Genomic DNA, 72,089 nt, shown 5'->3' on the forward strand with positions numbered 1-72,089 from the left:
ACATTTGAGACCATTAAATTATTTTGACGATGTTTATGTGAATTTGTGAACCACAAATTACGTATTTATTAAATCATTTGGTTTGTTACAATTATAATTATTAGTATTAGATATCGGACCCGGGACCCCACATTAGGTGGTATCAGAGCGTAAGATATTTGGGAACAGGGTAGATCGAGTCAGTTTGAATTGCTTGATCATGTGATATATTTGTTAGCATTTTCATTGTGCTATGATGTGAAATACATGATTTAAATTGAGATATTATATTGTTGAGTTTTATTCGAGATTTTTGAGATTGTTGAGTCTCAAGAGCCAGAGATGATTGATACAAGATTGAGATGATTATGATATTGTGATTTTATATGTGTTCGATCTATTTTATATCAGACATGGCTACTCGAGGTAGAGGTCGTGGTAGACCTAGACAGGACATACCAGTGGCACAAGATCAGGGCAGTGCTACTCATACTCAGATGGATATAACTCCGACTCCGATGGAGATACTGTTAGCCAGATTTCAGTCTTTGCACCCACCGATGTTGAAGGGTACCGAGAATGCATTAGAGTGTGAGAACTGGTTGGAGAATATGGATCAATTATTTGAATCTCTTGAGTATCCAGATGATCGTAGAATCAAATTAGTTGTTCATCAGTTATTGGATGTTGCTAAGAGTTGGTGGATAATGACCAAGAAAGCTTTAGAGGGTCGAGGTACGATTTTTACCTGGGATATTTTTAAATCTGAATTTTATCACCGTTTCTTTCCTACCTCTTACAGAAAAGATAGGGGAGCCGAGTTTGCAAATTTAAAGCAGGGAAATCTGAATATTGAGGACTATGTTGCTAAGTTCTCGAATTTACTGAGATTTGCTCCTCATGTAGCATCCGATGAAGAAGCTAAGGCTGATCACTTCATAAATGGTCTTAATCCTGATATCTTTACCCTGGTTAATACTGGAAGGCCTAACACTTTTGCTGAGGCTCTTGATCGAGCCAAGGGAGCTAAAACTGGAATCATTAGGCAGAGAGGTTCTCAGTATTCGCAACGACCCCAACAGCCACAGTTCCGACAGCAGTTCACACAGGGTAATAGTGGCAACATAAGAGAGCAGTTTAGGGCTAGAGGGAAGCAATTTAAGAGGCATGGCAGTAATTTTTCGAATTCTAGTGGATCGAGACAGTCTGGTTCAGTTCAGAGCACTGGTTATTCAGGCACAACTTGTGGTCAGTGTGGTGGTAGACATTATACCGATCAGTGTAGAGGAATCTCGGGAGCTTGCCACTTGTGTAACCAGGTGGGACACTATGCTCGAGTGTGTCCTAATCGTGGCAGTGAAATATCTCAGAGTGGGAGATCATCGAGACAGACACCTCACCAGAATCTTCAGACCCCTACAGTTCATTCTTATCAGCAATCAAACCAGTCAGATCAGAACCAACATAGTGGTGGCCACAGGGTAGGACAACCACCTAGACAGCAGGCTCGAGTTTTTGCACTCACTGAGGATGAGGCACATAATGCTCCAGATAATGTTATTGCAGGTAATTGTTTTCTTTCAAGTTATCCTACTTATGTTTTGATGGATACTGGTGCATCACATACTTTCATATCTGAGCACTTTGTCACATTGCATTCGTTGCATTCTATACCATTATCATCTACCTTATCTATTTCTACTCCACTTGGCAAAGTGATGAGGTCAGCTGAAATGATAAGTGGTTGTGAATTTCGTTATGAGGATAATGTCATTGAGCTTGATTGTATTATATTGGAGATGTGTGATTTTGACTGCATAGTTGGTATTGACATGTTGACAAGATACAGGGCTACTGTAGATTGTTTTCAGAAAATTGTTACGTTTAGGCCTGATATGACAGATCACTGGACATTCTATGGTAAAGGTTCTCGAGCTAAGATTCCTTTGATATCTGTTTTGTCCATGACTCGTTTGTTGCAGAAAGGAGCCGAATGTTTCTTGATTTATGCGATTGATATTTCAAGGTCAGTACCTAAATTGGCAGATATTCCAATTGTTAGTGAATTTTCAGATGTATTTCCAGATGAAATTCCAGGATTTCCTCCAGTCCGAGAGGTTGAGTTCAACATTGAGTTGATGTCAGGTACACAGCCTATTTCTAGAGCTCCTTATAGGATGGCGCCAATTGAACTGAAGGAACTAAAGGAACAACTTGAGGATCTATTGGCTAAAGGATATATAAGACCAAGTGTTTCACCTTTGGGTGCTCTGGTTTTATTTGTGAAGAAAAAAGACGGGTCTATGAGGCTTTGTATCGATTATAGACAGTTGAATAAAGCCATAATAAAGAATAAGTATCCTTTGCCAAGGATTGATGATCTCTTTGACCAGTTGCAGGGTTCTTCAGTATATTCTAAGATTGATTTAAGATCCGGATATCATCAGTTAAAAGTTAAAGAGGCAGATGTGCCTAAGACTGCTTTTCGTACCAGGTATGGACATTTTGAATTTTTGGTTATGCCTTTTGGGTTGACCAATGCACCTGCGGTATTTATGGATTTGATGAACCGTGTGTTTCAACGGTATATAGATCAATTTGTTGTGATCTTCATTGATGATATTCTTATTTATTCAAAATCTGAAATTGAGCATGCCGAGCACTTGAGAGCTGTTTTGCAAATTTTGAGAACTGAAAAGTTGTATGCTAAATTATCGAAATGCGAGTTTTGGTTGGATAGAGTTGTTTTCCTTGGACATGTGATTTCAAGTGCAGGTATATCAGTTGATCCGAGTAAAGTTGAGGCAGTCATTAATTGGTCTAGACCGACATCAGTTCCTGAGGTACGTAGTTTTATGGGTTTGGCAGGCTATTATCGCAGATTTATTGAAGGATTCTCACAGATTGCGAGGCCAATTACCCAGCTGACACAAAAGAATGTACCAATTATTTGGTCGCAAGCATGTGAGGCTAGTTTTGTTGAACTTAAGCAGAGATTGACTAGTGCTCCAGTTCTGACTATTCCATCAGGTGTAGGAGGATTTACAGTGAACACTGATGCTTCATATCAAGGATTGGGATGTGTATTAATGCAGCATGGCCGTGTTGTTGCCTATGCTTCACGACAGTTGAAGCCACATGAGTTTAAATACCCAGTGCATGACTTGGAACTAGCAGCAGTGGTTTTTGCCTTAAAGATTTGGCGTCACTACTTGTATGGGGAGAAATTTGAGATATTCACTGATCATAAGAGTTTGAAATATCTCTTTTCACAAGCAGAGATGAACATGAGACAGAGGCGTTGGTTAGATTTGTTTAAAGACTATGATTGCGAAATAAAATATTATCCAGGAAAGTCTAATGCAGCAGCCGATGCTTTGAGCAGAAAAGTATGCAATATGTCCTTGATCACTAGCAGTGTATCTGACTTAATAGAAGAATGTTGTCTTTCTGGTTTGGATTTTGTGGTAGATACTCAACCTGTAAGAGTATTTATGATTCAGTCAGAGCCAGAGTTGTTTGTAAAGATTAAAGAGGCTCAAATGTTAGATCAAAGCATTCAGAAATCAGTTGAACTCGTCAGATCAGGACATCGATCAGAATTTCAGGTCAATAATGATGGTATTTTGTTTGTGAATGATCGTACTGTAGTTCCTAATATTTCAGATTTGAGGATACAGATTTTGCGTGATGCTCATTGCAGTAAATTCAGTGTACACCCTGGAAGTAAAAAGATGTACAATGATTTGAAGAAACAATTTTGGTGGAAAAGAATGAAATCTGGCATAGCAGAATTTGTATCTCGTTGTTTGAATTGTCAACAAGTGAAAGCAGAAAGAAAGCGACCAGGAGGTCTTTTGCATAGCCTTAAGGTTCCAGAATGGAAGTGGGACCATATCACCATGGACTTTTTCACGAAATTGCCGAGGTCGTCGAGGGGTTGCGATTCAATTTGGGTTATCGTTGATAGATTAACCAAGTCTTCATGTTTTATTCCTTATCAGATGACATATAGGCATGATCAGATGGCTAGATTGTACATCAGAGAAGTTTTGAGATTGCATGGTGTGCCTAAGTCAATTGTAACAGATCGTGATCCCAGATTTTCTTCTCATTTTTGGCAGAGTTTACAAGAGGCCCTTGGTACTCGTTTGCATTTGAGTACAACCTATCATCCTCAGACAGACGGACAGTCACAACGTACTATTCATACATTAGAGGATATGCTGAGAGCTGTAGTGATGGATTTTGGTATTGGTTGGCAGGATTCGTTACCACTTGTCGAGTTTTCTTATAACAACAATTATCAAGTGAGCATTGGAATGTCACCATTTGAAGCATTATATGGCAGGAAGTGTCGATCTCCTCTGTATTGGGACGATTTATCTGAAGCACCAATTGTAGGACCTGATATGATAAGAGATATGACAGAGAAGGTGAAATTGATTCAGAGTCGTATGAGAGCTGCTCAGGATAGACAGGCTAAGTATGCGAACATCAGGAGACGACCGTTGATTTTTGAGAAAGGTGACAAAGTTTTTCTGAAAATATCTCCTTTTCGTGGTACAGTTCGATTTGGAAAGAAGGGTAAATTATCACCGAGATTCATAGGTCCGTATGAGATTTTGGAACGTGTTGGTGATTTGGCTTATAGATTAGCTCTTCCTCCTGCGTTATCAAGTGTTCGTGATGCTTTTCATGTCTCCATGTTGAGGAAATATCATCCAGATCCTTCTCATGTACTTCCACTCGATGAGGTTGAGTTAGATCAGAATTTGAGCTACATTGAGAGACCGATTCAGATTCTAGACAGAAAAGATAAACAACTCAGAAATAAATTGATACTATTAGTTAAAGTACAGTGGAGCAGACATGGTGTCGAGGAGGCAACTTGGGAATTAGAAGATAAAATGAGACAAAAATATCCAGAGTTATTCAAATGAAGTATGCTTCTATTCTCGGTTTTATTTTCATTATTGATTATTACATTTTAGACTTGAAAGAGATGATTGATTTCGAGGACGAAATCTATTTTAGAGGGGAGGAATTGTAATGCCCGAATTTTGAAAAACGTGGCAGTAGAATGGAATAGATAATAGAGGGGTAGAATCAAAGGTGAAATTTGAGCTAAATAGGTAATGGAAGTGCAGAAACGGTATGAAAAATGTGGCAGTAGTTGTGGTTTCTAGCTTAATGTTTTGTATATTAATCCAATTTATGTGAGGCTAATTTTATTAGAAATATAAGACATAAGGCTATAACTTTCTTGTTTTAAGTTTTGTTCAAATCATTAGGGAAGACGAGCCAAAAGCGCCCTGAAGTGTGTCGTGCGTATCGTCGTTCCTACAATAACACATGTTGGGAGATTGAGCATAACTTTTTACTCAGACCTCCAAATGACATGAGGTTAATTGGAGATGCAAGCCAAGACATAGGGCTACAACTTTCTTGTTTACCACTTTTCCTAATTCTGAAGGGAAGAGGCGTTTCGGAAGCAATTTTTGACATAGCTGTGCGCAGAGCGCGCCCGAGCGAAAAAAGATGTCCGCCCGGGCGGGCCTTGTTCGTAAATTTTATATTTATGGCCGAGAGTTCCGCGCCTGAGCGGAAAAAGATGTCCGCCCGAGCGCCCAGCAAGTTAAGAAAACGTGTTTTGGTGTTTGGGAAGGCATAAAATCGAATGAGATCATCTTTTTACTCATTTCCATTCTCTTTCTTTTCTCTCCATTGGTCTAGAGCTAGGGTTCTTCATTCTCCTTCAATCCAATTTCTTCCAAGACATTAATCTTTGATCGAAACCTTAATATTTGCTTGGAGATTAGAAGTTCTTCTCCTCAAGAGTTTATAAGCAAGGTAAGAAAGCTTATTTCCTTGGTTTAGTGATTGAAGGGAAAACAATGTGTTGTTTGGTTTGAGTGTTGAGGTAAAGTTGTTAATATAATGATTGATGGCATTATTATTGTATGTATTGATATTTTGAAAAGAAATGGAATTGTAGAGGAGCTAACTCTTTAGCACGCACGTCACGTGTTTGACAAAATGATTCAATGAATGTTTTTATGTCATATTACGGTTAAGAAATGATATGGATTTCTTCTTTACACAATTGTTGGGATTTGAGTTTTCTTGAATATCCAAATTGCGGATCTTGATTCGAACCATTATTGAATTAATTAAGAATTTTGTACAGAAATTACTCTGTTTTGATAAATTATCCGAGTTATTGAGTTATAGTAGAATTCAGAGGTTCAAGACTTCTCACCTACACATTTCGATCTTCTTTTGGTAATATTTGAAAGGTATGTTACGGTCGGTAACATACGAGGTAAAAGTATAATTTTTATTTTAAATTGAAACTCTATGGCTCGATGAACTATTGGTGATTTAATGATGATTGTTGTATTGAGATGAGTTGATTATGATATCGAAATGATGATATTGATTTGCATCATTACATTGCATATTGAGCCATTTTTGATTCAAATTTGATACGGCGGAGTTCGCCTTGATTTATTGATTTGTTGGACGTATGGGGCTATAGTTGAGTTGGCATAGTGTATGCGGAGGTCGCTGCTATGACCTGAACACTCTCTATAGGCGCACCTTAGTCCTGGGATTGTAGAACACAGCACCCCACCCCGAGCGGATGAGTCGGTGGATGTTGCTAGGTGATTCTATTCCCTTGGGTACCCTATGACCAGATGATTCACTTGATCTTGAGATTTATTGATAGCCCACAGCTTCTGATCATGCATTGCATTATATTACATTTTTATGAATTTTATATGAGATATTTGAAATTTTAATTCTCATATGTTATTGATTGTATCATATTGGGTTTATACTCACCGGCACGTCGGCTACCTCTTGTTTTCATGTGCTTGACGGTAGGTGAGGCGAGGTTGGGGATGCCATAGTCCAGCTCCAGGCGAGGAGATACGAGTTAGAGTGGGATTCTCGGGTCTTAGGAGCTATGTGATGATGCTTGGATTTCTTTGGTTCACTACTTTTTGTTGGCATGTTGAAAATTATATTTCAAACATTTGAGACCATTAAATTATTTTGACGATGTTTATGTGAATTTGTGAACCACAAATTACGTATTTATTAAATCATTTGGTTTGTTACAATTATAATTATTAGTATTAGATATCGGACCCGGGGCCCCACAAGGCCAACTGCTGGTGGTTGTTGTTGTGCATCTTCATCATTGCGGTTGTTGTTGCGGTTGCCGTAGCGAGGATTGCAATTGTTTCTAACTGGTCGTCCGTCCATTTCCTACAATTATGAAAGTTCTAAGGTTGATGGCAAAATAGAGACTAAACAAGGTTGATGGCAGAATAGAGACTAAACAAAGGAAGTAAAATGATTGAGTAATTGCTCAAAATTCAATATGAAACCAACGGATAGAAATAAATTTTTATTGATTTCTCAAGAAAGTGCAATTACAACTATTGATTTCTCAAGAAAGTGCAATTACAACTAACCATCGAAAATGCTAACAGAAATGTAATTGGAACGAGTGTTATTACAAAGAACTACTACTGATGGTCTAATCTATCACTTCTTTTAATCCCGAATCCATAGGATCCTCTTCGATTTCTTCATCTTCTTCGGGATCCTCCTCAGGTTCATCTTCATGGTTGGCTATTACTTCTTCTAGATGTTGAATATGACCATGCAGAACTGCATTCTGGTCGCTAAGAACTTCAACAGTGTCCTGTAGTTCTTGAATCTGAGCATCAGTCTGTTCACTATACTGATTATGCTGGTAAACAAGTTGGTGATTTTGATCCTTAAGCACTTGGATCTTCTCAACCAAGGTATCACGTAACTCGATTAACTCTGCAACAGTCTCTTGGGATATTTCGAACTCCTCTTGAGATTTCCTATTCCTCTCTTCTGCCTCATGCAGATAGTGAGCATATCGTTGAACATCACTTCTTAAGTGTTCTGCTCGACGCTCTAATTCATCTTTGTCCAGCTCTAGACAGTAGTTATGTTCCTTTAGTTTCTCTAGCTTCTTCTCTAAGCTCTTAATGTAGCTACTCTGGTCAGCCATATCCTACATCCAAAACATGAGAGTGAAGGTTTAGAAATGATCTCAAGAGTACAAGTCGAACTATAGACAATTACTGGAATGAACAGAATCAGTACAGCCTATAACATTCAATGGAAGAAAATAGCTCAAAATTTTTCGGTCTCAGAATCTTGTGAAAAATCTACTAAAAATCCTTCACATCAAGAACATGAAGTGTACCAAATTTGGTGCAAAAATACTAAGCCGTTTGGAAATGAAAATTCCTCAAAGTTTCAAAAATTTGGAAAATTTTTCGGAAATGATGATATCCTTATCTAAACGAAGGATTTTGGGGTTTGTCGGCGGTGCTAGTACAAAATTTTGTTTAAGGTTAGGTTCTGCTCGTCGAGGACTTTCCAACCGTATCTTTTAATAGTAAAAATTCTTCCTGGATCAAAAGTTATGGCCGTTTGAAGTTTGTGCGAAAAACACCTCAACTTCCATACAATCTGCAAGGCCTACTGCATGCGCCTACTGGAATTCACTTCCTACTGAAATTCTGATGCTAATGCAGTCAAGTCTGCTGCTCTTCAGCATTGTTAAAACCAGTCTGCTGCATTTCGATCTACTGATTTTCATCTGCTGGTTCTGGTTCCAGACTATTGGTTTTGATGCTACTGTTTTTCGGTTATCTGCTGATTTCGGTCTACTGATTTTTGCCTACTGATTTTTTTTTCACTTATTTCAGTAGTCTATTACAGTAGCTTATTTTCAGTAGTCTATTACAGTAGTTTATTTTCAGTAGTCTATCTCAGTAACTTTCAAGACTTATTTTCAGAAGTCTATCAGAACTTATTATTTCTAGTTCCTCCTCCCCAGATTATGAAACCTGGTTTGCTCTGACACCAGTTCAATGTCACGTCCCGGGACGGGGGTTGGTCGACACCGGTATTGCTCTCAAATTTACATTCGACAGCAACAACCTTTAGAAGTACAAAATTCAGAAACCAGTCTTTTTATTCATAATACTCAATAATCCATTATCTGTTACAACTCAAATACTAATGTTTTACAGCGGCAATGTAAAACCATACATAACAGTATCTTAACAGATGCAGCGAAAATAACATAAACTAGAATCAGAACTGAGAAATGGCAGTCTTCTTCACCAGCCCCAAAACTGAATCTGCTCTTCTTCTTCTAATATTTCTTCCTCGTTCTTATCTGAGATGGTTTTGATGGGTAAGTGATATGGTTGTCACTCAATAAGTGGGGCGAGAATAACTCACAGTTTTCGAAATCATTTTCAACAGAAACAATAATACAAATAATATACAGAAAACTCTTCTTTTCATAACATAAATCAATATTCAGAACAGAAATCAGAAATTAACAAGTAAGTAAGCACTGAGCACGTTTGTGAATTTTCATGGCTAAACTGATATCAGTCCCTTATATGTTCTCTCCTCTAAGGGGTGAGGCCAGAATAAGAAATCAGAATTCAGAAATGTTCAGAATATATATTCCTACCATTAGTTCACTAGGTTTCAGTGCTTCAAAATCATAGATCATAAATATATAAAACATGAATTATCAAACTGATTTCAAGATATTTATACATACGCCCACTTACTGTAATTTGCTATAAGGTTTCGGTAGAAGTCTAGAATCTGCTTGTTCTTGCCACTGGTTTCTAATGCTCGAAAATAAGCACTCTCTTAGCTCGAAAATTCAAGTGATAATCTCAAGATTTGTGTAACACCAATTCAGAGGTTTGAGGGTGTTATTTACAGGCAAAATTCTGACTTTTAGCCTCCCCATTTAATGGCTATAATCTGAAATTAACACCTTTTATTCCATGTTAAATGCTTCAGTTACAAATCATAAGCTGAATCAGTAACTGTCTGCTGGAATCTCGCTCTTCTGCTGCTGGATTTTACTTGTTGTCTGCTGCTGGATTTTAATCTGCTCGAAAGATACCAGCTTCTGAATTATTAGCGTTTGTTGGAAATTTTGCATTGCTACTGAAATTTCGCTAGCCGCTGCAAAAATGCTAGCTAGTGCTGGAAATTCTGGTTCTAACATGATCACCCAATTAGCATTGTAGCCCTTCGTCGTTTTTGGCATACCAACCACGAAGTCCATCATAATATTCTCCCACTTCCACTCAAGAATAGGGAGTGGCCTCATCAACCCTGTTGGTCTCTGATGCTCTAAATTCAACTGCTGACAAGTTAGGCATTCCGATACAAACTTTCGAATATCTCTCTTCATGCTCGGCCACCAATAGAGTAGTTGTAGGTCTTTGTACATCTTTGTACACCAATAGGCACCCATAAACGACCTCTATATTTGACAATGATGTCCTCCAAGAATACAACTGCTGCCCCTCGATTCATCCCTCTACTTCTATTTCTGCAACTGCTCATCAGTAGCCTGCTCAATACGAATGTGGTCTCTCAGAGTAGACTGCACCATCAAAGTAGATAATCTCGGTGCATAGCCACTAACATAAATCTCAAGGTCTAACCTCTGAATCTCTGTCTGGAGAGGTTTCTATATTACTAAATGGCCTACTCTATTGCGGCCTTTCTACACAATGATTCGGCTACGAAATTAGCTTTTCCCGGGTGGTAGCTAATGTCACCATCATAGTCTTTAACCAGCTCCAACCATCATCTCTGCCTCATGTTCAGCTCCTTCTGAGTAAATAAATACTTGAGGCTCTTGTGATCGGTGAAAATCTTGCATTTCTCATCGTACAAGTAATGTCCCCAAATCTTCAGTGTGAAAACTGAAAACAACTGCAGCTAATTCAAGGTCGTGCGTTGAATAGTTCTTCTCATAATTCTTCAGCTGTCTTGACGCATAGGCGATAACCTTATCGTTCTGCATCATCATGGGGCCCAAACCGAGCTTCGAAACTTCGGTGTATATCACATAATTCCCTTGCCCGGAAGGCATCGCTAGAACTGATGCTACAGTAAATGCTTGCTTAAACTTCTCAAAACTGCTCTGACACTCGGCACTCCACACAAACTTGACGTTTTTGTTCGTCAGAGCTGTCAAGGGTACTGCAATAGATGAAAAGCCCTTGATAAAATTGAGATAATATCCGGCCAGGCTCAGATACATTCTAGGTACTGACCGCTCCTTCACAGCTTCGACCTTAGACGGGTCGACCTCTACTCCATCCTTCGAAATAATGTGGCCTAAGAACACTTCCTTCTCCAACCAGAACTCACATTTGCTGAACTTATCAAACAACTTTTGATCTCGAAGCACTTGCAGTGCCATCCTCAGATGCTAACTTTGCTCCACATAGCTTCTCGAGTAGATCAGATATGTTGATGCGAACACGGATGGTCAAGCTCCAAGAAAAGCATGGGATCCTTTAGAGTTGCCGGAGGGACCAATCACGAGAGGACGACTGAAGAGATTCAAGGAGGCACTACATGGAATCATGAGCAATCAAGAAAGGCTTACAAGCGAGGTTCAAAGTGCCGAAGGGTTCGTGATGCATGGGAGTAAGTTTGCGAGCCAAAAGAACATTATTCATGTGATAAATGAATAAGAGTCCAGAAGATTCGCCGCCCAAGCGGCCAAATATTACCGCCCGAGCGCCACACTTACTGTCCAAGAACAAAAATTTCAGAACGCCTCGCGGCCGAGCAGTCAAATTTTACCGCCCGAGCGCGAATAGTCCAGAAGACCTGGCGCTCAAGCGATCAAATTCTACCGCCTAAGCGCGAGTCAGATGCGAGAAATTATTTGTTTCCTTGATTAGAGACCTAATTATTTTGGCAACTAGATATTGTTATCTTTTGGGTAAGTAAACAATATTTGCACGAAATTTGGAGGACAATTCAGATCATCATTGATATTTTTATCAAACTTTGAGTTTTTCTCTCAAACTTTTCAAGACTTAGCTTTGTGCAAAAATCAAACTTATCAAAGTTTTAACTTTGTGACGTTTGTCGATCGTTTCTTACGTGGATTGTCAAAGAAGAGTTCTTTGAAGGTTCGTTTGAGTATCGGTTGTTCTTTTGTGATCGTTTATTACTAAACCACGTAGTTTAGGGGTGAAGATCACGCATTTGCTTGAATCAAAAAGGTCGGGACAACACAACGATTCTTGTTCGTATTTGAATTAAGAACGCGATTCGACTTTAATCGTGTTTGCCTTTCTTTTTGTACGAGTAATCATATCATTTGGAATCAGAGCTTTAGCTCATTGAATTCAAGTAGTTTATCTTGTTCTTAAATTTTCAGATCTGTGTTATTTCTCTGTTCGTTTCCAGATCTGTTTTTGTTCTATCGTTCTTCGTCTTTTCGTGAATATGTGATTCTCGAAATTTTGTGTTTATTTTTCTTGGTGATTTCCGAGTGCATAATCCTTGTGCAAGAGGAAAAAAAAAGTACAAAAATTCTGAAAATTCACTATTATTTTGTTTTGGTATTTTGTTCTATTTTCTTTAGAGAGTCATATTCAATTGTCTCTTACAGTCAAACAAAAAAAATTTATATTTTTCAAATTTCTTGTCTACACAGTCCAAGTGAATCGATCACAATTGTTCACAAGTTGAACTTGATTGTTTGATATATCCAAATACGAAGCTTGAGCACCTTGAGGGAACTCTCGAATTTAAGTGAAAATACTTGAGTGCGAGTGAATTTTCTTTGGAGTGAACGGTGAGTATTTGTTGCGAACAAAAAAAATATAGAGAGGAGTGACGAGCGACTTTTCTTTGGAGTGACCGTGAGAATTTGGGTGAGTAATATTTATTATTTATACTAACATTTTCTTGCAGGTAAAATTCCGAAAGTAAATGGAGAGGGAGGTAGGAGATAGTTCGAACCAAGGGTTGTCTAAGGTTCAAATGAAGGCGTTGTTCGGTTATTTTAGTCGGATGATGAGGACCGAGTTGGAGCCTTTGCATGAGAGGTTGGATAGGCTTGAAGTTAGTACTAGTGGGAATAAATCTAAGCCTAAAGATTTGGGTAGAGGAGAAGACGAGGAGGAATATGATTTGGGAGGAGACGCGGAGAGCCAAAATGAGAATTGGGGTAGGAATAGAAGACGTAGAGGATTTGGGAGATGAAAAGGAGAAGTCGAACAGGGTAGGTACAATAATGGGAATAGGGAGGATGGTAATATGGGTAGTATTAAGATGAAAATTCCATCATTCCATGGAAAATCTGACCCGGAGGTATACTTAGAATGGGAAAAGAGGGTAGAGTTTGTGTTTGAATATCACCACTACTCCGAACGAAAGAAGGTTAGGTTTGCCGTGGTTGAATTTCTAGACTATGCTCTCATTTGGTGGGATCAACTAGTGACCACTAGGAGGAGATATAATGAGAGGCCCATTGATACTTGGGATGAAATGAAAAGGGTCATGAGGAAGAAGTTTGTGCCCAATCACTATTATAGGGAGATGTTTAAGAGGCTTCAAACCTTGAGACAAAGAGTAAAGAGTGTTGAGGACTACTATAAGGAGATGAAAGTAGTCATGATTAGGGCAAATATCGAGGAGGATAGTGAGGCAATAATGGCATGTTTCCTTTGTGGTTTGAACATGGAGATTCAAGATCAAGTAGAGCTTAGGCACTACTTGGACCTAGATGAGATGGTGCAAATGGCCATAAAGGTGGAGCAACAACTCAAGAGGCGAGGAGTTGGCCGCACCAATCAAACTGGGAGTTCATCATCTTCTTGGCGGCCAAATGTGGCGAAACGTGATGAAAGTAAAGTGGTGACCAAGCCCAAGATTGAGATCAAGCAAGAAGAGCTCAAGGTAAATCTGAAACTCCTCTTAATCGTTCTAGGGATATTAAATGTTTTAGGTGTCAAGGGGTGGGTCATATTGCTAGCCAATGTACAAATAAGAGGGTGATGATTTTGAATGGCTATGGTGATTATGAGTCCCAAAGTGAGGGTGATGATGATGAGATGCCTGCATTAGAGGATCCTGATGAGGGATATGAGGCGGTTGTAGGTGAAGCACTAGTGACTAGGTGGATCATGAGTGGCCAAGTCAAGGAAGAGGAGACTAACCAAAGGGAAAACTTGTTTCATACTAGATGTTTTGTGAATAGCAAGGTTTGCAATCTTATCACAGATGGGGAAAGTTGTACCAATGTGGCTAGTAGTGAGATGGTAGAAAAATTGGGTTTGCTTACGTTAAAGCACCCTCAACCATATAGGCTGTGCAGAGGTGAAGGTGAACAAACAAGTATTGGTTTCTTTTGCAATTTGGAAGTATATTGATGAGGTCTTATGTGATGTAGTGACAATGCATGATTGTCATATATTGTTGGGGAGGCCGTGGCAATATGATAGGCGAGTGACACATGATGGGTTCAAGAATAGGTATTCATTTGTATTGAAGAAGGAATCCATTGTATTACTTCCTTTGTCCCCAAAGCAAGTGTTGGAAGACCAATTGAAAAAAAAGAATAGAGATGATGCCGAAAAAAATAGTGAACAAAAAAGTGAGATGATCTTTGAAAGAAAAGATGAAATGGCTGAAAAAAAGGGTGATCAAAAGAGTGAGACGGCCATTCAAAAGAAAAAAAGAGAGGAAAGAAAATGAAGGGAAAGAAAATGAGAGGAAAGAGGCTAAGAAAAAAACATATATGACCCAAAAAAGTGAGTTGAAACATATGTTGCACACACATGAACCACTTGTGCTGATTCTTTACAAGGAGATCCTCCTTAACACAAGTGATATAGCCGGGTCCCTTCCGAGCATTGTTGTTTCACTTTTGCAAGAGTTTGATGATATATTTCCGGAGGAGCTACCTCAAGGACTACCACCATTGAAGGGGATTGAGCATCAAATTGACTTTGTGCCCGGAAGTGCATTACCAAATCGTCCAGCTTATAGAAGCAATCCGGAGGAGACTAAGGAGCTTCAACGGCAGATAAGTGATTTGTTAGATAGGGGTTTTGTGCGTGAGTCCATGTCTCATTGTGATGTTCTTGTTTTTTTAGTTCCTATGAAAGATGGCTCATGGCGTATGTGTGTAGATTGTAGAGCAATCAATAACATAACCATTAAGTATAGGCATCTCATACCTAGACTAGATGATATGTTAGATGAATTGCATGGTGCTTGTGTCTTTAGCAAAATTGATTTGAAGAGTGGTTATCACCAAATTAGAATGAGAGAAGGTGATGAGTGGAAAATTGCATTTAAAACCAAATACGGGTTATATGAGTGGATGGTCATGCTTTTTGGCTTAACTAAAGCTCCTAGCACCTTTATGAGGTTAATGAACCATGTCTTGCGTGCATACATAGGGAAATTTGTTGTGGTTTACTTTGATGATATCCTAGTAAATAGCAAAAAACTTGGATGATCATGTTAATCACTTGAGACTTGTGCTAATCACACTAAGGGCTGAAAATTTATATGCTAACTTAAAGAAATGTGATTTTTTTACAAGCAAACTTGTCTTTCTTGGTTTTGTGGTTAGCTCACAGGGGATACAAGTGGATGAGGACAAGGTAAGTGCTATTCGAGATTGACCAGTGTCTACTACTATTGGTCAAGTCCGAAGCTTTCATGGTCTTGCAAGCTTCTATAGGAGGATTGTAAAGGATTTTAGCACACTGGCAGCACCGATGACGGCGGTAATCAAGAAGAACGTTCCATTTCATTGGGGCGAGGAGCAAGAGAAGTCCTTTAATACTATTAAGCAAAAATTAATTAATGCTACTTTACTTGTTTTACCTGATTTTTCTATGCACTTGTGAGGACTCTTGAGACGTGGCAGCACTAATTGAGGCCTAGGGAGTTTGTGATTCATACGGATCATGAATCCTTAAAGCATCTTAAGGGGCAGCAGAAGTTGAACAAGAGACATGCCAAGTGGGTGGTGTTTGTGGAGACATTCCCCTACATGATCAAATATAAGCAAGGTAAGGAAAATGTAGTGGCCGATACACTATCACGAAGGAACATATTTTCTCTACCTTGGAGTCTATAATTTTGGGGTTTGAGCATGTCAAGGAGTTGTATGTGCTAGATGAGGATTTTAAGAGTGTGTTTGAAACTTGTATGCATGGTCCACAAGAAAAATTCTATTTGCAAAATGGTTTCTTGTTTAGAGAAGATAGGTTGTGCATCCCTAAATCATCCATTCGTGAATTACTTGTTAGGGAGGCACATGGGGGTGGTTTGATGGGAAATTTTGGTGTGGCGAAAACATTGAGTGCATTGCATGAACATTTCTATTGGCCACATATGAAGCGTGATGTTGAGCGTGTTTGTGAAAAGTGCATAACATGTAGACAAGCTAAGTCTAGGACACAACCACATGGATTGTATATACCACTTCCTGTCCCTAGTGAACCTTGGTTGATATATCTATGGACTTTGTTTTGGGGTTGCCTAGGACTAAGAAGGGGAGGGATTCTATATTTGTTGTTGTGGATAGATTTTAGAAAATGACGCATTTTATTGCTTGTCATAAAACTGATGATGCATCTAACATTGCAGATTTGTTCTTTAGAGAAATCACTAGGTTGCATCGCATGCCTAGGACTATTGTTTCTGATCGTGATGTCAAATTATTGAGTTACTTTTGGAAAACATTGTGGGCTAAACTTGGCACAAAATTGTTGTTTTCTACTACATGTCATCCTCAAACAGATGGACAAATTGAAGTGTTTAATAGAACTTTAGGAACACTTTTGCGTGCTATTCTTAAAAAAAACTTAAAGAATTGGGAAGAATGTTTATCATTTTTTGAATTTGCTTATAATCGTTGCATGCATTATACTACAAATTATTCGCCGTTTGAAATTGTGTATGGTTTTAATCTTTTGACTCAGTTGGATTTGTTGTCTTTACCTGTGAGTGAAAGGTTAAATATAGATGGCAAAATGAAGGCTGAAATTGTTAGGGGTTTGCATGAAAAGGCCAAGGCCAACATTGAGAGGAAAAATGAGCAATATGCCAAGCAAGCCAACAAACGGAAGAAAAAGGTAGTGTTTGAAAAGGGTGATTGGGTGTGGCTGCATTTGCGGTGGGAAATGTTCCCCGAGAAGAGACATTCAAAGCTGTTACCTAGGGGTGATGGACCATTTCAAGTCCTTGAAAGGATCAATGACAACGCCTACAAACTCGATCTACCAGGTGAGTATAACGTGAGTTCTACATTTAATGTTAGTGATTTGTCATTGTTTGATGTAGGTGATGAATAAGATTTGAGGACAAATCCTTTTCAAGAAGGGGAGGATGATGCGAACACGGATGGTCAAGCTCCAAGAAAATCATGGGATCCTTTAGAGTTACCGGAGGGACCAATCACGAGAGGACGACTGAAGAGATTCAAGGAGGCACTTCATGGAATCATGAGCAATCAAAAAAGGATTACAAGCGAGGTTCAAAGTGCCGAAGGGTTCGTGATGCATGGGAGTAAGTTTGGAAGCCAAAGGAACATTATTCATGTGATAAATGCATAAGAGTCCAGAAACTTCGGCGCCCGAGCGGCCAAATATTACCGCCCGAGCGCCACACTTACTGTCCAAGAACAAAAATTCTAGAACGCCTCGCGCCCGAGCGGTCAAATCTTACCGCCCGAGCGCGAATAGTCCAGAATACCTGGCGCTCGAGCGGTCAAATTCTACCGCCCGAGCACGAGTCAGATGTGAGAAATTATTTGTTTCCTTGATTAGAGACCTAATTATTTTGGCAACTAGATATTGTTATCTTTTGGGTATGTAAACAATATTTGCACGAAATTTGGAGGACAATTCAGATCATCATTGATATTTTTATCAAACCTTTAAGTTTTCTCTCAAACTTTTCATGGCTTAGCTTTGTGCAAAAATCAAACTAAAGTTTTAACTTTGTGGCGTTTGTCGATTGTTTCTTACGCGGATTGTCAAAGACGAGTTCTTTGAAGGTTTGTTTGAGTATCAGTTGTTCTTTTGTGATCGTTTATTACTAAACCACGTAGTTTAGGGGTGAAGATCACGCAATTGCTTGAATCAAAAAGGTCGGGACAACACAACAATTCTTGTTCGTATTTGAATTGAGGACGCGATTCGACTTTAATCATGTTTGCCTTTCTTTTCGTACGAGGAATCATATCATATGTCGTCTATGAAAACGATAATAAATCGATCCAAATACGGCTGAAACACGCGATTCATGAGATCCATGAAGATAGCTGGGGCATTTGTCAACCTAAAAGGGATCACAAAATTCGTAGTATCCATAACAAGTTCTGAAAGCCGTCTTATAAACATCCGCTTCTTTGAATTTCAGCTGGTGATAACCGGAAATAAGATCTATCTTCGAGAACATCGAAGCTCATGGCAACTAATCAAATAGGTCTTCAATCCTTGGCAACAGATATTAGTTCTTCACGGTTACTCTATTCAGCTCTCGGTAATCAATACAGAGTCTCAGGCTGTCATCCTTCTTCTTCACAAAGAGAACAAGTGCGCCCCATGGAGATGAACTAGGACGAATAAAACTCTTTTCTAACAACTCTTGAATATGATCTTTCATCTCCGTAGGTGCAAGATGATAAGGTGCCTTAGAAATTGACACCGTACTCGGCATCAGCTCGATAGAAAACTCCACCTCCCTTGCTGGTGGAATGCCGGTTATGTCGTCGGGAAAAATATCAGGAAACTCCTTGACGATCTCTACCTCCTCAATAGTCCGACTAACAGTGTCAGGGATCAGATAACACTAGCCAGGAAAGTTTGACATCCCTTAATCAACTACTTCCTCGCACGTAAGCAAGAGATAATGCGCGGCACAAGACTGCTTGGAGCTGCCTCAAATAAGAATGACTCCCCACCGACTAGATTAATAGATACGGTCCTCCGACGGAAATCGATCGAAGCTCCATTCGCTGCTAACCAATCAGTTCCCAAAATAATGTCGAACTCGGGCATAAGTAGAACAATAAGATCAGCTCGAATGAAGTGTCCTTGCATCTCGAGCTCTACATCACAAACCACACTAGATGATAGCATCTCCTCTCCCGATGGCACCATAACTTTAAATCGCAAACGCAACTGCTCAGAAAAGACCTTCAGAAGGCTCGCAAAAGACTCGGAAATAAAGGAATTTGTTGCTCCAGAATCTAACAGAGCATTCTTGGCTACACTCTCAAGACGGATCCTTCATGAAATTACAGTAACAGCCCATCCGATACACATTTCTTAAACCCTAAATGTCCAAAATTACAAGTTCCTAGGGTTCACAGTCTAGGATTTTCTAACGGTTGCTAGATTAATCAACAATAATGCCTTATACCATAAGCAATACTAGCATGCCACCTAAATATCCAAAATAAATTGGAAAAGTGAAATGCTGATTAAAATACCTGTGATGAGTGTAGTGTCTGGCTCAGCCTCCTCTGCATGCATGACGTACGCCCTACCAGTTGCAGGCGCCTGTAGCTTGGGGAAATTGAGGGCGATATGTCCTTGCTATCCACATTTGAAGCACTTTCCAGAGAACCATAGACACTTTCCATAATGGTGGTAGTTTCATTCCTTTCACAAAGGCTTCACACCACTCTTCGGCTCTCCCGGTTTCTGTGGCTGCCTCAGCGCTCCACGTTTCTGCTGACCCTATCCCTTTCTAGGCCCGTGAAAGGCTTCTTATTCTGCTGACTCGACTGCGGTGCACGATTCTCTTGCACTGCATCTCCCAATTGACGTCCTTCAGAGACTGCTCAGTTCGAAAAGCTTTAGCAACAGTAGCATTATAGTCGTTCGAATTTTCCAGCAACACACACCGACGGATCGTCGGCTCCAAACCATCCAAGAAATTGTGTAACTTCTTTGCAGCATAATTTGTGATCAGGGGCTCAAAGTGACAGCCCCGGTCAAACTTCTGGATGAATTCAGCAACAGACAAATCCACTTTGCGGAGACTCATAAAATTTCTCTCAACCTCGAACGGATATCGGCGATGAAATACTTCTCAAAGAATACCCTCTTGAAGCCCTCTCAAGTCAATGTCACCAGATTCACTCCTCGCTCCGCTCCATCTCACCATAAGGAAGCACCGCCCTTCAGCAAATAAATAGTACAACGAACCCGATCAACGTCTGCCATGTCCATATACCTAAAAATCACCTCCAAAGACCTGATCCATCCCTTAGCCACAAATGGATCAGTAGTGCCATAAAAGTCATCGGGTCCATCCTCCTAAACTGCTCATAAACCGCATCTGGTCGGACCCTCGCAGCATTCCCAACATTCTGCTCCAATAATCGAGCCATACCAGCCAGCACACGAGCACTAGCATTCTGATTAGGAGGAGGCGGTAGAATCTCCTCCTCCTACCCTATCCTCACTATCTCTGCGAAGAACTCATCTAGGAGGCATCTCTGTACAAGTCGTCCAACCCAACACGTAACCAACATGCAGTTTTTAAAATAACAGGCATCTAACATTTATCTTTGACTGTAAGGTCTAGGAAATTCGAACTATATAATCTGATTGCATGCAATCAAGGGTTTTTATAAAATATGTGTTTAATTATTTTAATGCATTAAATGCATGTTTATTGCATGAATATGTGCGTTAGTTCATGATTTATTTAAAGTTTCATGCATTAGGGCTTTAAGTTGTATTACGCGCTCGAACGAGGAATGGAAACCATACATAATTATGAAAAATATTTTTATTAAATATTTATTTTTAATTATTTAATTTATGGTGTAATTAGAGGAGAATTTCAAAAATGGGCCTTGGTGGAGTATTTTTACTCGCCGGGTCATATTTTAAACCAGTACGCAAATTTTAGCGAGTAATGTGACTTTTTGAGAGTTTGGACAATATTTTCAAAAACGTACATAAACGAAATATTTTCGGGAGTGTTATTGGGCATGATGAGATTATTTTATTACTTAATGAGCCTAAAATCCTTTTAACCCTTTAATTTTTTATTAGGGGCTCATTAGTGTATAATTATATTAACCAAACCTCAATTATTAAACCCTAAACCTAGCACACTCCACACGCCCGCCCCTCTCCCATTTAACAGCATTATTCTGAATTTCCATCAGCCTCACTTTCGAAAATCATCTCCAACTTTCAAAGAAATCCCTCCCCGCTTCTCCAGTGCATGTTCTACGAAAAGGTTTCGAGCATTTAATCGTAAAGACACCCCTATATCTCATTTTTTTACATCATTCACATCAATATTACGTTGTTTGTATGTTTTTGCATGAGAAGCATTCGATTTATCATGTGGTGTATGTTTTATTCGGTTTTGTCATGAAATATGCATACCTTGTTGTATATAACTCACGTTTTCATGATTCTTGTGAAAGGGCCTACTAGGTCTAGGGTTATAGGGCCGTCCACGTCATGAACTAAAGGCCAAGGTGCTGGAGTCGAGATGTGATCGTGCTTGGGTGAGGGCCGATCGAATTTTCTTGAAGAGTTAGAGTTTATGGTGGAATGGTGAAGGAAAAGGGTAGGTACGACCATGGAGGATTGGACCAGGCCATGGTGCGGACCTTGGTGGGTCCAAGCCATGGGGTATGGAGGTCCAAGTATGGTTGGTCTTGGGTAGAAGGTAGATCCAAAGGGGTAAACTCGACTAGGGCTCGGTTTCGTGACATTCGGGTAAAACGGGCTCAACAACGTGCATGGGGCTAGGGTCCTTGGCTAGGTTGGTCCAAGAGGGTCCATTGGTGAGCTAGGAGTGGTTGGTTTGAGGCTGGTTCGAGTTGGTTGAGAGTAGGGTAGAAGATGGATTCGAAGTGTTTGGGATGCATTTCTGCCGCAGGGTTAGCTACGTCGTTATGACCGAGTTTAGTGAGGGTTAGATTGGGTCATACGAAGCTTGATTAGGAATCTTTGAATTATTATTTAAGCGTGGTTGTCTTCGGGTCGAAATTTTGAGGTCCAGGGGTAAAATGGTCAATTAGGGTTTCAATGGGCAAAATGGTCATTTTGCACCCGGGTCGAGTTAGTAGTCCTGGCAGCGTCCTGATCACAATTTGACATGTTTTAAATGTTTATGTTACCACGAACATGGCCTTTTATAGAAATATGAAAAAATATGTTGCATGCTTGATTCTAAGGAAATTTACGTATATGCATGATTTTTATAAGTGATGAATACGATGACATGTTTTTGGATGAAGGGAGTTGGTTGTGACTAATATGTTGATTCGCTAATACGATGACATGCAAGGCCAAGGCTCAGTGGATGGGTAATATTGTCGCTGATGTCCCCGTCTCCGGGTACCGCGATTATACGTAGATGGATTCATCGACTAATACGATGATAAGAAAGTCACAACTAATGAACGTAATTCAAATAAAGAAAATGAACACGCATATGTTGTTATGATGTGATATGGACACGTTTACGCTTTGACATGTTACATTTAGGCTTATGTTTAAAGATCATGAAATGTATTTTAATTACGGTACTTTTCATTGTTTCATGTTATGTATATGTACTTGTTATAACGTTACATGTGTGATTAGTCTTTAGATTCATTAGGTGTGAATGATGCAGGTGAGCATATTGATGAGGAGATTGGAGGCGCTGAAGACTGAGTAGGCGGACCTTGTGTCATTTTTTCCGCATATTATGTTTATGAGTTAGGAGTGAACATAAATATTTTCATACACTTTCTTTTTACATGTTGATGGTTCGACAGGATTTTTTGCATGTTTCTTACTTGAATCATTTTTAACGACAATTTAGGGTTTGAAGATTTGACATAATTTTAACTGCAGTATTTTTACCAGTATTGGAAGCCTTTTATTTTAAATTGTGTGATTCATAGCTGTTATTGCATGCATGCATTTTAATATATTTTAGAGAATTAGTTAAAAAAAAATTCTAGTAGTAGATTAAGCCGTAAACGTTACATTGACAGTCATATAATCAAGTAAATCTAGACAGATAAATTTAAAGCAATGAAACTCACAGACTTGAGGTGTAACTTCTCGAGCTCCTCAGAAACGACAGCAGGCATAACCCTTTTAAAGAACCACGACTCTTATATCAACTGAAACGACTCTACTTCTAAATTCATTTAATTTACACTAATTTTTTTTCTAAACCATGCATAATTAATTCATCATAAATAAACTAGCATAACTAATCAAATAAATAAATTCCATAATATCCAAAATCATTCATGCGGAATAAGTAAATAAAGCAATAAAAGTTTAAAATTCAACTCAATAAATTCTAGCATCCTATCAGTCTGTAAATAAAAGCAATAATCCATAAAGTCATCAAAATCTTTAACATACGCGGAATTTCTAGGTTTTCAAGTATGCACTGCGCCTCCCGGATAAATCGATAGTCCGCATCTCATGACTCAACATCGACATCACCTGCAACCTTTCAAATCTAGTGAGTCTAATGACTTAGCTTGCTCAAATCGAATATAACAAGTACATAAATATAAAAACACATGCATGGAAATTACGTTTGCTGAAAATAGATTGTTTCCATGCAACCTCGAAACCTCCAAAAATATGCAACTTTTGAAAACATGCTTCAGTATGAACTTTTTCATTTAAAATAACATTTTTATGTTAAGTCCGATCCTCGATAGTGACAACATTCAGTCGATTGATCAATCTATAAATCATAGTACTAGGCCGCCGGGTTCAATGTCTACTTCTTCGACGATCTCTCCGACTATAAAATAAAATAACTTCACAGTTCACTTCTTCAATGGAACCATTATTATTGAGATTCTCGCCCCCATTTTCGATGGTTCACTCCCTTTTCATTGCAAGTTCACTGTTCTCGTCTTCAACGGATCTCTTACTACTTTTACGTCACGATCAATTCACATTCCTCAAAAATATTTTCCTTTACATTATCATTTCATAAAAAAACATGCATAACTTTCCATATTCTTTTAAACTCCAAAAAATGGCTTATATCCTTCGTATACGTCGAGACTGCTAAAAATAGCATAAACATGCAAACACGTTTAAAACTTTTGAAAATAGCATATGTCATACATATACTTTAAAAATTCTAAAATAACATTTAAAATGATATGGAATTTTTTAGGAAATTGCAAACCACCCTAGACTTTCTCGATGAAAGATGATCGATTTTAGGTGTTCAAATGCGCAACGGAAGTTCAAAAAATTTTTTCAAGGCATGAAAACCGAAATTTTTAAAGAAAAATTTGAATACCTAATGTACTAGCATGTAACATATACAAAACACAAACTATGACATTCATAGGGTGTTATAAAATTTTACCCTATCAATCTCTTGAGATTGATGTTTGGCACCAACTTAGTTGTCAAGCAACTAAGCTCTTCAAAGGCAAGACAATCTACTAGCCTCCTTGGACTTCTTTCTTCGAAATCAAGCCCACCACAAAACTTAAAAGATCCACCTTACACTTGCACTAGAAAATGTAGGGCATTTTTCTCTTTGAGAAGTAAGTGTTTTCTCCAACAATTGAAGAACAAAATGGAGAGAAAAATTGGAAAGACAACTCTATAAATTTCGGCCATTGCATAGAAGAATGAAGGGGAGGGAGACTAGTCTTGGTAGTGTAAAAAAGCTAAAACGCTTTTAGCATGCCAAGCCTTGGAGATTGAAAAAGTAATCTATAACCCTTCATCTCCCATGCATGCAATGTTATTTGATTTTTAACAATTAAAAACCCATGGACTTAATTTTAATTATTTCAAACAAACTTGAGACTAATTAAACATTATTTGAATTTACTCAAGTCACAAATTGAATAATTATTTTACTATTGGGCTCTACAAGATCCAATATGATTTAATTAATTCAACACTTGAATTAATTTAATTATTTGGACTCTACTAGGTCCCATTAGTGTTTAATTAATTCAACACTTGAATTAATTTAATTTAGTCCATAATAATGTTTATGAAAATCACAATTTTCAAATACATTATTTATTTGGCCAACTTTTAATTTAGGAACACATTCATAAATTAAAATTATATTTCCCTCATAGAAGTCATACTTCTATTTTTGCTTACGCTTATAAACTCATTTATAATCCGTTCAACACATTGAACTATATTTTACTTCTCAACGGGATCTAGAAAGCTAGTACTTGTGTGGCCCTCAATGGTTCATTGATACAACTAGCCGTGGGTTCACATCTCCATGTGATTCGGACTAAACATGTCCTTATTTGAGCATATCCCAATTGCTCCATTCTTACTTATCAACTCCTTGATAACAAGAATGTCAGAACTCAAGTCTGATAGTACCCAACCAATCATGTTAAACGCTTAGCAGCATCGCTTACATGATTCTCTAGGTATCAAATGATAGTGCCTGCAAGAACCATTCAATTATGGTTAGCGTACAGTACGGTCCCTTCAACTCATATATCCCGATCGATTCGACAACCATTGGTATATCGAGAGTTGTCAATGAATCGATACTATGTGTCATGTCGTAGTTGTATCGATGGTGTAATCTATGAAACCCCTTTCATAATTACCATCATATTCTGATCAGAGATTTCATACTACACATACATGAGAACACATAGGATATCCATACCCGAAGGTAAGCGGTGAATCCCCGACTACAATGCATCGACTCCTATATGTTTCGACAGAACACCCAACCTTGCCACCTGATGACCCCTTGAGAGTCGGTAAACAAGTAAAAGTGTAGTGCTAGCACATAGAGTCTCAATGTTGTCCCGGGTCATAAGGACTAATGGTGTACAACCATAAACTAGGACGTTTCCACTCAATAAGTGAGAACCATTCGGAAAGTCCTTTATGGAGGGTTGTTCAGTGCACTCTACAAGGAGCACCTATCTGCATGCTCGGACATCACAATGTTCCCTACCAATGAAACATGGTACTCACATCGCAGATACTAGTCTCGAACTCGAGCGGCCTATATCCTTCTTAGCGGCGGCTGAATCGACTAGGAACTGTTTAGAATATACAGTATTCCAAATATGAGTTTCATGATACTCATCATATGAGCATCTCATATTCTTTCTATTATTTGTATATTCAAGGACTTTATCTATGCAACTAGCATGGATATACAGATAAAGAAGTGCCAAAACAATAAATTCAAATATTATTAAAATAAAGACTGTTCATACATAGAGTTTAAACATGAACCATCGGCCAACACTTGGCTCGACGGGCACCTACTCTAACACTCGAACCGACCGCACACAATTCAACACTATACGTACCCGGACGACCTCAGACTTTGACTCAACGAGAACGACTCGATTTCGAAACTTTAGAAACACCAAAAATATCCAGTAGCTTGCTTGAAAATAAATCTTAGGACCTACGTTTTAAAAACGACTCAATTCGCTTACCGAATGACTCATTTCCCACCGTCTTCGCGTTATCGGTTAAACAAATGACCAAACTACCATTCCGACTCGAACCAACCGGAGACCAGACCAGACCTTCATTAACATCCTAACACCCAATTTGAGCTGCTGGAACCTCCCAAACTCAAGCCAAAACCGAAATTTTAATCTAGGCTCTTTTCATCCCTATTTTGACACATTCGGACAATTTACGACCTCGAATGGACCACGGATTGAAACGCCCCTTGGCTTGCCCTTTGGCTCATACCAACCCCTCACCAGGACCCTAAGGCATCTCTCCAGCCCCTGTTCCAGCCCTTACACCATCCCCTTAGCCCTAGGAACCACACGCACCAAAACAGCCCAACAAGTGCATGTTTGTGTAGTTTCGATTCCAGCGCTAAACCAGCCCATCCAAGCCCTGACCGAACCCTCTCTAGACCTTTCTAAAACCCTTATCCTTCCCTCAAGACCATGGCTTGGGTCCCATGCAGCCCCATGGCCGATAGAACGCAAGCAACCCCCGTCACCCTCACGACATGCATGTAAATAGCGTGCAGGTTGGTGCTGCCCTTGGGGCACACTCTTGCGGCTATATCCCTTCCAAAACTTACTCTTAACGTTTAAATCGACTCTTAAATTTTTTGGTTTGCATCCTTCCATCAACAATTGATAAAAGATCAAGAATCATTAATGAAAACATGAGATGCACTTGTAGGAACTTGAAAACCATCATCCTTATAAATTTTTCACACAAAATCAAATACATGAAAAATTATGGATTGGATGGTTCATAAAGAAGGGTTTGAAAACAAGTCTTGTTCCTTTATTCTTAAGAAATACGAGCGACGTCGCGACGAAAGACGAATGAGACGCAAAACTTCCTTCCTTCATCTCCTGTAGGATTCGATGTCCCTAGGGTTTGAATGAGTGTGTGTGTGTGTGTTGATGGTTAGAGACATGTGATATGGGTGTAGGGTGGCTAGGGTTATTTAATTAAATCATTAGGTTGCTAAATGAGCTTTAGGTTAGATTAAAGGCCCTAATTCTTTAATTAAATCCTTGTTAATCTAGGTCATTAAGGAATTAATTAAATCCATAATTAATCCACTAGAAGTCCAAAAAATATTTAAAAATATTTAGTGCTACTCGTTTCTAGTATCGTAAACCCAAAACTTCTCATTTTCTAGCAAAAGTTTGTTCCTTACTAAAAATAAATTTGTCGCTTTCCTAATTTGGATTGCTAAATCTAGAGTTTCCATTTCCTAAACTTCTAAAAATAGAAACCTTATCAAAATCTTCTCTGGTTCTCTCGCATTTGTCGTTATCTTTACACCACTTATTTGAATTAACTTCTAATTAAATTTCATGCATGCATGTGGTTAGTGTGTTCGAGTTTTCGGCATTACATAAACCATGTATAATATAATGATAATAAATTGAAATAAACAAATAATCGAAGAATATATGAAATAGAACTTGTGTCAAATATATGTGTACACAAAATATTTAATATCAAAAGTAAGTCAAATGTTACATAAACAAGTGTTAAAGTAACAATGTCATCAACAATTCTTTCACCAGAAAATACTCAACAATAAAACATAGCTCCACTTATCTGCTTCCATTTCGAAATAAACTCGGTATCTTTTGAAATCAAGCTTCACTTTATTCACTTCCTCTGAAAACAACCCTTTACCAACAACACGCATTATAGCTCTCTTCTTGGTTCGTGAATTCACCATAGTTGCAAATATTTTTAAATCATTGATTGAATCGATTAAATTATTGGATGTGTTATTTGTTCTCTCTGATTTATAAAAAAATATATATGTAATGAAACCAATATTAGTTCCATATATATGTGAACCTACATTGTTAGTTGTCTCACATCGGTTGGATAAAATACATGAGAGTTGTATATATGGTCTTGGACAATCCCCTCCTTGAGCTAGCTTTTGGGGTTGAGTTAGATCCAAGTTCCAATCTTAACATGGTATCAGAGCTCATGTTCCACCGTTATGTGTTAGACTGCCCATAGTTGGGTCACCCGTTCTGCCCATAATTGGGTCATTTGTAAACTTCACGCTCTAGATGTTCAATCATGGACATGAGGGGAGTGTGTTAGTTGTCTCACATCGGTTGGATAAAATATCTGAGAGTTATATATATGGTCTTGGATAATGCTCCCCTTTTAGCTAGTTTTCGGGGTTGAGTTAGGTCCAAATCTCAATCTCAACACACGCATGGTGACTAATTCTTTTTTCCCAAGATAGTAATAATTTATGATCCAGGAATTATCAACTTCTTCATCTATAGAAGAATATGTCGACAATTTTTAAATTAAATCCCGAAAAAGGAAAGGTTGTTATTTATTTATTGAGTAGGTCTCTTGTGAGACGGTCTCACGAATCTTTATCTGTGAGACGGGTCAACCCTACCGATATTCACAATAAAAAGTAATACTCTAGCATAAAAACTAATATTTTTTCGTAGATGACTCAAATAAGAGATTAGCATTACAAATACGACTCGTGAGACCGTATCACATAAGTTTCTGCCTTATTTATTTTATTTTGGTAATTTATGACGTGTAAATAAATAAATAATAGATGATAAAGTTCATACGAACGAGTGATCCATATTATTTATTTTAATTAAAAAATCATTCTGTTCAAACACAAAATTTCTAATTTTTTTATGATTCCTTCCATCAAATTTGATGCTACCATGGTACACACTGTATCATAATCTCCTGTAATGAGAAGATGCGACGTGGTTTCCGTTATCTATATTGGACGAAAACCCGCAGAAGAATTTCCAGAACAAGAGCATATCAGTTCATTCTTACGAGACACTTTAATAATAGAGACTTTTGGGTATATTTTCCGCATAAATTTTCAAGGATTTTGAGGAAAAACCACAAATGAGTTCAAGTGCAGTGTATGGTAATCCTCAGTTTATCATTGTTAAGCTCCCAAAATCAAAAACAAAGATCGTTGATCAGAGTAAATTTCGGGGAATTTCGGAGATGAGAATCATCTGGTTTTTGTTTTTCTGCGTCTTTTTCCTGCCAAAAACCCAGTTCGAAACTGAAGTTTCTCGCAAAAGCCGCTGCCTCTGCTTCTTCTTTTCCTCCGGTCAGCGGCGCCGGCGCCGGATATTGGGGTAACATTTCAATGAAATTTCAATTCCCATTAAGGACTTTCTCTTCTTGGGTTAGAATCCGTGGCGCCGGCGCCGGATAATTCTCATGTGAAATTGATTAGATATGCAAGATTTGTCTTTTAACAACTTATTTATTTTATTAGTTTAGGAAATGGTTGCATAAGTGCTTGCTATAGCTTGGACTTTGAGAATTATGTAAAGGAATAACTGAACTTTGTTGTCCTCATGTTAGCCACATACAAGATTAAAAAGGGTGGGTGAAGTTTTGGATTCGATCTATGAGTAAGAATTCTGTCTCTAACTGATGAGTATCATTCGATTTTTCCGATGGTTATTCGAGTATCATGTGCTAGGATGGGATGATTAGAACTACACGAAACAGAAAATCACTACTTCAGATTATTTGTTTGATGCACATTGACTGGTATTAATTTTATGCTAAAGGGTGTTTCCTGAATGTTTCTAGAGCAACTGATTGGAGCAAAACCAAATAAAAAAACACAAAGAATAGCTGGCGCGGATCAGGAGGAAATAGAAGATCCAACACTTTTAGCTGATCCCGATAGTTGTTTCTGTGAATTTAATGGGGTACAGTTCCACCACAAAATTTGTGATTTTGAGTTTCCCGCATTAAAAACATTAGAAGAAGGGACATGTGGTCTTACTGAAAGGGTCAGTTTTCCTTTGATTATGTTACATGGGTTCGGATCCTCGGTTTTTTCTTGGAATCGAGTAATGAAACCTTTAGCCCAGATCATGGGATCAAAGGTTCTCGCCTTTGATAGACCAGCTTTTGGATTGACATAAAGGGTAAATGCTATCAAGCATTCATCTACGTATAACAAAGATGGGACACCTTTAAATCCTTACTCAATGATATTCTCCGTGTTGGCGACACTCTTCTTCATCAATTTCTTAGCTGCTGAGAAGGTCATTCTTGTGGGGTATGTGCTATCGGAAAGTGAACTGGATGCTGCTATTTTTATTGGTACCAATTAAATATTTAATCACCCTTCCCCTATCCTATCTGAGTGTTTTATTGAGTGAGTGTGCTAAAGATAACATAGCTTTTAGCTTACTGATTTTAAAGCTCTGTTACTTTGTCTGAGACTCCGAGTAAGAAATACATAAATTAAATGTAACAGTACTGTCGGACCAAATTAATAATCTTTAATTTTACATATATTAAGTTCAGATCTCCGGTACTTATTGTATTTACTGGGAGAAGTTCAGGCACTCTGGTGGTTCCCTTGTTGCTGTAGATACATATTTTGAGGCACCAGAGCGTGTAGCTGCTCTAATCCTTGTTGCCCCAGCCATTGTTGCACCATTTTTCAAGAGGAATGTTAGGAAATATGATCAAGCTGGGATAGATAGCTACATGAAGGAAAACAACTCAAATTCAACAACTTCAGAGACTCTATTTCTAATTCTTCGCAATATTTTAGTAAAGTTTACTAAATACATTGCTGACACAGTTGTGAGCATTGTAAAATGGATGGGAGTCATGGTAAATTTTCTTTATAAGAAAGCTCTTTCAGCATTCCCGCGCTCTTCAGTCGGCGTGATGTTGGTAAGAATTTTTTTTTACTCTGGATCGAGTAATAGTAGATTTCCGAATAGTTTTGAAATATGTGCTATTGTGATCATGATAATTTTTTTTATATATCTATATCTCTAGTCAAGAGTTCCGTTTCATGATTTCAGATAAGGATCATAATCGATAAATTTGGAATACCTGCCATTCGAGCTTCATGGTGTGATCCAAATCAAGTTTCTGACACTGTTTTACGGGGCTATACAAAGGTGAATACTTGATATTCCTCTCGGCTGGACAACGAAGCTGACCCGTTTTTTCCGAACATTGAGTAATCAAATGTTTTTCATGATGAAGCCGCTGACAATTAAGGGCTGGGACAAGGCTCTGGTGGAATACACAGTGGCTGTGCTAACAGATGAGACATCTAATCTAAAGCCGCCACTGGCGGAAAGATTGAATAACATCTCCTGTCCAGGTTTTAAAGTTAAAATTTCTTTTTTTTCCTTTTAGAAGACTTTTCTGTCTATTTTGATAATGCAACTACCTGTTGTCTTTTCTTGCTTTGGAAGAGAGCAAATATCGAAGAAACAAAGATATGAAGAAGAAAAATGACATCTTTTAAAAGAAAACCGCTATTTCTTCAAGTATTTAAAAAAAGGTCACAAATTTTCAATTTTTTGGTCATGTAACTGTGAAGGTGCAACATTTTAGTCCGTTATATATCATCATCATCGTAGCACATTCCCGCTAGTTGCTTGGTCAGCAACATGGATAATAGTTCTTCAAACTAAGCGATTTTCTCACATGCCATCTGTTCAACCAAGATCTAAAATATAATCTTTAACCATCTTTAATCAAGTTTTCAATGGCTTACTCGTCATTCTACTTGTTCCATTTATCTGTCAATCTAAGATATGTTGGATTGAGGCCGTGTTTGATCTCTTCTTCATATGACAAATCATGTTAGACGTCTCACTCTAAAGTTATCCTCTATGGGGGCACACTTATATAGCTCGTAATCTTTTCATTTCTAATTCCATCCTTGCGTGTTTTGCCACACATCTATCTTAACATACGCATTTCTACTAATGTCATCTTGTGCATATGTAATCCTGTAGTAACCCAACACTCCGAGCCATAAAGCACAGTTGGTCGAACAATAGTCTTATAACATTCTCCTTTTAATCTCCCATACATCCTTCTATCGCGTAAGACTCCTGACCGACGATTTCGGTTGGGAAAAATTCTAGCAAGCGGACTAGGTCAAGTTATAGTAATTGGACGAAAAGTCCAAGTATCGATCTCACAGAGACTATTATTTAAATACTAAGATTTAAATTATTCGAATTAATCTAGGCAAACAATAATAGGGATTTGATGATAATTTAAACCAGTTAAATTAAATTAAATTATGCTAGATTCTTAATTGCGCTCGACTTTGGAGAACAGGCTGAAACTTGGGATATTTCCAAATTTAATAAAATGATCGGGGACACACAACGGTCCTAACTTTGATTTTAGTCATGCATTGGAATTAATTAATCACAAATTATTCGATGTCACGATGAAATTCCCTGAATTAACTATAAATCTATTTCTAGAATTTATAATCCTATTTTCATTTAACTATCCAATTATTTTTAATTGAATTTAATCAAACAAAAACGCATTATTCAACAATGGAATCACAGCTGTCGCCTAAAATCGCACATTGAAACCGAATACTATTTCTAGTCGATTTAACCGTGTGTTGATTAATATTTTTGAAGCTAAATTTAATCTATTCTCTTTCGAGTCAAATCAAACAACAAACATGCAAATAATTGGCCATATTAAAAGCACGAAAATTATGTCAACATTAATCAATAACATAAAATCAATTCATAAATCAAATAATCCAATGAACGAACAAAATCAATAGTTTGTCCCTATCGTGATCCCGATCACAAGAAAACTATTCCATAAATTCCAAACTTGAATCAAATCTGATATTCGAATTCATGAATAAAAATAAGAAAACAAGAGAGGAGAAAATCTAAGCGATGGTGCGCTGATCTTGCGTGTGAAGTGCGCGGTTTCCTCTCGTTTCTCCCAAGCCGTCGCCGTCTTCAAGAGTCTCAAAGTTCTCGCCTCTTTTTCTCTCCAAAAGTCGGCTCGAAGTCCCGATCAAAAAGTCCTCCCAAATCTTCTTAATTTCTTTCTTAAATCTCCTAAAATCTTCACGAATCTGATCTGAAAGTACGGTACACGGACCCCGTGTAAGCCTCAGGTGTAGGGTCCGTGTAGTTTCGATTAAAAATTCTTTCCGGGAGATGCTGGACACGGACCCCGTGTAGGGGTCCGTCTTCGTACGCTAATTTTCCATTCTCGGATGTTGCTGGACACGGACCCCGTGTAGGGGTCCGTCTTAGGGTCCGTGGTAGCTCGCTGAAAATCTTCTCTCGGCTTCTTTAGGCACGGACCCTTACACGGGGTCCGTGTAGGGGTCCGGGTGCTCTCCTTGTGTTATTTTTCTATTTTTTCGGGTATTTCTGACATGGCTTTGCGACGTTTGACTTTTCTTTATTTTCTTTGGCTTTTTATCATCTTTTGGTCAAGCCTGCAAATGGCAATAATAGTACGAATTAAGCGCAAAACTCGGAATAAAAACGCCAGATAAGCACGAATACGACAAAATAAAGTCCTTAAAACGCTATACAACTCGTGCTTATCAACTTCCCCACACTTAACCTTTGTTCGTCCTCGAACAAATCAGACAAGAAATAAAGATGAAACATATTTTAGATTCAGAACTCAAGTAGTTCAATCAAAACTTCTCAATTTGTCAAACTCCTTCACTCCCAGTCAAAAGATCATGCTTCGAATATCACAAGATTCGTTTTCATCACAAATCAAGATTCAAACATTACCCAATAAAGATTAACGGAACGAAATGTGTGTAGTGTGCAAGTCAGAATTCATACTTATCAACAGCTACTTGGTTTCAGGATCACTTATATTCATTTTTTTATATATATATTTATATATTTTTTTTCGTAACGCCCCATATGCTCGACTTTCATACCCCTCTCTACTAAATGTTGAACGACGATGACTTGGTTAATAGGTCTTTTTAAGCTTATAACATAAGGCCAAGGTGCACGGCTACAATAAAAGGCATGGGAATAAAAAATGAGAGAAAATAAATATTTTCCAGCAGCGCATTCATTCAACTCTTTAACTCGTCACCGATCACTGTACTTTTATCATCTTTAGAGCTCTCTTATCTCTTTCCTTTCTCATTGTCCTTCAATTTTCACCCACGGATATTTCGGGTGTCTTCAATACGATACACTTTATAACCTTTTTTTTTTCAATAAATCCACTTCTTTTCATTCAAAGGCAGTTCAACAACTCCTTTAGATATGTCTTTTCCGCACATGTGAGTTTTGGAACATTTCAAAGCGCTCGAAGGGTTTATTTTCTCTCAAACGTTCGCGTAGGATAAAAATGTATAGGCTAAAATTTAGGTAGTTGATGTGGGACATTGAATAAATTACGAATGGGGTCTAATTGTGTGTCATTGACACACACCATTCGATTTTTACAGGCTCAAGAGGGGTTACTAGAGACAATAAATGATTTATCAGGTAGGCTTGAAAGACTTAAACGGTCCAAAGATCGCCTAAATCATCCCTAAGTCATCATCGTTCGTATTTTCGCTTCGAGGGCTAATCAGACGAGTTCTAGAGTTTTTAAAATTTTCTCTTTTTTTTTAAGTTCACCTTGCACCAATTCACTTTCTATGAGCAAAAGACTGACCACGTGCAAGGAATGAAATGTTAATACAGAACTGGTTTATGTCTGACTCTCTCTTTGCAACTACGACTCCTCTTATTCAAAACTAGTCACGAAACGATTTACCGAGTGATCCAAAATCTAACAAATGAATCCGGTTATCAAGTAAAACAAGGATTCTTTCTCTAGATATAGTCTCATCCTACGTGAAAAGTGGTGTTAAGTGTTGTGCAACGATGTGTAACAAAACTGACCCACCCCCACACTTTGAAGTCGACACTGCCCTCAGTGTAAAGAGATGTAACATGTATAAACAAGACAATTAAAGTAAACACACTTCCCTGGAAAAATGACGAGTAGGTGGTGATAATGGGGTAGAGCACAGCAACTCCTAAAAAGAACGACATCGAATGCACAAGGAAACGTAAAAGGGAATAGGAAAAAGAAACACTCAAGCACACAAGATGCAAGAATTGTACAAAAACTTCCATAGCCTATTCGACGTTCTGAATCTGCTCGTCCTAATAGAATCACGACACTTGAGATATCCCACCGCCAGTGAATAAATTACCTACACCACCAATTTCTAAGATTAGTTCACGAAATATGCATAAAACAGAAAGAGAAAAAGAAAGAAAATTAAAATAAAAGATTAAAGAAAAACAAAAACTAAACACTGGGTTGCCTCCCAGCAAGCGCTAAATTTATAGTCGATAGCCTGACTTTACTCCCTGTATTCAGTTTGGATCCTGCAGATCCACAGTGGTCGGCTCATCGGGCATGGTACCACCATGATAAACCTTCAGCCTATGCCCATTCACCTTGAATGCTCCGGTTGCTTCACTAGTGATCTCCACTGTCCCATAGGGGAAAACTTGCGTGATGGTGTATGGTCCTGACCACCGGGAACGCAACTTACCAGGCATCAACTTCAATCGAGAATTGTATAACAATACCAGTTGTCCCACCACAAATTCTCGATGAACGATGTTCTGATCATGCCAGCGTTTGGTTTTCTCCTTGTAAAGCTTGGCATTCTCATACGCATCCAACCTAAACTCATCCAGTTCATTCAGTTGCAGCGCTCTCTCGTCACCTGTGGCTGAACTTGGATTCTCCAGACGCGAGAGATTGTCAGCAACTTGGTTCTCTATTCCCTTCCTATCGATTATTTCCAAGTCAAATTCCTGCAACAGAAGAATCCAGCGAATTAGCCTTGGTTTTGCATCCTTTTTGGCCATCAAGTATTTCAAGGCTGAATGATCGGTGTGCACTACAAATTTGCTCCCGCTCCCTATCAGATATGATCTAAACTTATCCAGAGCAAAAACCACAGCAAGAAGCTCCTTCTCTGTAGTGACATAGTTCAGTTGGGCAGCTGATAGTGTCATACTGGCATAGTATATGACATGGATGCATTTTTCCGTCTTTTGCCCTAACACTGCCCCCGGAGCTGTGTCGCTTGCATCACACATCACCTCAAATGGCGACCCCAAGTCAGGTGCTATAATCACAGGTGCGATGATTAATTTCTCTTTCAAAACTTGAAATGCCTGCACACACTCATCAGAAAAATCAAAGCGCACATCTTTTATCAGCAAATTTGTCAGTGGCTTAGCAATGCAAGAAAATTCTTTTATAAAGCGCCTATAGAACCCTGCATGGCCTAGGAAACTACGCACTCCTCTGATGTTTGTTGGGGCTGGGAGTTTTTCTATCACTTCAATTTTAGCCTTATCAACTTCAATCCCAGTTTCAGAAATTTTGTGTCCCAATACTATTCCCTCTCTCACCATGAAATAGCATTTTTCCCAATTTAAGACCAGATTTGAATCCTCACATCTTTCCAATACCTTAGATAAATTAATCAAACACGTATCAAAAGAAGATCCAAAGACAGAAAAGTCATCCATGAATATTTCTATAAAATCCTCAATCATGTCATGAAAAATTGCCATCATACAGCGTTGAAAAGTTGCTGGTGCATTACATAGACCGAATGACATTCGTTTATATGCAAATGTCCCGTAAGGACATGTAAAAGTGGTTTTCTCCTGATCTTCAGGGTCAATAGGAATTTGCATATAACCCGAATAATCATCCAGGAAACAGTAGAAAGGATGTCCAGCTAACCTTTCCAACATTTGATAAATAAATGGGAGGGGGAAATGATCTTTACGGGTGGCGTCGTTAAGTTTTCTATAATCAATGTAAACACGCCACCCTGTAACATTTCTGGTAGGAATTAACTCATTGTTTTCATTCTTCACTACAGTGATCCCACCTTTTTTTCGGAACAACTTGTACTGGACTTACCCACCTACTATCAGAAATCGGGTAAATAATACCTGCGTCCAGTAGCTTTATCACCTCTTTCTTTACCACCTCTTGCATAGCTGGGTTTAGACGCCTTTGAGGTCGGGTAGATGTCTTGTGGTCAGCCTCCATCAGAATTTTGTGCATGCACATGGACGAACTGATCCCTTTGATGTCTGCAATACTCCAACCTATGGCTTTGATATTATCTCTCAGAACTCGCAACAGCTTTTCTTCTTCCGTACCTATCAAAGTAGAGGAAACTATCACTGGCAATTTATCATTATCAAGTGAAAATAGATATTTTAAGTGCGAAGGAAGATGTTTCATCTCTAGGATTGGGGCTTCTTCAATGGATGATTTTAAAGGTCGTGGGACATGCCCAAGCTCCCCAATCCTAGAGTTTACCGTTTTTGAAATCGGTCTGCTTGCTTCCAGATAATGAATACATTCGTCCAGCTCTTGATTTCCCAATTCTTGTGGGCTTGAATGGGTCATACAGATTGCCAAAGGATCCTCACCAAGTAATTCCTGCAACCCATACTCAACAAACTCGTCAGTAGCATCAATTCTAAAACAATCAGATGTATAATTGGGATATTTGATGGATTGGAAAACATTAAACACTACACTTTCATCATTCAATCTCAAGACCAACTCACCCTTGTGTACATCTATCAGAGCCTTCCAAGTGGCTAAAAATGGTCTTCCTAGAATAAGAGGAATCTCACGATCCTCTTCCATATCTAACACAACAAAGTCCACTGGGAAAATAAACTTGTCAACCTTCATTAAAACATCCTCTACTACTCCCCTAGGGTATTTAATAGATCTATCAGCCAAATGTAGGAAAATTGTAGTAGGTTTAACTTCACCAATTCCTAGCTTCTCAAAACATGAATAAGGCATTAAATTAATGCTTGCACCTAAATCACACAAGGCTTTACCAAAAAATGAATTCCCTATGGTACAAGGAATAGAGAAGCTACCTGGGTCCTTAGCTTTTGGAGGTAATTTATTTTGTAAAATTGCAGAACACTCCTCCGAAAGCTTCACTGTCTCAAAATCCACTAGTTTCCTCTTATTTGATAGAATCTCTTTAAGAAATGTTGCATAGGAGGGCATTTGAGCTAAAGCCTCTGCAAACAGGATATTTATGTGCAGCTTTTTGAAAATCTCAAGAAATTTTGAAAATTGAGTATCCAGTTGCAGTTGCTTTGCTCTCTGGGGAAACGGGAGTGAATTAATATCAACAGTGGGATTCGAGTTTAGAAACTTACCTGCTTTCCTTGCGTCCTCGGGCTCTTGCTTGGATGACCTCTTTTCTTTCACATTTTCTTCAACGTCAGCTACCTCTTGCTTTATGGGAGACGTCACTGTGACTGCATTGACACCCTTTGGATTCTTTTCCGTGTCACTAGGTAGTAAACCCGGAGCGCGTGTAGCTATTTGTGTCGCCAACTGCCCTAGTTGAGTCTCCACTCTTTGCATCATGGCATCGTGATTTTGCCATCTCATCTCATTCCCGGCTATGTACTTGGCTAACATATCCTCAAGACTCGACTTGCTATCCTGTGGCTTGAAACCGGGTGGCATAGAAGGTCCAGTACCTTGCGGAGGTTTAAGTGGTTGCTGAGGAGGCTTTTGCTGTGTAGGATGCTGTGGAGGATGGAAATATGGTTGCTCTACAGTATTTTCTGACTGCCTCCACCCAAAATTCGGATGACTCCTTCAGCCCGGATTATATGAGAAACTGTATGGATTATATTGTTGTCGACCCTGATTTCCCACATAATTCACTGAATCCCCTCCAAAACACTGTATTCCCTCACAAGACATATCTGGCATGAATGGTGCATCACTAGATGATGATCCACCAACTATCTCAGCGTTTCCCTGAATTTGATGCACTGGCTTGACTGGTAATGATTTATTTGCTTGTAACTGTGCCATCTGATGTGTCAATCCATCAAGCTTTGCTGTGATCGCTGTCAAGGCATCCATTTCAAGGAATCCTACTTTCTTCTCCCTTTGATTGTCTTGCCAACCTACATTGCTCTCTGCCATATTAGATATGATTTCAAGCGCTGCGGTTGGCGTTTTCCTGTATAGGCTACCGTTTGCTGCGGCATCAAGCATAGATCGCACAGATGGGTCCACCCCGTAGTAGAACGTCTCAACCTGCTGGCCTATCGAAAAACCATGTCTCGGGCACATTCTCAACATCTTCTTAAACCTTGCCCATGCTGAATTCAATGATTCTCCAGCTCTCTGTCTAAATGATGTAATTTCATTTCTCAACTGTGTAATCTTGGTTGGGGGAAAATACCTGTGCATGAAGACCTCGACTAACTCATCCCATGTAGTAATAGAACCAGTTGGAAGGTCTCGAAGCCACTCCATAGCTTCTCCTTGCAGGGAGAATGGAAAGATTCTGAGTCGAATGGCATCAGTACTCACCCCATTGCACTTGATTGTATCACAGATTGACAGAAAGTTCTCCAGATGTGCATTGGGATCTTCAGATGGTGATCCTCCAAATTTGACTTGGAGTTGAATCATCTGGATGACGGCTGGCTTCACTTCAAATGTATTCGCTTGAATTGTAGGGCGGACAATACTAGAACCATAGCCTCCAAATGCTGGTCGATGGAGCTCCATCAAAGTACGATTATCCTCTTCTCCGGCCATGCTTTAAATTCTGGTTTAAGTTCTAATTCAGATTCCTCTTCAGATTCGAATTCAAGAGCCAAGTTGTTGTTCTTTCGAGCTCTACGGATGCGGCGGAGAGTGCTTTCAATCTCTAGATCAAGTGGCACTAGACTTTCGACGTCTTGAGCACGGCTCATATAACACGAGCTAGACTCTGCAATCAAAATTCAAGTGCGCAATTCAAGCTCCAAAGAAAGCAAAAATCTGAAATAAAAAAATAATAAAAATGCTTAAAAAAAATAAGAATAAGAACTAAGAATAAATGCCTAGTCTCAAATAAATAATTTATCCTAATATTAAACAAATAGTCCCCGGCAATGGTGCCAAAACCTTGACCGACGATTTCGGTTGGGAAAAATTCTAGCAAGCGGACTAGGTCAAGTTATAGTAATTGGACGAAAAGTCCAAGTATCGATCCCACAGAGACTATTATTTAAATACTAAGATTTAAATTATTCGAATTAATCTGGGCAAACAATAATAGCGATTTGATGATAATTTAAACCAGTTAAATTAAATTAAATTATGCTAGATTCTTAATTGCGCTCGACTTTGGAGAACAGGCTGAAACTTGGGATATTTCCAAATTTAATAAAATGATCGGGAACACACAACGGTCCTAACTTTGATTTTAGTCATGCATTGGAATTAATTAATCACAAATTATTCGATGTCACGATGAAATTCCCTGAATTAACTATAAATCTATTTCTAGAATTTATAATTCTATTTTCATTTAACTGTCCAATTATTTCTAATTGAATTTAATCAAACAAAAACGCATTATTCAACAATGGAATCACAGCTGTCGCCTAAAATCCCACATTGAAACCGAATACTATTTCTAGTCGATTTAACCGTGTGTTGATTAATATTTTTGAAGCTAAATTTAATCTATTCTCTTTCGAGTCAAATCAAACAACAAACATGCAAATAATTGGCCATATTAAAAGCACGAAAATTATGCCAACTTTAATCAATAACATAAAATTAATCCATAAATCAAATAATCCAATGAACGAACAAAATCAATAGTTTGTCCCTATCGTGATCCCGATCACAAGAAAACTACTCCATAAATTCCAAACTTGAATCAAATCTAATATTCGAATTCATGAATGAAAATAAGAGAACAATAGAGGAGAAAATCTCAGCGATGGTGCGCGGATCTTGAGTGTGAAGTGCGCGGTTTCCTCTCGTTTCTCCCAAGCCGTCGCCGTCTTCAAGAGTCTCAAAGTTCTCGCCTCTTTTTCTCTCCAAAAGTCGGCTCAAAGTCCCGATCAAAAAGTCCTCCCAAATCTTCTTAATTTCTTTCTTAAATCTCCTAAAATCTTCGCGAATCTGATCTGAAAGTACGGTACACGGACCCCGTGTAAGCCTCAGGTGTAGGGTCCGTGTAGTTTCGATTAAAAATTCTTTCCGGGAGATGCTGGACACGGACCCCGTGTAGGGGTCCGTCTTAGGGTCCATGGTAGCTCGCTGAAAATCTTCTCTCGGCTTCTTTAGGTACGGACCCTTACACGGGCTCCGTGTAGGGGTCCGGGTGCTCTCCTTGTGTTATTTTCCTATTTTTCCGGGTATTTCTGACATGGCTTTGCGACGCTTGACTTTTCTTTCTTTTCTTTGGCTTTTTATCATCTTTTGGTCAAGCCTGCAAATGGCAATAATAGTACGAATTAAGCGCAAAACTCGGAATAAAAACGCCAGATAAGCACGAATACGACAAAATAAAGTCCTTAAAACGCTATACAATTCGTGCTTATCAACTCCTGATGTCATCCTCTGTTTCATTCACCTTCATTAATCATATGGTCTATATCCTCTCCAATGTCCTCAATCTTTTAAATTATAGATCCTATAATTCGCTCCCATAACTTCAACATGTGACTCATAAGTTTAATCTCTCTGTAGTTTGAGCACTCATGTATATCGTCTTTATTCTTATAAATTAATATTCTAATATTGTCTCCATGAATCTGACATTTTCCTAGTATCTAGAATCCTATTAAATAGCCTAGTCAGCCATTGGATTCCAACTTTCCCTAGACACTTCCATACCTCATTTGGTATCTCATCCGGTCCAACTGCGTTTCTCGGTTTCATCATCTTCAGTGGCTCTGTTACTTCCTTAGCAATAGCTCTATGATGGAACACCAGATGTCTTACTTTCTGCATCTCATGTCTACCCGCGCTTAACTCCTCTGTACTTGTCTCATTGAGTAAGTTCATAAAACAATCCCTCCACCTATCTGGGATAGTTTTATCTTGCATTAAAACTCTATCATCTTCACGGTTGATACACCTGGCATGTCTCAAGTCTTTAATCTTCCGATCTCTAGCTTTCGCTATCTTAAAAATATTTTTCTCTCCTTTTGTACCTTGCCTATCGTACAAATCATCATAAGCTATTTTCTTAGCATGTCCTACTGCTCTATTACTGAGTCTCTTGGCTTGTTTCTGTAGCTCATATGATCCTTGGTATCTACCTTCTTGCCAGTTCTTGAACCTCATTTTCTTTTCCCTAATGACTTGTTGCACCTCATTGTTCCACCACCATTGCCCACTCCTAAAAGTTACTAAATAACTCTCTCTCTCTTCTTAAAGGAAGTGCTTATTATCCCAAGATCAATAGTTAAAACAAAGTCTAGAATAGAAACCCTTGTGTTATTTGAACCCCAATGCCTTGACCTCCATGGACCTTCTCATACCCAACTCTATCCTTACTTACATAGACATTTAAATCTCTGCCTAAAAAGATCTTTTCCTCACGGGGGATTCTACTGACTACATCTCTTAGAGAGTTCCAAAATTCCTTCTCAGTCTCATCTTTTAATTCCACTTGTGGTGCATATACACTAATAATGTAAATGATATCTGATTCTAAGGCTAAAGTAATCTTTATAATTCTATCCCAAACCTCCTAACCGCAACAATGCATCCCTATCCAGTCCACCACTATTCTCACTCCATTTCTAGTTTGATTTGTTCTTGAATACTTGAACCTTATTTTCTTTTCCCTAATGACTTGTTGCACCTCATTGTTCCACCACCATTGCCCACTCCTAAAAGTTGCTAAATAACTCTCCCTTTTCTTAAAGAAAGTGCTTACTATCCCAAGATCAATAGTTAAAACAAAGTCTAGAATAGAAACCCTTGTGTTATTTGAACCCCAAAGCCTTGACCTCCATGGACCCTCTCATACCCAACTCTATCCTTACTTCCATAGCCATTTAAATCTCTGCCTAAAAAGATCTTTTCCTCACGGAGGATTCTACTGACTACATCTCCTAGAGAGTTCCAAAATTTCTTCTTAGTCTCATCATTTAATTCCACTTGTGATGCATACGCACTAATAATATAAATGATCTCTGATTCTACTGCTAAAGTGATCTTCATAATTCTATCCCCAAACCTCCTAACCGCAGCAATGCATCCCTATCCACCACTATTCTCACTCCATTTCTAATTTTATTTGTTCCTGAATAGAAAAGTTTGAAACATTATCCTAATTCCTTAGTCTTGCTTCTCTTCCACTTTGTCTCTTTAAGACAAGCTATGTTTACCTTCTTTCTTTGCATGACATCCACCAAATCTATTGACTTGCCCTTCAATGTTCCTATGTTCCAAGAGGCTAATCTTCCTAATCCTAGTCTGAACTTGCTTTTTTTCTTGTCCCTGTCCAGTAAGGCGTGATAACCCTTGCCTATTTATCACTGCAACAGGGTGCCGTTGCAGTGCGCCTAGCTCATTTGACAATATACCAGAGCATAGGTGAAACGCGTCTCTTAAAGCGGGCGACGACCTAGCATTTCGCCTTAATCGGTTTGAACTAATATCCATGTGAAGTGGTCTGCGCAATAGTTGGTTGGGCTGTCACAGGCCTAACACCAACGGTGATATTTTTTTTACGGTGCTAGGCTATCACCGACATAGCTCCAACACTCTTTTATCTGGGTTTGTGACAGGCTGTCTCAACGCACAGAGTTTAGTCCGTAATATCTCAACGCACAGAGTTTAGTCCGTAATATATGATATATCAGTTTTAGTTTTGTAAACTGTAGGACAATTTATTATTGTACTTGTCATCATTTTCTGATTTCAATAAAAAGGATTCCAGCTTATGGAATTTAGACAGGAATTAATAAATTGATTACTGAAATATATTTATTCGACTAAAATTGATATTCACATATATTTCATATTAAACTTTACAGGAAGGATCGAAATATGACGTTTCGGTTGTTGTACGTTTTAAAAATATTTGAATTGTACAATTACTGCAGCTATAACTTTTAATAAAAAACACATTAGATATAAAATTGTCACGCCCTGAAGCCGAGATATGACACCAACGTTGCGTTCAAATAAAATTCGAAAATAACAAGTCTCGTAGTCCATAATTTAACCAAAACTAGTATATTATTTCATAACAAAATTTGTGCCTACATCCCAAAATGCAAAACATTAATTAAATATATCAGTAGAAAATTTATCGATATAACAACAGCGAAAATCGAATAACAACAGCAATTCTAAATTTCTCATTTTAACCCGTCCTTAGGTATGCTCTTCTTCAAGTTCCTATTCATTCTTATGTGGGAAGAGAATGTAAAGAGAGATTGTTTGGTGAAACATTAAGCTAATTGGGCCAATTGAACATGATATACAACATGATTTATATAGTATATGGACATAATTTTCAAATCAGATCATAAGACTTATCATAACAGAATGCATCTTTCATGCAAAAAATTTCATAAACCAGACAAACTTATAGCATTGAAATTCCTCTAACTTCTCCATGGATATTGATATCAGGCCGCATATGTTACTCCAATAAAGGATGAGTTCATATTATCAGTTATCATCCCATTACATCAGGTCCATAAACATAAAAAATTTGTAATTTTTTTCCACTTAGATTTCGATTCATAAAAGTATTTAAAAACATATTTTTCAATTCAGAAACCGTATATACAGATGAAGACATGTTCGATCGATTTAAAACACATACATACTTTTAAAACGATAAGCCCAACCAAATTCATACAGTGAAAAACTAGCACGGATCATCCTATATCATCGATTTTATGAAAAGCTTAAGAATTATATGTCCGAAGAAACCTTAAATATCTACATGTGTAAAATATTATGCGTCTCCACTCGAAAGGCGAGTATTTCTGGTGGTTGTCGATCTTTCTATGGTTTTGCTCTTCGTTGTCCTCAACTACGAGTTCTACAAAATATTCACGATAGAAGTTCCATCGTAACATGGGACAAAACACTAACGTGATTGCCTATGAAGAAATAGATGCTAAAATTCAAAGACTTCCAATTTGGAAAATGAATGCGGTGGTGGATAAAATATGCAACAGAAAATGTGTGTGGATTCTTGATGAATTAGGATGATGAGAAGTTAGTGTTTATAAGAAATTGGAACAAAATGTTCTATGTATTCTGTTGTGTAAAGTGACCGCATTTATGGTCATAATCTCAATTTCAATCCTGTAACTATAATACAAGGATCGATTCGGTCATTCCTGCCGAGTCAAATGGGAAAATGTTAACCAACTTCCAACGTTTCTGCTGAATAACTTAAGTCGATTGCCTGAGAATAATCACTGAATCAGTTAGTAATCACATTCATATTTAAAATGTCTCATCAAGGAATTGAAGAGCTGATCTTGTGCTTCACACATAAACTTATGCAACAATTATACTTGTTCATGTAAAGCAGAATTATACTTGTCGATGTCCTTCAGATGTTGGTTCCACATTTTATGATCGAGTCTTGTCCAATTTAGTTATTTACTTCTTCCGATTCTACTGATTCAAGTTGTAAACGTGCATGGATTTGGATAGTGTATTTGCACTGGCTTCAACCTAATTGATAGTATATTCGAATGATAAAAATATGGTTCTTACTGTCTCGATTTACTTAATGAACAACAGTACTGATCATTACTGGTGACACGGATCGACTTGTCCCGGCTTGGAATGCCGAAAGACTCTCACGGGCCATTCCTGGATCATTCCTAGAGATAATCAAGAACTGCGGGCACTTGCCTCAGGAAGAAAAGGCTGAAGAATTTGTATCTATTGTTGATAAGTTCCTCCAAACAGTATTTGGAGCTGCACAAGCGCCTCGTTTGCAAGTCGTGACTTGATATTCGCCTCCTCGATGATGCAGATGGAAAGGCAAGAATATTGGTTTCTTCATCATTGCTAATGAAACTGAAAGAAGCTCATGTACTAAGGTGTGGTGATATTTTTCCACCAGAAGGGAGTTTACCACTGGAGGTAAGTTAGGCAGTGGAATATAAGATATGATAAGAAAAAATTTGATTGTGTGTAAAAGTCTTCATTTTCCCATTACATTATCAGGAGAGGTTTAAGGATATGTTTGGATCGAACTATTTGAAATGGAAGACTTTAATATTTATGTGCAAATCCATCTCACCTACTTGATAATTTAATTCCATTCTTTTGAAATTCATTACCCTTTATTTTCAGTTTGTGAATCAATATGATAGCTTTCAAATTCTTTCAACGCCTATTAAATCTTGTCTTCAAATCCAATTTACACCATCCAAATACAACCTTAGTGAAATGCCAAGTATGGGCAGTGATTCATTCTCCTTACCAGAATAATTCCAATTAAAAGATGACTGCCCCTTCCAGTTCATTCTCAACAAAACAACACTCCCCTGAATATATTATTCTTAACCCAAAATACACAAACTATTCAACCAACTCGGTATTCTACTACACCTTCTTCGTCTAACGTTTTCGAATGCATAAATGAACATCCTGTCCAGGCTCGACAATCATCCTAAAAGCAGGTGAATGCCTATACTTGGGTGACAAGGAGAACGTGAACTTCGAAACGATGAGAAAAACAATGATTTTGAGCTGAACGAGTGCGAAACTCTTGCCCAAGCACAACCTAGGACCTAACCCGAACGGGATATAAGCATTGGAAATCCCATCCGTGAAGCGTTGTGGGTTGAATTCGTTCGCATCGGCTCCCCAAATATCAGGGTCTCGGTGAAGAGTAGGGATTAAGGTCCACAGACACACTCCTTTTGGCACCACAATGTCGGCAATTTTAGTTTCTTGAAGTGCCTCTCTTGATACAAATGCTGCCGGAGGATAGAGCCTTAGCACCTCATGGATCACCATTGTTGTCTGCATCCATTGGGATGGAGTCAGTCTTTTATGTTCCAAAAATAGAAAGTAAATTGTAAAAATATAAACACATTTCAAGTTTTGGTCATGGACAGATGATATCTTTTTTCCATCATTATTATTACATACAACTCTCGAAGGTAATAATAAGTTTCATCGACGATGACTTATGACACCAATGTATCAAGTTTAAGACGAGCTCTGAGATTGTAATACCCTCCACTCAAAAATAAGTTTCATCGGAATAGAAGAGGAGGAGAGTGAAGTGCTATGAAGTTTGGAAAACAACTATAAGATTTACTTTGGAAAATCATCAAAAGAAAATCCATTTTACAAAATTTCATATCTAAAGATAATTTTTTTAAAAAAAAAAAACAATTTCACCAATCTTTCATACTAAAAAGACTGTTTGTTAATTAAACTTCAAAAGTTCTGACTACAATGCCATTAAGATACTTCAAAAGGAGTTAATTTGAAACCTCTTTTAATTTATTTTTTTTTACAAACAAAAAATTCTTGGACAAGTTCGTAGATAAATATGTACTCATTATTAAATATTTTACGCCAAATTTCAAAATATTGATAATCGAGTCCTTTTTTAAAAAAAATCTTAAATAGTTCGATTCAATGGTTAAATATTTAACCAAGAGTCAAAAATATATATACTCGAGAAAATATGTTATTTCAAGTGTAAAAAAGTTCGATTTCATTAGAGTTTAATGTTAACATAATTAATTTTATATATTATGATGTAATTAAGTTTAGTAATTATTTTGAAATACTCTTGCAAATAATAATAATAGTAATAATGTAACATTTTTAATTTATGAATCCGTCCACCATTAAAATTAATATTTTAATTCAATAATTACTGCGTTAAGAAAGCAAAGAAAATATAAAAAAATTATTATATTTTAGCCACATGGAATTTTTATTTTAAGAAATGGGTAAATTTCTTTTAGTTATGTATGTTTGTTTCTTTACGGTTTTAATACTCTATATTATCAAATTAGTGTCATGTTAGTGTCACGTCGGAAAAAAGATTAAAATTGATTTTAAAAAAATAGAGTAAGACAGAAATTTGACAACATAGATGATCAAAATTGCAAAGAAACATAAAGTACCATAAATGTAATTTAGAAAAAAATTAGTAAAACAAACTTTTTGAAAATAATTTGATTCCATAAAATAAAAGAACTGCATGCTTACCGTTTTCAACTTATGCAATGAGTCCGCATCCAAGCTTCCCCCATTGGCAAGGCAGACCTCGTCCACCTCCGCGCGTATCCGAGCCTGCCACTGCGGGTGCAACGCCAGCAGCATGAGGCACCATGACGCAGCAACGGCGGTGGATTCATGGCCAGCAAAGTAGATGTTCTTGCAGTTGTCCACTATGAATTTCTTGCAATTTGAAACATGATCATCATCATTAACATTGTTCATGGCTCCTTCTAGAATCAGCTGCATCAGATCTTTGTTTCCGCTAAAGCATTCTCCATCGCGCTCCTTCACGGCGTCCCATATCAGCGACTCTATCTCCTTCTCCAGTTGCTCTATTTTCTTCTGTTGCCCCGTCGAGAAAATTCTGCTTTTGGGCAGTTATTTTTCGAGATATAACCTTTGTTTTATTCAACTTCAAGCAAGTCTACTTATCCAGGTGCATTATATTGATATTACTCGCGCTATCTAGCAGTTTGGTTCTTCAAATAATATAAAGATAATCTCATCAACCCAAAGAAAAATCAAATTGAAAAAGAAATCCATGAGAGTTTTATATTATATATGTTATAAAATATCGATCGACCCAATGAAAAGGAGAAAAAAACATAATTGATCATGTAAGTGGACTATTTAGTGTTTTGGTTTTTTAAACAGACGAAGTTCGTTCTTAGTGTAATAATTTTTTTCGAGACACTCCTATTCTGTCCCAATATTGATGCTTTGATGAATATTTCGACAATATTTGGTGTTATGTTTGCAATTTTTTACGTCATGACCTCCAAAAAAATAAGACCAGCAAACAAAAAAAGAAAAAAAAAAAGGTTACCGCACTCGTACAGAACGTTGACTATTTAAAAGATCGAAATCCAAAATAAACTAACTTACGGACATTTTCCCCAATTAAAATATATTGTCCTACTATATATACCACTAGATTACAGATTATAAAACATGCAATTAATATCCAATTAAAATAGTAAATGCTTTTGAATGAATTTTCCAGATTATATATTCCCATATTAAACGTCTCCTTTTTTGTTTTTAATTTGAAAGCGAGTTAAGATAATAAAATACAAAATGGGTTAAAAAAACATACCCAAACGTATGGGAACCAAAAAGGAAGTTTTGGCTAGACATGAGTTTTTGAAGGGTCCTGAGCTTTGTGAAAACCCGTTTTCCATTCAGAAACGAACTACCGAAACACGCTTTTGAGATCACATCCGCGGAAACGCATCTCAAATCCTCTTCAACTAGGATTTCTGCCATGTTTCCACCTTGGCTTTCTATATATCCCTCCCATTTGCCAGTTAATGACTCCACAGATTCAACCATCAATCCCACCATTCCCTGCAGTATTTAATTTCAAATATATATGTATATATTTGATATTAATACAACATCTTTTTTTATTTAGTATGGTACTTGATAATTTAATATATAAACATCTTTCTGTTAAAAAATTTCCGAGCCCCTCCCAAATTCTGGCCCTCAGGTCCGCCTCGGCGTGTATGATACCGTAAATTCGCGATACTAGAACCATCAAACATAAAAATAAAAGAGTCATAGTAAAGAGACCGAAAGGATATAAATCGGTGTTATGTTTTGTTCTTTTTTCCTATTTGTATCAATCATTATCAGATTTAAGTCTCAGACCAATAGCTTTATAAAATTACCTTGACCTTGTGCATGAAAAATTGAGGTGCGACAATCTTCCTTTGTCGTGCCCATAAGTGCCCATTGGACCTCAAAATCCCATTGCCAAGCATTGGGGCAAGTCTCTTTGTTATGTACGAAGGCTTGCCCAAGTGCGAAGATAGGCTGTGATTGTTCATTTCCTTCACCACTTCTGGGTGGGTCACGTATAAATGTTGCTTGTTCACTGTCGAATATGTGTATATTGGACCTGCAAACGACATTAATTCATCAACTAATTAATTACATGTAATTTTGTCATAGGATCGAAATCACTATATTCTCGTTTAATGTCTTTCAACTTAAATATCGGTTATAGGTCTTATCATGATTCTTGATCGAAGGTGTTCCGGTTCCAACGAAAGTTGAAAAAGTAACAAAATGAAACAATTTTTAGATTTTGGTTCTCAATGTTGTTAAATTTAAGCCTAAAAAGTCATGATTCTTAAATTTTTGATAATTTTAGTCTTTTTTCATCGAGATGTCGATGTGACACTGCACACACCAGCACACGTCTCGTAAAAAAATAGCTAAAATTCTCTATTTATATAAACATAGTAATTTAACTGCAAGAATTAATTCATCTATGTATAGAGAACTTAAAATCAAATATTAATGTATGATTCCATACGGTTCAGATTCAAGTTTCATATTTTTAGAAACAAGAACCAAACCGCGGTCTTCCGGTTTTGAAACATGCATGGGAGACAGTTTCTCTTTTGGTCCACTCGGGTTTTGATTGACATATGATGCATGGAGTGACTAGTACTCAAGTGATAATTAATGTCGTGGGCAGTGGAAGACCTAAACACATGCATGGGTTGTACCGGCCTGTCTGCGCGAGTCTTGTGGGAAAACTGGGGTGCTCCTGCAATGCATGTGCGGTGCTATCATAATTAGCAAAATTTCAGGATTTTGGGACATCCAATTCCTACGTGTGCCCATGCACATGCACCTGTCTGAATATCGTCTCAATAATTTGTCCTTTCTTTTCCCTACTTTTTCGGGCGTATGTGTGACATTTTTGTACAAAGTGACCCCTTTTCGACATGGGATTGTCCTAATGTCGATGGCGCTTTTGATCAAGTCTCTCAAATGAACCAAAAATCATTAAGTTTGTGCTTGGATGATTGTGAGATTTGAAAATATGAATTTCAAATCCATTGGTTGTTTTGTTGAATTTATGTTGGATGGATTTTAAATTCACCATAGCATTGATTGACTTGTGTAAAATGTAACGATTCGATTTCAGATCTACCATTCGAATTTCTCATCAAATCAAATGTCTACTTCCAAATTAAATTCTTTCATCCAAATACAATCTTACGTTTTCTATGCAAATTCTATCTAGACCGACTTACAGGACAACACGGTTTTTAAATGTTTTCTTATATATATATATGTTTTTACTTAGGAAAAGTTTTGTCAAAATGGGGACAAAATTTACTTGATTTTATATTAATTAATTTCTCATCAGCATCATATTGGTACTCTTGTGAAAAAAAAATATAATAAAAAAAAACATATTTATTGAAACACTATCAAATTTTGACTAATTAAATATCTAAAAACAAAAAAATAGACCGATTTACAATCTATGATTTTGTTAATTTTCCCTAATTCAAATGTATGGCATGTGAGGAGTACATGTAGATCTTGACATGATAACGTCTGAAATACATGTACGGTTATGAAATTTAAATTTTAATTAACAATATTTTTTTAAAAAGAAAAAAATAAGTTTAAATCTTTTTTAATACTTAAGTTTAAAACTCTAAATGCCAATCTTTCATGACCATGGCATAAGAATAACCAGTTGTGGTATTTCTTATCGTACCAAAAATTTTGATAAACCAATTTTTGGTATACCAAAAATTTCGGTACATATAACTAACATATCGATTATATCGAAATTGTATGGTATATCGAGATTTCGGTACGGTATCTACATATACCGTTTTTCACCGAAAAATCTTATATTTTTAAAATTTTATAAATTTATTGTTTTAAAATATTATATATTTCTAAAATTTTTATATATTTTATCGGTATTCCAATATATACCGAAATTTTCAAATATCATATCATTATCGAACATAAAAATTAGATATCGTTACCGTACCGATCGAAATCTTCGATATACAGAAAATTCGATAAATTCAACGTTTTTTCGATACCATAACATCGATGTATCGAAATTCTATATTTTTTCTTACTCCTACGATTAACTAATCCCCTATTCCTATTGAATCGGCCCGCATGATTTAAATATGTGAATCCAACGGCCCTAATTTATCGTTACATCGGGCTCGAATTTTTCGATCTCTATGCATCATTGACATTCCAAGCCAATTATTGAGTTTTCATTTCAATAAAAATGGCTATATAATTTAGGCAATATTTATGACCCAAATCTTTCTTCAAGTATATAAAACTCCAAACTTTACCAAATCAGTGTCACAAAAGCACTCCCGACGAGAAAGAGATTAAAATTACAAAAGAAATTACTATTATCAAAAATTAAATATACAAGATTAAGACTGAAATTCGACAACTTAGATAATCAAACACAAATAGACAAATATACATGATCAAAACGAAACTTTCAAAGTGTAATAGCTAGATCAATCCAAGAAAGGTGTTTAGTGCAATGTATTTTGTGTTCTTTTTCAATGAAATGTTACTAGCACAAGATGGAACTTTGAAGAAATGAAACTTAGTTTGGGAAGTGGTTGTCGTTTTCGGGGGCCAAGATTTAGCCTTGAACGTTCAAAAAAAAAAATTCACTTTAATTAGATCAATAATATTCGGACCTTATCTTAGACTTGCAGCCATCATAATCTTGTGCATGTTTATTTTAATCTTTCCTCTTGATTGTGACTTTTGAATCTAATGCAACCATATTGATGGAATAAGTTATGTTGTGTTTGGATCGATAAAAACATATATATTATGGTATCAATTTGACTCAAACTTAGAGATATTGATTTAAAATCTCTTGCGTTGCTCTTCAATCTAGTCACTTGAAATCTATAATCTATCTTAAATCTAAATTTCTCGATCCAAACACAAACTTTATTTAATTTTTGTTATTCATGGTATTTTAAATTCATTTACATAAGATGAAATTTTAACATTGATGCGATCATATATTCGTTATCCTACATATTAAATAGTTCTAAAATTTTGTAGTTCTGATTTCATGCAGACATGAATCTTTTCAACTAAATTTGTTTTCCATGATTAAATTTACCCAAAAAAATTCATAAAATGACTCAAATATATATATACATATATATACACACAAACACATGCAAATATCAACTAATAAATGGCATAAATATTAATATTAAAATCAAGGTAAACAAATAAAAAAAAAAAAACTTTACCATATTCTTTCCTCCATTGCTCAAAGTATGGGAAGAGTGTGGAAGTATAATCGTGAGCCACAAATTCTCCATCAGTTTCACTCTTCTTCGCATCCGAATTCACTTGAATTCTCTGCATCTCCCTAACATTTCCATATAGAAAACGAGGCTTAGGCCCTCTGATACCTTGTAGCTCGAGCTTCCTTCGAATCCTCCATGGATCAAAGCACGCGATCTTCACGAAACACGACGATGCTACGGATACGATTACGACAAGAATGTGGAGACCGTGCTTGGTTATTACGACGAGAACAAGAGAAAAGAAGAGAATAAAAAGAACGGAGAGAAAAGGGAGTTTCATTTCTCGATCGATCGGATTTTCTTGGTTTTAATGTGAAGTCTTGGAGGGATTTTATAGAGTACTAGGTCTGGTAATCTTTTCATTTATTAACAATATATTATATTGGATTTTCAATAAATTCACGTGGGGTCAAGATACATTGAATAATTTTAACTTTTTAATGTATATGAGATGTGATCACATATATATTATAATAATATAATTAATGTTCGTATATATGATTCCTTATTACTTGGTCAATTTTAAAATTTTGACGGCACTAGTGGAAGACGGTTGATGCATACATCTCACTTCGGGGCCATACTATGATGTCTTAGATGTGATGACTTTTGTGTTTTGTTCTCTTTCATTCGTCTTCGTTTCAATTTCCAAGCAACAATAATAGTCGACACAATAATTGTATTCTTTCTTCGTTTGACGAATTTGTTCCGTATCAATGTGTTAATAGTTTGAAGGCAATAATTTTTAAGATATAATGGCTAGGATCTAGGTAATGCAACGGGAAATTGGCTTTCAGTCCCCAGCCGTCGATTTTTTTTGTGTTCAGTCCCTGGGTGCTTTTTTAGTACCACATTTCCACATGAAGTGTACCACATTTTGTATGAAATAGTACCACAATTTTGTGGGTAGGGATTGAACCCAAAGAAATATTTTGATTGGAGATTTTTCACCAACTTCCCCATAATGCAACACACCTCCAGATATTGACGAAAAAAATATATATTGTGAGCTCTCAAGTCAGGGAAAGGAATAGAGAGAATATGAGTGCAGATAATTATTTCTCATCAATCAAATGAATATCGACATGAGATATTATTTACACTAATCCAAATGTTGCAAAGAAGGATCTCAATCTCTTGAAGAATCCTTGGCCAATAGACATGTCCATTCTTCATCTGGGGTGTCTCTTGGGTCTTCAGGCAGCCTTAGGAGCGCTAGGGAGGCCATAAGTGGCTGCCTCAGCGCGAGCCTTGTTTCCTAGAATTTTCCAGGTAGAACCGGGGAGCGGGGGTTCCATAAAATGAGCACCCCAATGTCTTCTATGCGCATTTGGAGCTCGGGTTTAGCCTCTAGAGCTATAGTTTCGAGTTTCCTTAACTTCCTTGCTTAACTTCTTATTCATTAAGCCTATAATACCAACAATCTCTCACATGAATAAAATTAATATATGTATGCATATTGCTTGAAAGTTCTCGTGAATTTTTATTTCGTTGGGATAGGTATCTTGTGACCTTGAACCTTCCTTAGTATGATGACATTGGATTTATTAGTTGTTCAGTGGCACGATGTCTTGAACTATTCAACCGTTTGTGTGACCAATTCAACAATATCTATAAAATAATAATTCTGAAAATTTTTTCTTATGTTGTGCCCATTTTGACCCTGGAGCATATCTTAAATTCATAAGTATTCTTATTGAAACGGTCATTACTTCACACTTACATAGATGATCTCCTATTTAGAATTTCATGTAATACTCTACCTTTGGGTACAAGAATCATTAAAAGATAACTTATCATCACCACATATTGTAGGTTTTGCATACTTGGATATTCTAGGAATGAGCTGATGCAAGTTACAAGTACTCAACTAAATATTGATAACTTAGTTTTATCATTGAACAAAAGTCTTGAGAGCTTCAATTCTCAATATTGGGTTATCGCTGTAAACATTTTATTTTGTGGGTTTTAGGCTCATTCCTCTTAACAACTTGTACAATTGATCTCCATTTATTCATTTAGTAAACAAATTCACTAGGCTTTCCTATGACTTCACATATTCAATAGAAATAACATCATTTAAGATCAATTGTCATATGGTATTATATATTAGACGAATATGTACTCTTCCTGTGGCATATTTACTATCACAGTAAATCATAATAGAAGACAGGTTTATTCCAACAATGAATATCTTCTAAGAAATTTCTAAGCCACTTGGCCTCTTCTCCAGCTTTGTCTAAAGCAATAAACTCGAACTCCATAGTGGATCGGGCTATACACGTTTGTTTAGAATATTTCCATGACACTGCTCCTCCACCTATTTTAAATACATATCCGGTAGTGGACTTGGAGTCTTTTGTGTCAGATATCCAGTTTACATTTCAATATCCTTTTAATACAGTTGAATATTTAATATAAAATAACTTGTATGTCATTGTGTATTTTAAATATCTAAATAATCTTGTTAATGCGTCCAGTGATCCTAACTAGGATTAATTTTGAACCTACTTAGTTTACTAACTGAATATTCAAGGTCTGGATGCGAACAGTTAGTCAAATACATTATACTACCAATTATCCTTGCATATTCTAGCTGAGAAACTGGTCTCCGCAATTCTTTCCAAAAGTGAGATATGGCTTATAAATAGGAAGATGAGGAGATAACGGTCGAAAGATATTCCTATTAGATTGGATTTTTTGTTGTTCATTCGATTTGCTCGCGGAGTGGCATACCAAAAAAGGAGTAAAAAGCCTTTATTTGGATTCTGGAGGCCCAAGTATATAGGTGTACTTGCAGGAAGATTGTCTAAGGCATTAATTCTTTTAATAACATTTTCGATATACTAAGTTTGTGAAAGGACAATTCTCTCGTATGTTCTTTAGATTTTGATTCCAAGTATTATAGCACGCAACCACATATCTTTCATATTAAAATGTTTTTTCAACATTTTCTTCTTATTCAGGATTAAGTCAAGATTATTTCTCATAATTAACATGCCATCAACATAAAGACAAACAATTACATAATTATTAATTGTGTCTTTTTCATAGACACACTTGTCACGTTCATTTATTTTGAAACCATCTGACACCATTGTAATGTCAAACTTTTCATGTCATTGTTTAGGTGCTTATTTGAGTCCTTAAAGTGACTTGACAAGTTTTCACACCTTTTTCCCTTGTTCGAGTGCAACAAATTCCTCTGGTTGTTCTATGTATATTCTTCTTCTAATTCTACATTCAAAAAATTTTTTTTATATCCATTTGGTGAATCTCAAAGTTGTGAAAAACAACAATAGCTATGAGAACACGTATGCATGTAATCCTAGTGGCTGGAGAGTGTCAAAGAAATCACGTGATTCTCTCTGTTTGAATCCTTTAGCTATCAAGTGAGCTTTGTATTTGTAGAACCCGTAAATCAGTCTACGTATAAGCCATGCATAATTCTAGTATTTTAAATTTAATTGACTTCATTGCATGATTATTTTAATGCATTTCTTCAAAGTTAATTATTTTATTATTTCATGCAGTAGTTTGATTTTTCAGTTATTTCAGTGAGGCCGGATTGGAGTTGGAGTTTTGAGATAGAATTTAAGATTCGAGAAATATTTTCAGAAGTTAATTTAGCTAGCAAGTAAGTTCATTTAAGTTAAAAAGGATGTTTTGAGGATTTAATTTAATTACTTGAGGTGATTAAGAAATAAATTCATTTGAGTTCCTTAATTAAGGGGTTAGTTCACTGAGTTATTTAAAAGATTAGTGAGGCTTTTAAGGGTTATTAATTTACTAGATAATTAAAATTTCCCCTCCATTTATTAGTGAATTTTCGGCCCCCCTTAGTTGCTAAATTATCCCTTGCCAACCCAACACATTTGACCCTTTCTTTGTATTTAATTAGTAGGATAATTCTTTTATTTTGGGAGCACCATTTAATTAATGATCAACCTTATCCTCACCTATTCTAGATGGTAATGGATCGGCCACCTCACCCCAACATGCACCAACAAATCATTTGATATCAAACTAGAATTCAAAATTCAAAAGGTGGAGACTTGGTCTTGATTTGTTCCCTATATCTTGCAACCATTTCCCTCACTCTCTTAACCACCCTTTCCCCTCCCCCATCACCGAATTAGAGAGTATTTCAGAGTGGAAAAAAAACCGTGAGAATTCAGTGGGAGATAGGAGAGAAAAATCGAGTAAGAAGAAAGGTAGAAAAGGAAAGAAGCGCTCCACCTCCTCCGCGCCGAGTCGTCGTATTCTTTTCGTTTTTATTTCAAACGATAACCAAGGCATGTCTAGATTCTTTCAAACCTCAATCAAGTCATATTAGCAATTATTTTTCAGTATGTGATCATGTTTTATCAAGAAAATATCGAGATGCATGTCCAAATATTTTCGAAACCATGGTGCAGATTTTTTTGATTTTCCTTGGCAAGCTTCACGTTTCCTCTTGTTTAGTGGTTTCAGGTGGATGGTTCGACTTCAGGCTCCCAAGGCGACATCTAGACACGTAATAGGGTGCATTAGGATCATGTTGGTCCATTCAAATCAGCCCCATGCATGATGGAACTGAAAATGACAGCAGCATTCCTCCACTGCCATTTTGTGCTTCGAAATTTCAGATTTTTCTGTCAAGGGATTGAATCTGATCATGGCTGCCACAAGGCCCGTAGCCATGGTTAGATCGCTTCCCTAGAATGTCTAAGACGTGACTAAGTTGCCCTTTTGGTGGCTTGGTCCATGGTGGATCGGTTTTAAAATAAAACACCAGAACAGCCCCTCCCCACTTTCGGTTCCCTTTTTTTTCAACTTGTGTTGTTTCGGTTTTTGGTGGAATAGTGTGGATCTGGTTTGGCCTATAGCCCTTAGCCACGGTTCATACCATGCCCCTAGATGTCTAGATCGTGCCATGGTTAATCAAATGGCTACTGAAACGATCGGTGACAACAAAACAAGAACAATGCCCCGACGTGCAGAATTGTTTCTCGGTAAGAACTTTCGGTTGGTTGCTGGAATGAGGCGAATTGTGGCTGGCCTAAGGCCCTTAGCCATGGTTCAAATCATTCCTTGGGATGTTGTTGAGAGGCTATGGTCGGTGGTTCAAGCCCCAATGGCCAAAAGTCTCGCAAACGACGCGATGAAAGCGAAGTTGCTGCTGCTGGAATTTACAGCAAGTTGCTGTGTCGGTTCGGAGGCTTGTTCGAGCTCTCGGTCGGATTTTAGCCTATGGCCTTGGACTGGACAGTGCCTCATCGAGTTAGGAAGGTCGTGTTTTTGACCGTTCGTGATTCGGATCATTTTTGAGGTCGTACGAGAATTTACGGTGCGATGTGCCAAATTGACTCTCGAAAGAGCGTTTCTTGTTTTGGCCTCCATTTCACCTAGATTTCGACCCTCATCATTTTAGGAGCATTAGTTCATAATTTTAAGCGTATTTTAATCATGACTATACGTCGGTTCAGTGTCGGTTCGGGTTGGTTCGGAGTCATGATTAAATACGAAGTCGTTAGACGTAATTGTCGCATTTTCAAACTTAATTGCATAGTTTGGTCAAGTTTAAGCTATTGCATATTTTTCATGGCATATTTAGGTTGCAGCGAGCATGGGAGCGATCCAATCCAGTTGGTAAAATATACAGGATATTTTCATTATGCCATTTAATTATATTACGTGCATGAAAATAGAAAATACTTATTTTTGAGATTTATGCGATATGGCTTGTGGTCAATTCACTATTATGGGAGCATTATTTTATACGGTCGCCAGTGACCGATCAGTTCAGTTTGGTACCACCCGGTCGCCAGTGATCGGTCAGCTCAGTTCAGTTTGATACTCCCCGGTAGCCAGTTACCGATCAGTTCAGTTCGGTGCAGGGGCCACAGGCGTAGACCATAATCTCAACAGAAAATTTTTACCAGTTATTTCAGTACAGGGCTCCGAGGAGCAAACATTCTTTTACTATGATTTCAATTCAGTTATGCACGTATTATAATTGCTCAGTACAAGTTATTTTCAGTATGCCTCATGACATGATATTTTATCCCATGCACATTTTACTTCAGTATTTACTCGTTACCTACGATATTTGCATGCTGAGTCTTTAGGCTCACTAGACTTGATTGTTGTAGGTACTGATGAGGCCAGGGCGGGGACCAGTGAGCCAGTTTGGGTCGGCAGTAGTGGCACCCGAGGACCTCAGTTTCAGCACTTGCCATTTTTTTATGCTCAGACATTTTATCAGCTGTTGAATATTTTTAAATTGTTATTTTCGGCAAACTTTATTTTTTCCGCTGTTATATTTTTTAAAACATTGAACTTGATTCATCAGTTGATTTTATGGTTGAGGCACTCCATTTATTATAAAAGTAAATTTTTTAATTTTCCGCAAATTTTCAAAGCAAGGATTTTCGGGCCTCGACAGTTGGTATCAGAGCGGTGGTTCTGTATAGGGTTACACTACTACTGACCACGAGAAGCTCACGAAGCCACGCCTTCGGTCTGTAAGTTTTACAGTTCAGCATTTTATTTATAGCATGAATTATTTTGTCAGCATGCTTCCATGAAATAATTTCGACCAGATTTTTCAGCATTTCAGTGTTCATTTAAAATAAATTATGGAATTATGCATGTTAGTTACGTATGGGTTATGTTGGAACAGAATGCCCCCTAGACGTCAAGTAGGACGCCCGAGAGGTAGTGGCGAGCACCGTCGCGAGGACGACGACGATCAGAGACAAGAGAGGCAGACACCTCCTCCTCCTCCTCCACCTCCACCACCGCCCCCACCTGACATGAGTGCCCAGATGCTAGCTGGGATGACGCAGTTCTTCGCACAGTTTGCGGGGAATAATGCTGTAGTGACTAGGCCGACAGGGCCCGAGGCTGTTTACGAGCGATTCATGAAGATGCGTCCGAAGGAGTTTTCTGGGACGTCTGACCCCATGATTGCCGAGGGATGGATCAAATCCCTCGAGGTTATCTTCGAGTTTATGGAGCTGGGAGACGCAGACTGAGTCCGATGTGCCACCTATCTGTTCACTGGAGACGCCCGCTTATGGTGGGAAGGAGCGTCAGTAGCCCTGACCTTGGCTACACTTTCATGGACACGCTTCAAGGAGGTTTTCTACTCCAAATATTTTGCTGAGGAAGTGCGCACCAGGTTGACCACTGAGTTCATGAGCCTGAGACAGGAAGATATGACGGTTACGGAGTTCATCCGTAAGTTCGAGAGGGGCTGTCATTTTGTGCCCCTGATCGCGAATGATGCCAAAGCCAAGTTGATGCATTTCCTAGTGGGTCTACGGCCGATCTTGCGCCGGGATGTTAGGGTGTCTGACCCTGCTACTTATGAGATTGCTGTCTCCAAGGCCCTAGCCGCAGAGCAGGATCTGCGGGATATCGAGAGGGATCGCCAGGGCAAGCGCCCAGTCCAAGTACCACACCGCCCTTTTCCTCATCAGCATCATCAGCAGAACAAGAGGCCTTTTCACGGACCTCCTAGAAACAGAGGCCAGCAGCAGCAGCAGGAGCAGCGGGGACGCCCAGCCCCGAGGACTTATGAGCACCCAGTCTGTCCCAGGTGCTCACGCCGCCATCCTGGAGCATGTATGTCTGGCTCAGGAAAGTGTTTTAAGTGTGGCAGTCCAGACCACATGTTGCTGCAGTGCCCTCAGAGGAATCTGCCTACCCAAGGCAGAGTTTTTGCTCTCCATGCCGCGGAAACCAACCCGGAGACTATGTTGTTGACAGGTACCTTTAAGCTTTAAGTTATTATTTGAATTTCGTGTTTTGGGAATAAGGATTAAGATTGAACTTAGAACTGTGATAGGATTGCATGCTCTACTCAGTAGTATTTTGGGGATTTAAGTTAGAAGAACTTTGACCATTGCATGTCTATAAGTTTAGTTCTTGTAACTACTGGATTCAACTTAGAGCTCCGCTCTTTCAGGGAGAATTTTTATATCTGGTTCCGCTACCAAGGCCTTGATAGATTCAGGGGCCACTCACTCGTTTATTTCGGAGGTCTTTGAAACTTTCTCAAGATCCAGACCATTGGGCTAGATACAGCCTTTTCAGTAGTGTTGCCGTCAGGCGAGGAGATGGCAGCTACCAATGTTATACGAGATATAGACATTGAGCTGCACGGTAATCTTGTTTATGCGGATCTGATTGTGCTACCGATGCCGGAATTTGACATTATCCTAGGGATGGACTGGCTATTGAGGAACAGAGTGTTGATAGACTTCCAGCGGAGATCTGTTCTTGTCCGACCGCCTGGAATGGAGCAGTTCTTATTTGAGCCGGACAGGTACTTTCCTTTACCGCGCATTATTCCTTATGTTCAGGCCAGGAAGCTCATGCATAGAGGGTGTCGGTCATTTCTAGCGATCTTTTTATCTGTCCCCGAGGAACCCAGCCAGTCAGCCTCAGATGTTCCGATCGTCAAAAATTTCTTAGACGTTTTTCCCGAAGACGTCTCTGGTATGCCACCCGAGAGAGAGGTGGAGTTTTCCATTGAGCTTATGCCAAGTACGGCTCCGATATCCAAAGCGTCGTACCGACTAGCACCGACAGAGATGGCAGAGCTTAAGAAGCAGATTCAGGAACTTCTCGACAAGGAGTTCATTCGCCCGAGCTTTTCACCATGGGGCGCGCCAGTCTTGTTTGTTAAGAAGAAGGATGGCTCGATGAGGCTTTGCATTGACTATCGGGAGTTGAACAGGGTTACAGTGAAGAATAAATACCCACTTCCGAGGATTGAGGATCTGTTTGACCAGTTGTAGGGAGCTTCGATTTTCTCCAAGATTGATCTGCGCTCTGGTTATCACCAATTGAGGGTGAGAGGTGTTGATGTTTCCAAGACTGCTTTTAGGACTCGTTATGGCCATTACGAGTTCCTTGTGATGCCGTTCGGACTGACGAATGCGCCAGCGATCTTCATGGATCTCATGAATCGCGTATTTCAGCCTTACCTCGACCAGTTTGTGATAGTGTTCATAGATGACATTCTCGTCTACTCCAAGAGTCGGGAGGAGCACGGCAGACATCTGACTACAGTGTTGCAGACATTGCAGAAGCACAAATTATTCGCAAAGTTCAGTAAATGCGAATTCTGGTTAGAGAAGGTGGCGTTCTTAGGCCACATCATTTCTAGCAGTGGTATTGAGGTAGACCCAACAAAAGTTGCAGCAGTCAGAGATTGGGTTGTGCCTCAGAATGCATCAGAGATCCGCAGTTTTCTTGGCTTAGCAGGATATTATCGGATGTTCATTAAGGGGTTCTCTTCGATTGCAGTTCCACTCACAGCACTGACCAAGAAGAATGTGAAATTTGTTTGGAGCGAGGAGTGTCAGAAGAGCTTCGATACTTTGAAGCAAGCTCTTATCTCAGCACCAGTTTTGGCCGTGCCGTCAGGGTCCGGTGAGTTTGTACTGTATACCGATGCTTCGAAGCTCGGTTTAGGTGCAGTTCTGATGCAGCATGGGAGAGTGATAGCGTATGCTTCTCGACAGCTGAAAATCCACGAGAAGAACTACCCTACCCATGATCTAGAGTTGGCCGCCGTAGTTTTTGCCTTGAAGATTTGGAGGCACTATGTGTATGGAGAGAAATGCCAGATCTTTACCGACCACAAGAGCCTCAAGTATTTCTTTACGCAGAAGGAGCTGAACATGCGTCAGAGGCGTTGGTTGGAGCTTGTGAAAGACTACGATTGTGACATTAGCTACCACCTGGGTAAAGCTAATGTAGTTGCGGATGCATTGAGCAGAAAAGTCGCAGTGATGGCTCATTTGACGATTCAGAAACCTCTTCAGTTTGAGATACAGAGCTTTGATCTCGAGACTTATCCTCGAGGTAGAGTTCCTCGTCTATCTACCTTGACCATTCAGTCTTCCCTCTTGGACCGTATTCGCAGTGGTCAGTCAGCAAATGAGCAATTGGCACAGTGGAAGAAGAGAGATGAAGCCAAGGGCAGTGTTTTGTATTCAGTCAGCGACGGTATTGTGAGATACCGAGATAGGATATGGGTTCCTAGCAGTGATTCTATCCGAGCAGACATCTTATCAGAGGCCCATACGTCCCCGTACTCTATTCACCCTGGGAGTACGAAGATGTACAAGGATCTGCAGCTATTGTATTGGTGGCCAGGAATGAAGAAGGACATCAGGCGTTTTGTGTCCGAGTGCCTGACTTGCCAGTTAGTGAAGGCCGAGCATCAGAGACCAGCAGGTTTGCTCAAGCCTCTTCCTATTCCCGAGTGGAAGTGGGAGAACATTACCATGGACTTTGTGACCGGATTGCCGAGGTCAGCCAGAGGATCGAATGCTATCTGGGTGATTGTAGATCGTCTTACCAAATCAGCGCACTTCTTGCCTATTAAGACGACTTTCACCATGGTTCAGTATGCAGAGCTGTATATCCGAGAGATAGTCCGACTCCACGGTATTCCAGTTTCAATCGTATCCGACAGAGATCCCAGATTCACTTCCTCGTTTTGGAAGAGTTTGCATTCGACTTTGGGTACGAAGTTGCTGTTTAGCACAGCTTTCCATCCGCAGACAGATGGACAGTCGGAGCGAGTTATTCAGATCTTAGAGGATCTTCTCCGTGCTTGCGTCATTGATTTCTCTGGGAGTTGGGAGTCGAACTTACCATTGGTAGAGTTCACCTATAACAACAGTTTCCAGTCGTCCATAGGTATGGCTCCGTATGAAGCGCTGTATGGTCGCAAGTAGAGATCTCCTGTTCATTGGGATGAAGTAGGAGAGAGAGCAGAGTTGGGTCCAGAGATTGTTCAGCAGGCAGCAGATGTAGTAGTCAAGATCCGTGATAGAATGAGGACTGCTCAGAGTCGACAGAAGAGCTATGCCGATCAGCGGAGGAAAGATTTGGAGTTTGCAGTGGGCGATCATGTATTTGTGAAAGTGGCACCTATGAAGGGTGTCATGAGATTTGGGAAGAAAGGGAAGCTCAGTCCGAGATTCATTGGACCGTTTGAGATCCTTGACAGAGTTGGGACGCTAGCTTATCGTGTTGCTCTTCCGCCGAATCTGGCCGGAGTACACAATGTGTTCCACGTCTCCATGTTGAGAAAGTACATGGCGAATCCTTCGCATGTGCTGAACTTTGAGCCGTTGCAGCTTACCCCGAACCTGTCTTACGAGGAGAGACCAGTGCAGATCCTAGACCGACAGGAGAAGAAACTTCGGAACAAGTTGGTTAAGCGAGTCAAAGTCAAATGGCTCAATCATTCAGAGGAAGAAGCTACGTGGGAGTCTGAGCCGGAGATGAGAAGTCGATACCCTGAGTTATTCGGTGAGTTCTAATTTCGAGGACGAAATTTCTTTTAAGGGGGGAAGGATGTAGAACCCGTAAATCAGTCTACATATAAGCCATGCATAATTCTAGTATTTTAAATTTAATTGACTTCATTGCATGATTATTTTAATGCATTTCTTCGAAGTTAATTATTTTATTATTTCATGCAGTAGTTTGATTTTTCAGTTATTTCAGTGAGGCCGGACTGAAGTTGGAGTTTTGAGATAGAATTTAAGATTCGAGAAATATTTCCAGAAGTTAATTTAGCTAGAAAGTAAGTTCATTTAAGTTAAAAAGGATGTTTTGAGGATTTAATTTAATTATTGAGGTGATTAAGAAATAAATTCATTTGAGTTCCTTAATTAAGGGGTTAGTTCACTGAGTTATTTAAAAGATTAGTGAGGCTTTTAAGGGTTATTAATTTACTAGATAATCAACATTTTCCCTCCATTTATTAGTGAATTTTCGGCCCCCCTTAGTTGCTAAATTATCCCTTGCCAACCCAACACATTTAACCCTTTCTTTGTATTTAATTAGTAGGATAATTCTTTTATTTTTGGGAGCACCATTTAATTAATGATCATCCTTATCCTCACCTAGTCTAGATGAGGATGAGAATTCAGTGGGAGATAGGAGAGAAAAATCGAGTAAGAAGAAAGGTAGAAAAGGAAAGAAGCGCTCCACCTCCTCCGCGCCGAGTCGTCGTATTCTTTTCGTTTTTATTTCAAACGATAACCAAGACATGTCTAGATTCTTTCAAACCTCAATCAAGTCATATTAGCAATTATTTTTCAGTATGTGATCATGTTTTATCAAGAAAATATCGAGATGCATGTCCAAATATTTTCGAAACCATGGTGCAGATTTTTTTGATTTTCCTTGGCAAGCTTCACGTTTCCTCTTGTTTAGTGGTTTCAGGTGGATGGTTCGACTTCAGGCTTCCAAGGCGACATCTAGACACGTAATAGGGTGCATTAGGACCATGTTGGTCCATTCAAATCAGCCCCATGCATGATGGAACCGAAAATGACAACAGCATTCCTCCACTGCCATTTTGTGCTTCAAAATTTCAGATTTTTCTGTCAAGGGATTGAATCTGATCATGGCTGCCACAAGGCCAGTAGCCACGGTTAGATCGCTTCCCTAGCATGTCTAAGACGTGACTAAGTCGCCCTTTTTGTGGCTTGGTCCATGGTGGATCGGTTTTAAAATAAAACACCAGAACAGCTCCTCCCCACTTTCGGTTCCCTTTTTTTTCAACTTGTGTTGTTTCGGTTTTTAATGGAATGGCGTGGATCTGGTTTGGCCTATAGCCCTTAGTCATGGTTCATACCATGCCCCTAGATGTCTAGATCGTGCCATGGTCAATCAAATGGCCATTGGAACGATCGGTGACAACAAAACAAGAACAATGCCCCGACGTGCAGAATTGTTTCTCGGTAAGAACTTTCGGTTGGTTGCTGGAATGAGGCGAATTGTGGCTGGCCTAGGGCCCTTAGCCATGGTTCAAATCATTTTTTGGGATGTTTTTGAGAGGCTATGGTCGGTGGTTCAAGCCCCAATGGCCAAAAGTCTCGCAAACGACGCGATGAAAGCGAAGTTGCTGCTGCTGGAATTTACAGCAAGTTGCTGTGTCGGTTCGGAGGCTCGTTCGATCTCTCGGTCGGCTTTTAGCCTATGGCCATGGACTGGACAGTGCCTCATCGAGTTAGGAAGGTCGTGTTTTTGACCGTTTGTGATTCGGATCATTTTTGAGGTCGTACGAGAATTTACGGTGCGATGTGCCAAATTGACTCTCGAAAGAGCGTTTCTTGTTTTGGCCTCCATTTCACCTAGATTTCGACCCTCATCATTTTAGGAGCATTAGTTCATAATTTTAAGCATATTTTAATCATGACTATACGTCGGTTCAGTGTCGGATCGGGTTGGTTCGGAGTCATGATTAAATACGAAGTCGTTAGACGTAATTGTCGCATTTTCAAACTTAATTGCATAGTTTGGTCAAGTTTAAGCTATTGCATATTTTTCATGGCATATTTAGGTTGCAGCGAGCCTGTAAGCGATCCAATCCAGTTGGTAAAATATACAGGATATTTTCATTATGCCATTTAATTATATTACGTGCATGAAAATAGAAAATACTTATTTTTGAGATTTATGCGATATGGCTTGTGGTCAATTCACTATTATGGGAGCATTATTTTATACGGTCGCTAGTGACCGATCAATTCAGTTTGGTACCACCCGGTCGCCAGTGACCGGTCAGCTCAGTTCAGTTTGATACTCCCCGGTAGCCAGTTACCGATCAGTTCAGTTCAATGCAGGGGCCACAGGCGTAGACCATAATCTCAACAGAAAATTTTTACCAGTTATTTCAGTATAGGGCTCCGAGGAGCAAACATTCTTTTACTATGATTTTAATTCAGTTATGCACGTATTATAATTGCTCAGTACAAGTTATTTTCAGTATGCCTCATGACATGATATTTTATCTCATGCACATTTTACTTCAGTATTTACTCGTTACCTACGATATTTGAATGCTGAGTCTTTAGGCTCACTAGACTTGATTGTTGTAGGTACTGATGAGGTCAGGGCCGAGGGCGGGGACCAGTGAGCCAGCTTGGGTCGGCAGTAGTGGCACCCGAGGACCTCAGTTTCAGCACTTGCCATTTTTTTATGCTCAGACATTTTATCAGCTGTTGAATATTTTTAAATTGTTATTTTCGGCAAACTTTATTTTCTTCCGCTGCTATATTTTTTAAAACATTGAACTTGATTCATCAGTTGATTTTATGGTTGAGGCACTCCATTTATTATAAAAGAAAATTTTTTAATTTTTCGCAAATTTTCAAAGCAAGGATTTTCGGGCCTTTACAGTATTTATCATCATATCCATCTTTTTATATTTTATTTTAAGGATTCACTTGCATCCTATAGGTTTGCAACCTAGAGCGAGTTCAACCAACTCCCAAGTATTATTATACATGATTAAGTCTATTTCATTGTTGAAAGCTTCTTTCCATAAGGAGCTTCAAGACTAGATAGAGATTTTTGAAAAGTTCTTGGTTCATTATCTAATATGTATGTTAGAAAATCAGGACCAAAAGACCTTTCCAATTTTGCCCTTTTACTACGCCTTTGTTCTTAATTGCTTTGGTAGGAATCAATTGCAGTCTCACTATTCAACTTTTTGTGTAAACCAAGTCAATAGTATCTACACTATAATAATTCAGACGTTTTTTCCTTATTGTGTGTGCATTTCGACCATTGACTATATCTTAGATTCATAAGTGTGAGTTAAAGTTATTGAAGTGGTCATTAATTCACAATTACATAGGTGATATCCTATTTAGAGTATCATGTCATACTTTAACTTTGGGTATAAGAATAATTACAAGATGACTTATCATCACCACATGTTGCAAGTTTTGCATACTTGAATGTTCTAGGAATGAGCCGATGTAAGTTCCAAGTACTCAACTCAATATTTATAACTTAGTTTTGTCATTGGATAAACTTCTTGAGATTTCCAATTCTCAAGGTTTGATTACCGCAGTAAACATTTTATTTTGTGGGTTTTAGGTTGATTCCTCTTAAAAACTTGTACATTTGAACTCGATTTATTCTTTTTGTAAACAGATCCACTAGGTTTTCCTTGTGACTTCACTTATCAACAGAAATAACATCATTTGAGATCAATTATCATATTGTATTATGTCTCCAACGAATATGTTGAGACTTTCTATAGTCAGATATATTATACTAGCTATTATCCTGCATATTCCAGGTGAAAAATCGGCTCTCTTCGGTTATTAACCAAAAGTGAGTTGTGTCTTATAAATAGGAAGATGAGGAGATAACGGTCGAATGATATTCATATTAGGTTGGATTTTTTGTTGTTCAATTGCGGAGCGGCATATCGAAAAAAGAAAAAGGAAAAATCCTTTATTCGGATTCTGGAATCCTAAGTCTATATGTGTTCTAGTAGGATGACTGTCTAAGGCACTAAATCTTTTAAGAACATTTTCGATATACTAAGTTTGTGAAAAGACAATTTTCTCATATGTTCTTGAGATTTTGATTCCAAGTATTACAACTCGCAACCTTATATCTTTCATATTAAAATGTTTTTTCAACATTTTCTTCGTATTTATGATTAAGTCATGATTACTTCTCATAATTAACATGTAATCTACGTAAAGCCAAATAATTACATAATTATTAATTGTGATTTTTTTAGACATACTTGTCAAATTCTTTTATTTTGAAACCATTTGACGCCGTTGTAATGTCAAATTTTTCATGTCATTGTTTAGGTGCTTATTTGAGTATGTACAGTGACTTGACAAGTTGACACACATTCTTCTCTTGTCTAATTGCAAATATCCCTCGGATTGTTCCACGTATATTTCTTCATCTAATTCAAAGCTGTTTTTACATCTATTTGGTGAATCTCAAGGTTATGAAAGGCAACAATATCTATGAGAACACGATGAAAATAATCATAGTGACTGGAGAATAAGTGTCAAAGAAATCATGTCCTTTTATCTGTTTGAATCATTTAGCTATCAAACGAGCTTTGTATTTATCAATATATCCATCTTTTTTATATTTATTTAAGGATCCACCTACATCCTAAAGGTTTGCAACTTGGAACGAGATCAACCAACTCTCAAGTATTATTATACATGATGAAGTCTATTTCATTGTTGATAACTTACTTCCATAGAGGAGCTTCAAAACTAGATATAGCTTTTTAAGATTGCTTTGTTCATTATCTAATATGTATGTTAGAAAATCAGGACCAAAAGACCTCTCCACTCTTGCCTTTTAACTACATCTTGGTTCCTCAGTGCTTTGAGAGGAATCAATTGTAGTTTCACGGATTCTTTGGTTTGAATTGATTTCTTTATTTCCCTTGCATGGAAATAAATTTTCAAAGAATACAACATTCCTTGATTATATAATTATTCTTTCATTTATATCCGGGAGTACTGATTTGTGTACTAAAAAGCGATATGCACTATTATGATATGCATATCCAATGAAAATGCAGTTATTTGTTTTAGGTTCAATTTTGATTTGTTTTCGCCTAGGTACCTCTACTTTAGTCAAACACCTCCACACTTTCAGGTATGTTTAAGATGATTTACGACCTTTCCATAGTTCATGTGGAGTTTCATTTTTTCCATTGTGTGATATTTTATTAAGAATGTGGTTTGTACAAAGGATTCACTCCCTACACATGTTTTGGAGTAAGCCAGAATTCATCAATAACGCTCTCATCATCTCCTTAAGAGTACGATTTTTGCGTTCAACAACTCCATTGGATTGTGGTGAGTATGGGGCAATAGCTTGATGAATTATGCACAAAATTGAGCAAAATTCTTCAAAAGAGCTACATATGCTCCACCTCGATCACTTCGGATCATTTTTACCTTTGAACTTAGTTGATTTTCAACTTCATTTGTATATGCTATGAATGCTTATAATGCTTCATATTTTGTTTTCAATAAATAGACATTAAAAAATCTTGTGCAGTCATCAATGAACATTATGAAGTATTTTTTTCTCACCTCGAGTTTGCACAAATTTTAAATCACGTATGTCTGTACTTGTTACATATTGAATAGTGGCTTGGCCATCTTTGCTTCAACATATATCTCATACTTTTCTTGTGGAATTCTTTTAAAAATAGGTATGAGATTTAAATTTACAAGTCTCTGCAAGGTGTTAAGTTAACATGTCCGAGTCTTTCATGTCATAGATTAGAACATTAAGTCAAGCAAGCAAAATTCATAACTTTATTCTTTGCATCTTGGCGGAACACATTCAATACAATTATTTTAAGTGTTCATTCTCTTAATACCATTAGCCTACAAATACATTATTATTTTTAATACAAATTTGTCTCTTTCAAATACAATATTAAACTCGACCTTACTCAATATGTAGTCGGATACCAAATTCTTACGGATGTCATAGATATTCAACACATACTGAAGAGTCAGATTTTTTCCATAAGTCAATTTGATCACCACTTTTCCAAGTTCTACAATGTTAGAATTTTTGCAGAATTTCCTATAAACAATTTCCTTAAACTGATGGAATTTAGGGAGAAAATCTAATTTTTGGCACAGATATGGCGAGTGGCTCTGGTATCTATCCACCATTCATTAGGATTATCCACCAAGTTGGCTTCAAATACTACTGTAGATAGATTGAGTTATGACATGTATATCGTTAAGAACTTGTCCTCAATTGTATTGGCTTGCCTTTGTTGCCTTTTCTAATTGTTCTTATTTGGACGACAACAATATCTAGTTATGTGGTTTGGTTTGCCACGGTCTTTTCAAATTCCTTTAAACTTATTGGCTTTCACATGAATGTGATCATTATGTTGACATTTTCTTTTGTGGCTAGTATTGGATTTTTCTATGTTTTCCTTGGCCTCGATTCTAGATTTTATTGTTTTGACCTAGGAGTTTTAGTTATCTTCCTCAGTCCGAAGTCTCACAATCAAGTCTTCAAGTTTTAACTCATTGCGCTTATTTTTGAGGTAGTTCTTGAAGACATTCCATGAAGGTGGAAATTTCTCAATGATATATGGCATTCGGAATGGTTCATCAAATCATTCCTTCTGCCAATAAGTCATGAAGAATGATTTGAATTTCATGCACTTGGATTTTTATGGTTTTTGAATCAATCATCTTAAAATCCAAAAACTTAACGACAACAAACTTCATGATTCTTACGCCCTCTGTCTTGTATTTCTTTTCCAAAAATTCACAAAATTCCTTGGTCGTCGTCATAGTGCTGCAAACACTTTACAATGTGTCATCAAGCCCGTTCAGCATATAGTTTCTGCAAAAGAAATCATTGTGGTTCCAAGCATCAACAACGGTTCTTTGTTGTGTGTTTTATCACAAGCAGTAATGATAGGAGGGTCCTTCTTCAGAAATTTGGAGAGGCTGAGTGTAGTTAGATAGAAAAGCATTTTTTGTTGCCAATGTTTGAAGTCAACACCACTGAACTTGGACAATTTTTCACCATTTGCATGAGCAGTGGCCATTGGAAAGAAAGATACAATTGACATCTTCAAAAATTAGAAAGATAAAAGAAGGAAAAATTTTGTTTAATGTTTTTTGTGTTTTTGTTCTCCGTTCTTCATGATCTTTCCAAATTCTGAGCAGCAATAATAGTCGATGCAAGAAATGTATTCTTTCTCTGCATGAAGAAATTTCCCCATATCAACATGCTTATGGTTTGAAGGCAATCGTCTCTAAGATACAACAAATAAGATCTAGAGAATGTACAGAACGTAGATTCTCGATTTATCAACGAACAAGATATGTGTTGAGAGCTC

General features: G+C 37.9%; 2 protein-coding genes and 1 pseudogene across 2 annotated transcripts in view; 2 read left to right on the top strand and 1 right to left on the bottom strand.

The window, feature by feature from the left end:
- LOC142550162 (uncharacterized) overlaps window positions 1-1,983 on the top strand; it is a 3,650-nt gene extending 1,667 nt beyond the window's left edge. The window contains exons 2-3 of the mRNA XM_075659400.1: window positions 391-1,144; window positions 1,962-1,983. Of these exons, the coding sequence (XP_075515515.1) occupies window positions 393-1,144; window positions 1,962-1,983 (774 nt within the window). The 5' untranslated portion in view covers window positions 391-392. The remainder of the gene's footprint in view (window positions 1-390; window positions 1,145-1,961) is intronic.
- A 27,034-nt stretch (window positions 1,984-29,017) lies between these two features.
- LOC142549232 (uncharacterized) lies at window positions 29,018-46,745 on the top strand (annotated as a pseudogene).
- Window positions 46,626-53,728, bottom strand: LOC142549231 (cytochrome P450 714A1-like). Its single transcript, XM_075658069.1, has 5 exons — window positions 53,336-53,728; window positions 49,928-50,157; window positions 49,351-49,601; window positions 48,243-48,618; window positions 46,626-47,033 (listed from the first exon to the last, which is right to left on the bottom strand). Exons 1-5 carry the CDS (start codon window positions 53,673-53,675, stop codon window positions 46,626-46,628), a joined length of 1,605 nt encoding a protein of 534 aa, XP_075514184.1. The 5' UTR covers window positions 53,676-53,728.
- Window positions 53,729-72,089: the final 18,361 nt, after the last annotated feature.

This window comes from Primulina tabacum, chromosome 6, assembly GCF_025594145.1.
Source record: "Primulina tabacum isolate GXHZ01 chromosome 6, ASM2559414v2, whole genome shotgun sequence".
In the NCBI taxonomy this organism is placed as follows: Eukaryota; Viridiplantae; Streptophyta; class Magnoliopsida; order Lamiales; family Gesneriaceae; genus Primulina; species Primulina tabacum.

What these genes read in the sequence shown, in the direction of transcription:
- LOC142549231 (XM_075658069.1), bottom strand. Translation starts at nt 53,675, where the DNA reads ATGAAACTCCCTTTTCTCTCCGTTCTTTTTATTCTCTTCTTTTCTCTT. An exon ending in GCAATGGAGGAAAGAATATG is followed by an intron (nt 50,158 to 53,335) that starts GTAAAGTTTTTT and finishes TGTCGTTTGCAG; the next exon opens with GTCCAATATACACATATTCG. An exon ending in CATTGCATAAGTTGAAAACG is followed by an intron (nt 47,034 to 48,242) that starts GTAAGCATGCAG and finishes CAATGGATGCAG; the next exon opens with ACAACAATGGTGATCCATGA.